The sequence below is a fragment of the Coregonus clupeaformis genome, chromosome 10 (assembly GCF_020615455.1).
Source record: "Coregonus clupeaformis isolate EN_2021a chromosome 10, ASM2061545v1, whole genome shotgun sequence".
NCBI classification, from domain to species: Eukaryota; Metazoa; Chordata; class Actinopteri; order Salmoniformes; family Salmonidae; genus Coregonus; species Coregonus clupeaformis.
This window is the reverse complement of record NC_059201.1, coordinates 52,762,470-52,834,324: the sequence shown is the minus strand read 5'-3', so window position 1 is coordinate 52,834,324 and position 71,855 is coordinate 52,762,470. Positions and strand designations below refer to the sequence as shown.

The 71,855-nt window shown below is 44.0% G+C and overlaps 3 protein-coding genes across 3 annotated transcripts; 1 reads left to right on the top strand and 2 right to left on the bottom strand.

Annotated features, from left to right (window-relative positions):
* Positions 1–20,012: 20,012 nt before the first annotated feature.
* On the bottom strand, positions 20,013–22,105 carry LOC121576006 (cytokine-like protein 1). Its single transcript, XM_041889306.2, has 4 exons — positions 21,834–22,105; positions 21,697–21,741; positions 21,183–21,329; positions 20,013–20,808 (listed from the first exon to the last, which is right to left on the bottom strand). Exons 1-4 carry the CDS (start codon positions 21,972–21,974, stop codon positions 20,704–20,706), a joined length of 438 nt encoding a protein of 145 aa, XP_041745240.1. The 5' UTR covers positions 21,975–22,105; the 3' UTR covers positions 20,013–20,703.
* A 236-nt stretch (positions 22,106–22,341) lies between these two features.
* LOC121575522 (limbin-like) lies at positions 22,342–51,333 on the bottom strand. Its single transcript, XM_041888676.2, has 23 exons — positions 50,845–51,333; positions 50,654–50,723; positions 50,244–50,434; positions 49,992–50,048; positions 49,632–49,818; positions 49,145–49,245; positions 48,962–49,027; positions 48,610–48,744; positions 48,111–48,250; positions 38,168–38,492; positions 37,612–37,851; positions 35,389–35,564; positions 34,880–35,039; positions 33,913–34,101; positions 33,139–33,434; positions 32,727–32,919; positions 30,180–30,323; positions 29,305–29,532; positions 27,271–27,509; positions 27,045–27,132; positions 26,705–26,880; positions 23,799–23,897; positions 22,342–23,387 (listed from the first exon to the last, which is right to left on the bottom strand). The coding sequence occupies exons 1-23, from the start codon at positions 51,109–51,111 to the stop codon at positions 22,952–22,954; spliced, it is 4,203 nt and encodes a 1,400-aa protein (XP_041744610.1). The 5' UTR covers positions 51,112–51,333; the 3' UTR covers positions 22,342–22,951.
* Positions 51,334–51,441: 108 nt separating this feature from the next.
* On the top strand, positions 51,442–71,509 carry LOC121575523 (ellis-van Creveld syndrome protein-like). Its single transcript, XM_041888678.2, has 20 exons — positions 51,442–51,887; positions 52,316–52,429; positions 52,815–52,901; positions 53,439–53,662; positions 53,826–53,910; positions 54,162–54,260; positions 54,382–54,519; positions 54,761–54,922; positions 55,274–55,490; positions 57,228–57,376; positions 57,601–57,699; positions 64,306–64,518; positions 64,850–64,959; positions 65,379–65,592; positions 67,599–67,814; positions 68,216–68,351; positions 68,669–68,771; positions 69,141–69,267; positions 69,570–69,660; positions 71,342–71,509. The coding sequence occupies exons 1-20, from the start codon at positions 51,708–51,710 to the stop codon at positions 71,437–71,439; spliced, it is 2,862 nt and encodes a 953-aa protein (XP_041744612.2). The 5' UTR covers positions 51,442–51,707; the 3' UTR covers positions 71,440–71,509.
* Positions 71,510–71,855: the final 346 nt, after the last annotated feature.

Below are 71,855 nucleotides of genomic sequence, written 5' to 3'. Positions count from 1 at the left end.
GGGCTAAATTGCCTGTAGGCCTAAACGATTCGGTGGAATGTCATTATCGACTATAATTAGCCAGGTGACACCTACGTTGTGGAGGAGCCACTTCTACGGTGTTAGCAGACGTGTGTCATTCGACACATAAATACAGGTTACTTGACATTCTTCAATTGGGCACAGAGAGAAAATATTTTTGAAACCTAATAAAGTCCATGTCAATTGCTGCAATGAGGAAGACTTGTAGCAAAATAGGAAACTATTATGGGCGAAGTACTGGCCGCTCCCAAGTTGAGGCTGCTTTTAACTGGTCATGCCATCCAGACAGGGGTTAAATTAGAGTAAAATAATTGCTATAACGAGCTAAGGCAATCTTCCGCAGATAAACCCCGGCTCCAGCGAGGCTATAGCTGCAGGCAAGGCAGAACTTTTATCATTTCTAAAATGTCAATGAGGGACTGGCGACGTGCAACAGTTTTCTTCCCTCCTTGAGTTTCCTTTCCTTCAGCATTCACACGAATTTATTGGGCGCGTTTGAGTAGTAAGGTTAAAGCAACCGACTGTAGACGAAAGTCAATGAGTGAAGTCGTGGTGGCCCATTTGCAACAGCCCAAAGTCTGACAGGAATGTGGTTTTCCAACAGCAAGGCTTAGATCAACATGGCAGTGTTGCTATTGTTTATACAAGTTTGTCTTCATAATGTTGACATAAACATGTCTCCAACCACCATATCACACCCCCACAAACTGAAATCATGTGGGTAGATTGCACAATTAATTAGTGATTGAGAGCCTCAAATATCACATTCATTTGTATATCCACTGAATACATGAAGCAAGGCAAAGTTGGTTCCTATTTCAGTCATCTCTTTGGTCACTTTTGCATGGGTCAAACAAAAACACTAATGATTGGTTAGAATTTCCCACAATCCAGGCGATGGCTGCAGGATAAAGTTGGTGAAGAGCAACTGCAGACACTTGCAGTCGACTGTAGTCACAACTTCATGATATTTAATCCCATGATTTTTGTAAAATTCATGCAGTTGACATGTAGGTGCAAGTCGGACAATTTGTATCCCCTTAATGCAACACACTTTGAAAGGATCACCAACTTGACAAAAGTGAACCGCTTGAACACGCCCAATGTAAACACGGCCAATTTTCTGTGGGCGAAAAAAAATATTATTTCGCCAGATAAACAACAATAGATTTATAGGCTACAGCTTTTATGTTATGGTGAAGTTGAATTGCACCGAGATTCGCTGGAAGATAATTGGTTATATGCCTGCACAGCACTGCCCTACCATAGGCTGTCAAAAGACAGTTTTCTGCGTTGTGCAGGCTTGTAAAGTGCCTTGTGGCGAGTCCCTCGCAGCTCAATTTCACCCAGGAGGCATCAATTAATAAATAAGTAATGACAATAAGTTGAGAAATCACATGGATGAACGCTCTGTCTGAAAGGGAAAAACTTCACACAAAAGAGCCAAAGGGGATCTGTCGGTTCTTTCAAGAAGATTGTCTTTCTTTCCTTTTCCCCTCTATCTTGCCTGAAGCCAAAAATAAAACCCAAACTCACTGGTTTATGTCTTCCAAAGGATCACAACGGGTAGGCCTACAGCGAGGAGAGAAACACCATTTCGTTATTTGTCCCTCATAGGCGTCCGACCCTACTGTCAAGGGAGAAGGATGGCAATTATTTTAGTGCCTGTCTGGGATTGTGGTAAAATAAACTCATAAATGAATAAGCAGGCCTACATTGAATATGAAGTTATACAACACAGTTATACAATAGTATCGAGGCAGAAACAGACCTGAATTTATTTAAAACGGATCATAATTAGACTATTATCTTATCTTCAAAAGGAGGAATAGTGTGGGCTATTGTTGATTATGCTTATTTTCTATTCAACTATTAAGCGGATCACTACACGGTGGTGGGTAATCAGAATATTATATTGATTTTTTCTCTCTCACGATGTCACGTTTTTTGCTGTCTAATGTGTTTTAGAATTTACGCAGTTTGATAGCCTATGGACATTGCGGTCCAGGTCATTTCAATAACGCATATAGGCAAATGCATACAGGCAATAGGTAAATGAACACCCTCATAAAAAACAACAACGTAAAACCATTTGATTACAAGCATTAGTCCTATAATGAGATATTTCCTTTATCAAAATATGAGCTACGTTCTATTATACCATCGTTCAAGCGACTGACTACACTTTACTTGAGTGGCAGCGCAAGCAGGCCTATTATCCTCATACAGGCAATGTTTAACGTTTGTCTGGCGGCAGTTAGCCTATAGCAATAGCGGTTAAGAACGTTGGACCAGTAACCGAAAGGTAGCTTGTTCGAATCCTCGAGCCGACAGGTGAAAAATCTGTCGATGTGCCCTTGAGCAAAGCACTTAACCCTGATTGCTCCTGTTAGTCGCTCTGCTAAATGACTGAAATCTAGCCCACATGTCTGTGTCTGGAAAAATATATTTGAGAAAATGATTGTTCAATTTACAAACAGTTTCCCTGTTGGCTCAAAGTTGAGTATTCAAGTAGTCTAGCACAATACAAAAATACTGTTGCATGACAATGGGCTCTGACATGGTCCATCCCATCCAAATGGATTATTGCGATTTGCGGCATTGTATCAATAAACCATTACAAATAGCCACCAAAACTACAATTTACCTGATTCAAACCTATAACCCAATCAAAATTGCTCACATAAATTATGCTCTCACATAACGGCCTATGTGTCCACCACACATTAAAATGACCCTTATTGTAGGCTAGAATAATAAAGTTATTATATCTAGGCCTATTCATATTATCATCAATGTTACTGTCCTTATTTTTGTAATATATAGTTAGTTATTAGATATACTGTATATAGGCTATAGCAAATTGCCACTAACGGAACAAACTGACGCTTCGTTTGAATTAGTTTATAACTGGGTCACACAACATTTTACAAGTCGCATTAATGCCATGACTTTATTTTTCTTATGGATGTAGCCTACAACACAATATAAGTAACAGAACCAGAATTTGGACAGTGTGATTGAATCAGTATTTTATGTAGTTTATGCAGTCACGCATAATTCTATTCTGAGTCCACATATTGTAGAGGTTAATAACCTATACAAGTTTAAAGGTCACATGCAGGATACAGCAGGTGTAAACCAGTACAGTGAAATGCTTAACTTGTGAGCTCTTTCCCAACAATGCACAATAAAGGTACTAATAGAGATAAGAAGAAAAAAAACACGTGAAATGCGAGAAAATAAAAAAATGTACCAAGATAATGCAGTTACAGTGCCTTCAGAAAGTATTCATACCCCTTGACTTTTACCACATTTTGTTGTGTTACAGCTTGAATTTAACATGTATTAAATCTATTTTTTCTCTCTCTCACCAACCTGTGAAAACATGTTTTATCATGTATCAAATAAATGTTTTCTCTCTTTTTCCTCCGCCAGTGAAAACATGTTTTTAGAAATTTTAGCAAATGTATTGAAAATGAAGTACAGAAATATCTCATTTACATAAGTATTCACAACCCTGAGTTAATACTTTGTAGACTCACCTTTGGCAGCGATTACAGCTGTGACTCTTTCTGGGTAAGTCTCTAAGAGCTTTCCACACCTGGATTGTGCAACGTTTGCCCAATATTATTTTCAAAATTCTTCAAGCTCTGTCAAATTGGTTGCTGATCATTGCTAGACAACCATTTTCAGGTCTTGACATAGATTTTTAAGTAGAATTAAGTCAAAACTGTAACTCGGCCACTCAGGAACATATAATGTCTTCTTGGCAAGTAACTCCAGCGTAGATTTGGCCTTGTGTTTTAAGTTACTGTCCTGCTGAAAGGTGAATTAATCTCCCAGTGTCTGGTGGAAAGCAGACTGAACCAGGTTTTCCGCTAGGATTTTGCCTGTGCTTAGCTCCAGTCTGTTTCTTTTTTATCCAGAATAACTTCCCAGTCCTTAACGATTTCAAGCATACCCATAATATGATGTAGCCACCACTATGCTTGAAAATATGGAGAGTGGTACTCAGTAATGTGTTTTATTGGATATGCCCCAAACATAACACTTTGTTTTCAGGACCAAAAGTTAATTGCTTTGCCACATTTTTTGCAATATTACTTTATTACGTTGTTGAAAACACGATGCATGTTTTGGAATATTTTTATTCTGTACAGCCTTCCTTCTTTTCACTTGTGAATTAAGTTAGTATTGTGGACTAACTACAATGTTGTTGACCCATCCTCAGTTCTCCTATCACAGCCATTAAACTCTGTAACTGTTTTGAAGTTGCCATTGGCCTCATGGTGAAATCCTTGAGTGGTTTCCTTCCTCTCTGGCAACTGAGTTAGGAAGGATGCCTGTATCTTTGTGGTGACTGGGTGTCTTGATACACCATCCAAATTCTAATTAATAACTTCACCATGCTCAAAGGGATATTCAATGTCTGCTTAAAAAAAAAAATCTATCTACCAATAGGTGCCCTTCTTCGTGAGGCATTGGAAAACCTCCCTCCCTGGTCTTTGTGGTTGAATCTGTGTTTGAAATTCACTGCTCGACTGAGGGACCTTAGAGATAATGGTATGTGTGGTGTACAGAGACGACGTAGTCATTCAGAAATCATGTTAAACACTATTATTGCACAGAGAGTGAGTCCATGCAACTTATCATGTGACTTGTTAAGCATTTTTTTCTCCTGAGCTTATTTAGGCTTGCCATATCAAAGGTGTTGAACATTTCATTTGCAATTAATTTGTAAACATTTCGAAAAACATAATTACACTTTTACATTATGGGGTATTCTCTGTAGGTCAATTTTAAATTGAGGCTGTATCAACAAAATGTGGAAAAAGTCAAGGGGTGTGAATACTTTCTGAAGGCACTGTATATACAGGTCACATATACAGGTCAGTGCAGTGCCAGTACTATTATTACAATGTGCAGGGGTCGGCTACTGGAGTGATTGAGGAAAGAATGTACATTTAGACAGGGGTAAAAGTGGCTAGTAGTAGGATTAATACTAATGATAATGATAATCGTAATAAACAATATAGCAGCATCGAATTATAATATTATGCAATTTTACCATGCATAGGATTATCAAGTAGTCTAAACTTTTATAAATGTTGTTTACACCTTCTGTTATTTGAGTTTATTTGAACATTTTTGAAATGGCCTTGTAACTGTATGAAAATGTAGGCCTACGGATTGTCAGTGTACCTGTAGCCTATAATTACTATGTTAATAGGCTACTGGTAATTCCTACTACCACAATCCATTGCATTTCATTTTCATCATTGAGAACAATTAATCAACTGATAACACATTTGGGAGCAAGCAGGGAGAATGTCAACAGTTACAGCAGTAGCAATAATGATTTATGCAAGGACATGAGATGTCCCTCCATGGGACACACAACACAACACAGATAGAAATATGATGTCCGTTGCACAGAACGCAGGCGTTTAGTTGAGATTGAATACACCTTCAAGACACTTCTTGAACGTCAGTCAAAATACTATTGCCATCATGTAATGGAATGTGAAAATGAAATTTCCTCCATTTTTTCCCCCTTCAAAATAAGTGGCCATTATTTAACAACTGTGTTATACAGTTAGACTGCATAGCTAAATTTGCCCATAGCCACCAAAATGTATTGTAATGGACCTTCAGTCAAGATCACTGTCACGGATTCAGCCGAGGGTGCTCCTCCTCCTTGCTCGGGCAGGCTTCGGTGTTCGTCGTCGCCGGAGTACTAGCTGCTACCGATCTATGTTTCTGTGTTCTACTTGTTTTGTCTTTATTATTCACACCTGGTTCCCATTATGTATTGATTTCTTCCCTATTTAACTCTCTGGCTCCCACTGTGTTTTGTGCATGTTTGTTCATGTTTGGTTGTCGTCTGGTGAGTGGGTTTGTTCCTCCCTGCGTGGAGGTTATGTTATTTACGTTACCTACGAGTAAAGTACATTTTCGATTAGCTCTGTGTCCTACGCCTGACTTCGTCCTACCGCATCACAGTGACCTCCTGACAGAAACACGCACCTTAAATGGAGTCAGCAGGTACATTCATTTCGTCCGGATCAATGGAGGAACGTGTCCAACAGCAGGCGACCATGATCCAGACTCTCGGCACCGCAATGGAGCGCGTGTTGAACACCATGGAGCGATGGGAGAGAGGTGGTTATTCTACACCTCCTCCAACTACACAACCACCCACACCGCTGTCCACCCCTTCATCACCTGGGTCCAGTGGGATTCGGCTCTCGCTCCCGAGGGCATATGATGGTACAGCTGCCAGGTGCCAGGGTTTTCTGCTCCAGGTAGAGCTCTACCTGGCTACCATCCACCCGGCTCCCTCTGGATACAAGAGCGTGTCCGCCCTCATCTCCTGTCTGTCTGGAAGAGCGCTCGAGTGGGCCAATGCCGAGTGGGGAGGAATAGACGCAGCGTCAGTACGCTATGCGGATTTCACCCGCCACTTTCGGGCGGTATTCGATTATCCACCGGAGGGGAGAGCGGCGGAGGAATGTCTATTCCACCTCAGACAGGGGAGGAGGAGCGCACAGGACTTTGCACTGGACTTCAGGACTCTGGCTGCCAGTGCAGGATGGAATGAGAGGGCCCTGATCGACCACTACTGATGCAGCATACGGGAGGACGTTCGTCGGGAACTGGCCTGCAGGGACACCACCCTTAACCTGGACCAACTGGTGGATATGTCGATAAGGCTGGATAACCTGTTGGAAACCCGCGGACGTCCGGATCAGGGGCCGTCCATTCCATCCCCCAGCACCTCCGACCCTACCCCTATGGAGCTCGGAGGTGCTGCGCTTAGGGAGACCGGAAGATGGGCCGTCTCCTGCACCAACTGTGCCGCAGAGGACACACTGCTGGTCGGTACTGGGGAGGTCTTTAGGGAGTCAAGGCAGTAGGCAGAGCACTGATGGACCGTCTCAGGTGAGTAGGCACCCGACTCACCCAGAGGTCCCTGTTGCGCATATGTGTATTGATATCGTATTTCCAGAGTTTTCCCCTCATTCCCAGCATAAGGCGCTCGTAGATTCAGGCGCAGCTGGGAACTTTATTGATTGTCAGTTTTCCCGTAGTTGAGGGATTCCTATTGTTCCTGTTGATGTGCCGTTCCCTGTACATGCCTTAGATAGTCGCCCTTTAGGGTCAGGCCTGATTAGGGAGGTCACAGCTCCACTCTGGATGAAGACGCAGGAGGGTCATGAGGAGAAAATTAGTCTCTATCTGATTGATTCTCCTGCGTTTCCAGTGGTGTTGGGGCCTCCCTGGTTAACTTCTCATGACCCCGCGATTTCATGGCAACAGAGGGCTCTCAAGGGATGGTCAAGTCAGTGCTCGGGGAGGTGTGTAGGTGTTTCCATAGGGGCAACTACGGTGGAAAGTCCAAACCAGGTCTCCACCATGCACATTCCCCCCAAATATGTTGATTTGTCTCTCGCCTTCTGTAAAAAGAAGGCGACTCAATTACCACCCCATCGACAGGGGGATTGTGCGATAAATCTCCAGGTAGGCGCTGCACTTCCCCAGAGTCACGTGTATCCCCTGTCACAGGAAGAGACGGCGGCTTTGGAAACATATGTCTCAGAATCTCTGGGGCAGGGATACATTCGGCCATCCACTTCACCTGTCTCCTCAAGTTTCTTTTTTGTGAAGAAGAAGGATGGAGGTTTACGCCCGTGCATTGACTACTGGGGTCTCAATCAGATCACTGTCAAGTACAGTTATCTACTACCGCTCATTGCTAGTATGACGGAGTCATTGCACGGGGCGCGCTTCTTCACAAAATTGGATCTCAGGAGCGCGTAAAACCTGGTGCGTATCCGGGAGGGAGATGAGTGGAAGACGGCATTTAGTACCACATCTGGGCACTATGAGTACCTCGTCATGCCGTACGTGTTGATGAACGCTCCATCAGTCTTCCAATCCTTTGTAGATGAGATTTCCAGGGACCTGCACGGACAGGGTGTAGTGGTGTATATTTTTAAATTTTTACATTTTTAGTCATTTAGCAGACGCTCTTATCCAGAGCAATTAGGGTTAAGTGCCTTGCTCAAGGGCACATCAACAGATTTTTCACCTAGTCGGCTCAGGGATTAGAACCAGCAACCTTTCGGTTACTGGCACTACGCTCTTAACCACTAAGCTACCTGCCGCCCCATATAGATGATATAGATGATATTCTCATATACTCCGCTACACGAGCCGAGCATGTGTCCCTGGTGCGCAAGGTGCTTGGTCGACTGTTGGAACATGACCTGTACGTCAAGGCGGAGAAATGTCTGTTCTTTCAAAAGTCTGTCTCCTTCCTAGGGCACCGCCTGTCCGCATCAGGGGTGGAGATGGAGATTGACCGCATTTCGGCTGTGCGTAATTGGCCGACTCCAACCACGGTTAAGGAGGTGCAGTGATTCTTAGGGTTTGCCAACTACTACCGGAGGTTTATCCGGGACTTTGGTCAGGTAGCGGCTCCCATTACCTCCTTGCTGAGGGGGGGACCGGTGACACTGCAGTGGTCAGCTGAGGCGGACAGGGCGTTTGGTCACCTGAAGGACCTGTTTACCTCGGCTCCAGTGCTGGCTCATCCGCATCCCTCCTTAGCATTCACAGTAGAGGTGGACGCATCCGAGGCTGGGATAGGAGCTGTACTGTCTCAGCGCTCGGGTACGCCACCAACTCTGCCCCTGTGCTTTCTTTTTGAAGAAGCTCAGCCCGGCGGAGCGCAACTATGATGTGGGGGACCGGGAGCTGTTAGCTGTGGTTAAAGCTCTGAAAGTGTGTAGGCATTGGCTTGAGGGGGCTAAACACCCTTTTCTCATTTTGACTGACCACCGCAATCTGGAGTACATCCGGGCGGCGAGGAGATTGAACCCTTGCCAGGCAAGGTGGGCCATGTTTTTCACTCGTTTTGTGTTCACCCTTTCTTACAGACCAGGTTCCCAGAACGCTAAGGCAGACGCCCTGTCCCGACTGTATGATACAGAGGAGAGGTCCATTGAGCCCACTCCCATACTTCCGGCGTCGTGTCTGGTGGCACCGGTGGTGTGGGAGGTTGACGCGGACATCGAGCGGGCGTTACGTACAGAGCCCACTCCCCCCCAGTGTCCGGAGGGTCGTATGTACGTGCCGTTAGAGGTCCGCGATCGATTGATCTATTGGGCTCACAGTCCTGCCGTCTCATTCCTATGCCTGGTCTCCCTACGGCCCTACAGACTGCGGAGGCCCTATTTACACACGTCTTCCGGCACTACGGGGTACCTGAGGATATTGTATCTGATCGGGGTCCCCAGTTCACCTCAAGGGTCTGGAGGGCGTTCATGGAACGTCTGGGGATCTCGGTCAGCCTGACCTCAGGTTTTCACCCGAGAGTAATGGGCAGGTGGAGAGAGTGAACCAGGATGTGGGTAGGTTTCTGCGGTCCTATTGCCAGGACCAGCCGGAGGAGTGGTCGGGTTTCATCCCCTGGGCAGAGATGGCCCAAAACTCCCTCCGCCACTCCTCCACTAACCTTTCTCCAGTTCAGTGTGTGTTAGGTTATCAGTCGGTCGTGGCATCTTGGCGTCAGAGCCAGATCGAGGCACCTGCGGTGGAGGAGTGGTTTCGGCGCTCGGAAGAGACCTGGAACGCTGCCCATGTACGCCTGCAACGGGCCATCAGGCGACAGAAGGCGAGCGCCGACCGCCACCACAGTGAGGCTCCGGTGTATGCACCGGGGGACCGGGTCTGGCTCTCGACCCGAAACCTGCCATGCCGGAAGCTGGGTCGGCAGTTTGTGGGGCCATTTAAAGTCCTGAGGAGATTGAACAAGGTTTGTTATAGCTCACAGCTTCCTCCTGAGTATCGTATTAAGCCCTCGTTCCATGTGTCTCTCCTCAGGCCGGTGGTAGCTGGTCCACTACAGGAGTCTGAGGTACGGGAGGTTCCTCCGCCCCCACTGGACATCGAGGGGGCACCGGCGTGCTCGGTCCGTTCCATCCTGGATTGGAGGCGTCGGGTGGGGGGCCTGCAGTGGAGTGGGAGGGGTACGGTCCGGAGGAACGGTGCTGGGTCCCTAGGAGGGACATACTCAATCCCTCCATGTTGAGGGATTTCCACCGTCGTCATCCGACTCGCCCTGCGCCGCGTCCTCCTGGCTGTCCCCGAGGCCGGTGTCGGCGCACGGCTGGAACCACGCATCAAGAGGGGGGGTACTGTCACGGATTCAGCCGAGGCTGCTCCTCCTCCTTGCTCTGGCAGGCTTCGGCGTTCGTCGTCGCCGGAGTACTAGCTGCTACCGATCTATGTTTCTGTGTTCTACTTGTTTTGTCTTTATTGTTCACACCTGGTTCCCATTATGTATTGATTTCTTCCCTATTTAACCCTCTGGCTCCCACTGTGTTTTGTGCATGTTTGTTCATGTTTGGTTGTCGTCTGGTGAGCGGGTTTGTTCCTCCCTGCGTGGAGGTTATGTTATTTACGTTACCTACGAGTAAAGTACGTTTTCGATTAGCTCTGTGTCCTGCGCCTGACTTCGTCCTACCGCATCACACTGACACCCTGACAATCACCTCTAGTTATCCATTTCCATACATTCTGTCTGCATCAGACAAAAGTCTCTCCAGATGAAATGGAAAAAAATAACACTTAGGTCAGAAAAGGCTAATTCGAGAGTCATGGTGTTTTCTGAGGTAGCATAACTAGCATTAGATTACTAGATTAGAGCAGGGTTTCCCAAACTTCGTCCTGGGACCCACCCTGTTGTGCAAGTTTTCGTTTTTGCCCTAGCACTACACAGCTGATTCAAATAATCAAAGCTTGATTATGAGTTGGTTATTTGAATCAGCTGTGTAGTGCTAGGGCAAAAACCAAAACGTGCACCCAGGGGGCCCCCAGGACCAAGTTTGAGAAACCCTGGATTAGAGTAGTGCAAACTTTTCTGTTTCCTTTGGAGATAACTTCTGGTATCCACTAGGGGTCAGGAGTGTGCTCTCTGTCATGACTGGGAATGAATGGGAAAGGGAAAATGCTGACAAGCAAATGAGGACAGTTGTTCTATGATCTTGTCCTAAACCAAATGATGAAAGTCAAATAAACCAAATGATGATGCTCTACAAAACACAGAAATGTCCTTCAAGTAATTCTAAAGCATCTCTATAAGAATTATTAACAGAATGTTCCCTGAATGCCATAAGCATTCATAAAGCATTACACACTGGTGGTAAATGCATTGTAAAACATGCTATAAGTATTCATAATAGTTAATGGCTCCTTAAACTATATGAATGCATAAATAGCTATAATGCATTTATAAGGCAGTACAAAATGTCTCATAGAAACTGTTATCCTAATGTTCTCTAAATTCTCAGAAAATGGGACAAACATATTTTAAAACATGGGCCCTAAGTCCTGGTGGTTTTATTTTATCTCACCCAGTGAACAGTCTACTTTCAAGAATCTTCAAAGGATATACAGGTTCTTCATCAGCTAGTGCAACCCTGACCAACCCTGACTAACTCTGATCCCGTACACATAACCCGACTGACTATTTCTTAAGTGTCAACTCTCGCCATCCTGGACATTCTTCTGTGCAGATCAAATGCACTTCTGAAAGTACTGACCGGAAATCCACTATCGCAGGATTGATTGAATACTTGCCTCAGAGAATGGTCAGTCTGGAATTTGAACGTTTTCAGAAATGTGTTCTCTCAGGCTGTTTATGCCATATCTAAGGGTGTTAATCCTGTTATTTCCAACACACTTAATTAGCTGCTTCCCATTGTGTCCATGTGTACTTAAAGGGATAGTTCACTCTAATGATTGACATCAGTTAGCATAGTTGTTGGAGACAAACTGTTGCATTATAAGGTTATATCATGATAATCACACTGAATACAATTAAGTAAGTTAACATTAGAAAACAAAACAATGCATTAAAAGTGTGCAAACTACCTTATGCTAATGACAAGAGGAACAAAGCCTTTATCAGACATTGAATGTAATTTGGAGTTCTGCTCAACTCGAAGAGGGTGGAATATAATGAAACACAAATCTCTGTTCGTTGCCAAATTTGTCAGAGGGGTATAATTACGAATGCTGGCCAGTCATTTAGAACATTTTAAGGGAAATATTTTCTTATGTGAACTAATGAGTCAATATTTGTTTTTAAGACACAATAACGTTGTGAATGTGATGGAAAACTGCCTGAAACCCTCATAAATGAAAGCATTAAAACATACACAAATACTACTTCAGCAAGCCTTTAATATAAACAAACACGTTTCTGATCTTTCTTTTACAGGCCAATTTAATTCAGCAAACCAGAGAATGATTTCTGCCACCCTTTGGCTAAATTACTGAGTTTTACAATGCGGCACTTCGCATTTTTTAGTGCAATGTCACAGAACATAAAATTGCTAAATTATCTGCCCCCCCTGATGGGTGTGAGTGTTTGTTTGCGTTTTGGCTTAATGACACAAAATAGAAGTTGGATAAGGCAAATATGTTACCCTGTAATGATTATCAATCAGTATTGCAATTATAAGATATTAATGGGAGGACATTTGGACCTCCAAACAAGCCACATGTGAATGGTTAAAGATAAATTATTTTTTTAATAAGGTTGCATGTTTCCCTAATTAAACTTCATTTCATTCTATTACAATGAAATAGACATTCAACTTTTGTGTGTTCTATCATGTAGAAATTTAAATGAAAATATTAGAAACCTAACATTTCTGGCCTGTATTTTGTTTTACATTCCATCTTCTACACTACACGACCAAAAGTATGTGGACACCTGTTTGTCGAACATCTCATTCCAAAATCATGGGCATGAATATGGAGTTGATGCCCCCTTTGCTGCTATAACAGCCTTCACTCTTCTGGGAAGGCTTTCCACTAGATGTTCGAACATTGCTGCGGGGACTTGCTTCCATTCAGCTACAAGAGCATTAGTGAGGTTGGGCACTGATGTTGGGTGATTAGGCCTGGCTCACAGTCGGCGTTCCAATTCATCCCAGAGGTGTTTGATGGGGTAGAGGACAGGGCTCTGTGCAGGCCGGTCAAGTTCTTCCACAATGATCTCGACAAACCATTTCTGCATGGACCTCGCTTTGTGCACGGGGGCATTGTCATGCTGAAACAGGAAAGGGCGTTCCCCAAACTGTTGCCACAAAGTTGGAAGCACAGAATCGTCTAAAATATCATTGTTTGTTGTAGCGTTAAGATTTCCCTTCACTAAGGTGCCTAGCCTGAACCATGAAAAACAGCCCCATACCATTATTCCTCCTCCACCAAACTTTACAGTTGGCACTATGTATTCGGGCAGGTAGCGTGTTCCTGGCATCTGCCAAACCCAGATTAGTCTGTTGCACTGCCAGATGGTAAAGCGTGATTCATCACTCCAGAGAACGTGTTTCCAATGGCGGTGAGCTTTACACCACTCCAGCAGACGCTTGGCATTGCGCATGGTGATTTTAGGCTTGTGTGCGGCTGCTCGGCCATGGAAACCCATTTCATGAAGCTCCCGATGAACAGTTCTTGTGCTGACGTTGCTTCCAGAGGCAGTTTGGAACTCGATAGTAAATGGTGCAACCGAGGACAGACGATTTTTAAGTTGTAGAAACAACTCAAGGATGATCAATGGAAACAGGATGCACCTGAGCTCAATTTCTTGTGGCATAGCAAAGGGTTTGAATACTTATGTAAATAAGGTATTTCTGTATTATTATTATTTTTATAAATTTGCAAAAAATTCTACAAACTTGCTTTCACTTTGTCATTATGGGATATTGTGTGTAAATTGATGAGATGTAAAAAAATAAAAATAAAAAATCAGAATAAGGCTGTAACATAACAAAATGTAGAAAAAGGGAAGGGGTCTGAATACTTTCCGAATGCACTGTAGCTCCATCCATGCCTCAGCTCCACTGGGATGTCTACCTTAAAGGAGTTTCCACCATATACCTATAAATCAATCACAGAACTACAAGGGCAAAGAGAGGAACAACAATCCACCAATCATACAGATCATTGTTGCTGACCGAGTAACACAAAGACTGACCAAAAATGATGACAAACAATAGCCTATGTCACTGAATAAATAAATAAAAGAAAAGTTAGCCACTGCATTTAAACAAACAGTACATCTTTTAGAAATACAACATTTGTGAAGTTAGGTGATGGTCACCTTTGACCCCCAAAGCCTCTCTAAACAACTGAAAGCAAAAGGGCATTACTGTAGAGGCATAACTTTACAAAAACATTTGTGGACTTCATTGTCAAACATAAAAACACTGATATTTGCTCCGAAATGCCAGATGGCCAGTTTATTTCAGTGTAGTACAAGTAACACTGGAATTAGGCAACTGTAGTAACAACATTGTATAGTCAAATACTGTAATACTTCAACTTCCCAGCAGAGGGCAGGGCAGCATAATCAAAATATTTTGTATAGCTGAGAAAGCCATTGCAGTTGTATTTGAAGTATAAATTTCTTTTTGTGTGAATTATAATTGTACTATAGTTCCCCATCTTCACTTTTAACAGTGCAGTTTGAGTATTCCTTAATACTTGTTATTTTACTCCATCTCACCCAGCGAACACCAAACAGATAATGAATTATTTCCGATTTGTACAGCTGCACTGGATGGAGGATCCATGCCACATATCTTAGAGGAGGCCCACTGCCAAATCCCAGGGCTGTTTGAAAAGGTATCTGGTGGATTCAAACTCTATTCATGTGCAAGATTGATGTCTTCTAAAGTATCAAATATGTCAAAAAGTATCATACATTTGCCCAGTTTCCCTTTGGAACAAATGTAATATACAACTGGTACAAGACGATACAGCGTATACTGCTTTACAACAGCTGACAAGCAATATCAGTTCACTCTGCATGAGTCATAGTGGTTATAATAAGTACTATCTAACAGTGTGTTCTTGCACTAAACCTATTTATGTATGTTACCCATTTATCTAAACATGCCTATGAGAAAGTCATACAGATGTTTTGAGTGCCACCTGATCTCAACAGGGTGTGGAAACAAAATCATCTAGATTTCGAGGGGCTAGCAAGAAAGAGAATGAGCATTAGATTATGGTTTGCTGAGACGTCATGCCCATATTAGGCACAGGGGCACGTGCCACCTCATATTTGTCCTGTTTAAAAAAATACAATACAAAACTTACTACTAGATACTTAGCAATTTTATGAAGTTGACTTTAGCTAGCCCAGATAGGTTCCCAATCTCCTAACGTCATAAATAGCTGCCAAGAAGCCATTTCAGGCTATCAATCAAGTTAGAGTAGCTAGCTTGTATAACTATCTTAGCTAACATGCCTGCTGGTAAGGTTGGTAGAAAAGCAAGCAATAACTAAATGTACTGAATGAAACTCACATTCCTTTCAATCGTTTATCTAGATTTTATAAGGGAACCCAGTCCCGCTCCTCGCACCAAGCAAGTGGTGCGTGTCGCCAGTCCGGTCCGGCCCGTTCCTGATCCCCGCACTAAGCCAGTGGTGCGTGTTCCCAGTACGGCCCGACCCATTCCTGCTTCCCGCACAAGGCCAGTGGTGTGTGTTCCCAGTACGGTCCGGCCCATTCCTGCTCCCCGCACTAAGCCAGTGGTGCGTGTTCCCAGTACGGCCCGACCCGTTCCTGCTCCCCGCACTAAGCAAGTGGTGTGTGTTCCCAGTACGGTCCGGCCCGTTCCTGCTCCCCGCACTAAGCCAGTGGTGTGTGTTCCCAGTACAGTCCGGCCCGTTCCTGCTCCCCGCACCAAGCCAGTGGTGTGCGTCGCCAGCCCGGTCCGGCCTGTTCCTGCCCCTCGCACCAAGCCAGTGGTGCGCGTCGCCAGCCCGGTCCGGCCTGTTCCTGCTCCCCGCACCAGGCCAGTGGTGTGTGTCGCCAGCCCGGTCCGGCCTGTTCCTGCCCCTCGCACCAAGGCAGTGGTGCGCGTCGCCAGCCCGGTCCGGGCTGTTCCTGTCCCTCGCACCAAGCCAGTGGTGCGCGTCGCCAGCCCGGTCCGGCCTGTTCCTGTCCCTCGCACCAAGCCAGTGGAGCGCGTCGCCAGCCCGGTCCGGCCTGTTCCTGTCCCTCGCACCAAGCCAGTGGTGCGCGTCGCCAGCCCTGTCCGGCCTGTTCCTGTCCCTCGCACCAAGCTAGTGGTGCGCGTCGCCAGCCTGGTCCGGCCTGTTCCTGTCCCTCGCACCAAGCCAGTGGTGTGCGTCGCCAGCCCGGTCCGGCCTGTTCCTGCTCCCCGCACCAGGCCAGTGGTGCGCATCGCCAGTCCGGTACGGCCCGTTCCTGCTCCCCGCACCAAGCCAGTGGTGCGCGTCATCAGCCCGGTCCGGCCCGTTCCTGCTCCCCGCACCAAGCCAGTGGTGCGTGTGTCCAGTCCGGCACGGCCCGTGCCTGTTCCACTGTTCAGCTGCTCCACTCCAGAGCCAGAGCAATCCGCTCCACTGGGGCCCGACCCGTTCCTGCTCCCTGCACTAAGCAAGTGGTGTGTGTTCCCAGTACGGTCCGGCCCGTTCCTGCTCCCCGCACTAAGCCAGTGGTGTGTGTTCCCAGTACAGTCCGGCCCGTTCCTGCTCCCCGCACCAAGCCAGTGGTGTGCGTCGCCAGCCCGGTCCGGCCTGTTCCTGCCCCTCGCACCAGGCCAGTGGTGTGTGTCGCCAGCCCGGTCCGGCCTGTTCCTGCCCCTCGCACCAAGGCAGTGGTGCGCGTCGCCAGCCCGGTCCGGGCTGTTCCTGTCCCTCGCACCAAGCCAGTGGTGCGCGTCGCCAGCCCGGTCCGGCCTGTTCCTGTCCCTCGCACCAAGCCAGTGGTGCGCGTCGCCAGCCCGGTCCGGCCTGTTCCTGTCCCTCGCACCAAGCCAGTGGTGCGCGTCGCCAGCCCTGTCCGGCCTGTTCCTGTCCCTCGCGTCCAACTCCGGTCAGCGGATCCACTCCAGAGCCAGAGCAATCCGCTCCACCGGGGTCCAGTCCAGCTCCGGTCAGCCGCTCCACTCCGGAGCCAGAGCAGTCCGCTCCACCAGTGCCTGATCCAGCTCCGGTCAACGGTTCCACTCCGGAGCCAGAGCAGTTCGATCCACCGTCGTCGGGTCCAGCTCCAGTCAGCGGTTCCAGTCCAGACCCAGACGTCAGCCCCTCTCCAGGTTCGGGGTCTCCCACACCAGGGTCCAGACAGGGCTTGGTACGTCGTGGGAGGAAGGAGAGGGGAAGCAGCGCGCCGAGGTCCAGACCAGACCAGGGGCGCAACAGGGAGGTAGAGAGTAAGTGGTGGTTTAACTTGGGTCAAACGTTTCGGGTAGCATTCCACAAGCTTCCCACAATAGGTTGGGTGAATTTTGGCCCATTCCTCCTGACAGAGCTGGTGTAACTGAGTCAGGTTTGTAGGCCTCCTTGCTCGCACACGCTTTTTCAGTTCTGCCCACACATTTTCTATAGGATTGAGGTCAGGGCTTTGTGATGGCCATTCCAATACCTTGACTTTGTTGTCCTTAAGCCATTTTGCCACAACTTTGGAAGTATGCTTGGGGTCATTGTCCATTCGGAAGACCCATTTGCGACCAAGCTTTAACTTCCTGACTTCCTTCTTGAGATGTTGCTTCAATATGTCCACATATTTTTCCTTCCTCATGATGCCATCTATTTTGTGAAGTGCACCAGTCCCTCCTGCAGCAAAGCACCCCCACAGCATGATGCTGCCACCCCCGTGCTTCACGGTTGGGATGGTGTTCTTCGGCTTGCAAGGCACCCCCATTTTCCTCCAAACATAATGATGGTCATTATGGCCAAACAGTTCTATTTTTGTTTCATCACCAGAGGACATTTCTCCAAAAAGTACGATCTTTGTCCCCATGTGCAGTTGCAAACCATAGTCTGGCTTTTTTATGGCGGTTTTGGAGCAGTGGCTTCTTCCTTGCTGAGTGGCCTTTCAAGTTATGTCGATATAGGACTCGTTTTACTGTGGATATAGATACTTTGTACCTGTTTCCTCCAGCATCTTCACAAGGTCCTTTGCTGTTGTTCTGGGATTTATTAGCATTTTCGCACCAAAGTACGTTCATCTCTAGGAGACAGAACGCGTCTCCTTCCTGAGTGATATGATGGCTGCGTGGTCCCATGGTGTTTATACTTGCATACTATTGTTTGTACAGATGAACGTGGTACCTTCAGGCGTTTGGAAATTGCTCCCAAGGATGAACCAGACATGTGGAGGTCTACAATTTGTTTTCTGAGATCTTGGCTGATTTCTTTTGATTTTCCCATGATGTCAAGCAAAGTGGCACTGAGTTTGAAGGTAGGCCTTGAAATACATCCACAGGTACACCTCCAATTGACTCAAATGATGTAAATTAGCCTATCAGAAGCTTCTAAAGCCATGACATAATTTTCTGGAATTTTCCAAGCTGTTCAAAGGCACAGTCAAGTTGGTGTATGTAAACTTCTGACCCACTGGAATTGTGATACAGTGAATTATAAGTGAAATAATCTGTCTGTAAACAATTGTTGGAAAAATTACTTGTGTCAAAACTATAGTTTGTTAACCAGAAATTTGTGGAGTGGTTGAAAAACGAGTTTTAATGACTCCAACCTAAGTGTATGTAAACTTCCGACTTCAACTGTACATCTAGTAATTTAACTACATTTTGCAGTAGCTTGGTGGTAGTTGAACTCAAACACAATTGCATTTTATCGATGGCAATTTGAATGCACAGAGATACCGTGATGAAATCATGAGGCCCATTGTGAGGCCCATTTTTTTTTTAAGGTATCTGTGACCAACAGATGCATATCTGTATTCCCAGTCATGTGAAATCCATAGATTAGGACCTAATTTATTTATCTAAACGGACTGATTTCCTTATATGAACTGTAACAGTAAAACCTTTGAAATTGTTGCATGTTGCGTTTATATTTTTGTTCAGTATATATTTTCCTCAAGGGTAGCTTAACTTCTTCAACTGTGAAGTAATTGGTAGCTTGGTAAACTATATTTTCAGAGTAGCTTCCCCCACAATGTAGATTTCCTGCCACAGTCAATCAGGTTTTATGAGTAGTAACTTTTGCAAGGTCATTATGTAACAAAAGATATAAAGGGAAACTCGTGTTTCAGTATTGTGGTAAGTCAGTAATAGATTGTTATGTAAAGTTCATAATTTGCTGGCTTCTTTTCAACACATTTAGGTATGTAAAGGGACATTTCTCAACAACATCAAAGTTTGTCAGAATTACAGTCAGGATAAACCAGAGATGAAGTCTTGATCTCATGATCTTGGTCACATAAATGCAGTCTTGGTCTGGGTTTCAATACACAGTGTCTGGCCTGGGTTGGCACCCAATGTCTTGGTCATGGTCAAGACCATGGTTTGTGTAGTCTTTCAACTCATGTGGTCAAGATACACCAGTGAGTACCATCTCTTGTAAGAGTGGCAACTCGAAATGACCAGGGAACCTTGTTTTTTCAACATTACATTTACATTTAACATTTTTATTCATTTAGCAGACGCTCTTATCCAGAGCGACTTACATCAACTTATCTTTCAGACATTTTAACTGTCTTAGTCTCATCTCGAAGTTGGGTTTGGGTCTCTAGAGTGTTGATTCAATTTTTGTGAGAAACTGTAACTTTGTCTGAACAGTCTTGAGAAACATTGTCCGATTCTCAAAACAACCAATATTTAAAGGCAAGCACAAGATATCAAGTTGAGGCATGCTAGTGAATGGTTAAGGTAAGGGTTAGGGAGTTAGGATAATGTAAAAAAACAAAAACACACCTGGATTAGAACTGCCACTGCCAATCACAGATCACCAGTCCTGCATGTTACGCCCACTGTCACCCCCAGCCAACGTCCTTGCACAGCATTTCTTGTTTTCACTCTCACAATGCGAATTCAATATCAAAACTCACTCGACTGTCTTGCAATATTAAAAGAAAATCAATTGCATTTGTGCTTGCTACTCACACAACACATTTGAAAACTCAAAGGCACCAAAAAGAGAGTTGTTTTATTACATACATATAAGTAATACACTACACAAACGTATACTGTACCAATTCCATAGAAAACGCAATAATGATTAAGTTTAGCCTACATCAAAACAAGACACATAACTAAAGGTTAAAGAGTAGGCCTATTCATACAATAAAACAACACGCATTAGGTAATCATTATTTTCTCAGGGATGTACAGGCTGGGAACTGGGTATGTGTGAGCCTTAAGACAGCTTAGTAGTACGAAAGGTTATGGAAACATACAACATATTTGGATAAATTAGTCATTCCCTTTCGAACGGTGTGGTAAGTAAGCAGCGGTAAGCGAGGCTCACAAACATTTCTTATTGGTTTATTATTTTAAGGTTTTCATCGGAATGGCTGGTATTCAGCAAATTTCCTGTGGAAAGTTCTCCACCACTTGGTGGAATGTTATCACAGACACATGCCATCTAACATGAGACTTCACTTGGCCAATAACATAAACTCTGTAGGCCACCACTACATAGGTTAGAAAAAAAAACAGCGTTGGCATGTTTTTTACTAGAGTTGTGTGTGATGTTATGTATGTGTGTGTGTGTGTTTTTGAGTGAAACAGGGTTTACATACCCTCTCACTTGTGTGTGTGTGCGATACGTGCTCTGTTTGCGCATGCTGTGTGTGCGTGTGTTTGTCTCTGGATGGGTTCAACTCTTCTCTTCCACCAGCAGCTGGAGTCTGTCCTCTCCGTAGCGAGGGGTACTCTGTCCAGTCTCAATGGCCTCACAGTCATCTGTGAAAAACACTAGGTCCTGTGGGGAGGTCAAACAGTCAGACCTAGCCATACACAACATCTCCAACTGCAGAATGTGGGTGAAAGGCTGAGCAAAGCTGACGAAACATCGGCAGACAATAAACTAAATGAGCAGAAGTAAACATGTTATCTTTTATACTGAATTGAACTCTGGGCTGTAATTCCCTAGCTTGGTTCCAGAAATGCCATCTTGTCACCTCATGTCATTGTCCTTATAAGAGTTGGCAAGGCAGAACAGATCTGGAAACAGGCTAGTAATTTCCTGCACCACATACAGAATAGGCTATGACAGACATTTAAAAATATATATATATGTTCTGACTATGAGAGACATCACGGTTAATTAATCTGTAGAGCTGAGCACACACATACCCGATAACAGATTCTGTTGATGATTGTGTACAGGTTGGTAACTTTGCGCTTCAACAACAGGATCCTGGGTCGCTCTCTGCAGTACTGCGTAGGAAGGTTCTCCACAACATAGATTAAGTCACGGAGCTTGGTCGTGATGCACGAATTCTACAGGGAAATAAAAATGATATTGTATAACCTATTGCTCAATGAATATTATACTATTTTGATTTAAAATTACACAAAAACAGTTTCAGATACTGGTATACAACAATGCTTTTATATTAATTAAAATGTATTGGCATGTTATATTTTTAAGCTTTGATATCGCATCCAATCACATTATGGAATGCATGCATCTTCTAATCTACATCAAACATGTATAGTGCATCACCAACTCATTACTGTTAATGCAATATAACCCAATGAGACATCAAATCAGATTCTGGTTCACGCTGTCGACCTTTTCTTCAATACTGACATGACGTCTGAGAATCAATATTTTGTTCAGATAAACTACATGGTTTAAACTTACGTGCACATCCAGAAACATCTTGGGCAGAATCTCCACGCAGGTTTTCTACAACATAAAACGTTTAAATTAGAAATCATTTGGATACATAAGAAAATAACTGTTTTTATCAAATCAATTACGAAATTGAAATAGCTCACCGTGCGATGACAATTGTGTAGTTTTTCCAAAAGGTCCATTATTTCCTTGCTCAAGCCAAGCACTCGGGAATAGCATGTCGGTGGTGCACAGTCTGCCAACCAAATAAAACTGAAGAAACACAACAAAGATGAGAGTCTCATCTTTCTAGTTGCGTCGGTCAAAAAATGCTTATTCTGTAGAGGCAGCTACGCATGGGCTTTACAACACGAGTGTGTTCTTTGTCGAGCAACTTTGCAGTTTGTAGTTGGGAGTGACAAAAAAGAGATGATGACGTCGAAGATCCACTAAGCGCAACATGACAGGAAATGAAACGTATTTTGCGCTCACACGTGAAATGTCTATCAACATCCTTCAGGATGACAACAAAGTGTATCATCCCATGCTGCAACAATCCACATGCCACTATCAACATTAATTTAAGCACATGTTGGTAACATTTGTATGGCTGTTAATGAAACGATTTACAAATAGTTATAGGTAGGCCTAAATAAACTGAGTTTATATAGCTAAACTGATATGATTAATTTATTGATGAATCAGTAATAAACAGTTATAACACATAGGTTGAAATTGTGGGATTGTTATTTTGAAGCTTGCCAAACACTGAGCTATAAAAGGACTGTTGCAGGTGTTTTAACATTCAATGGACAGGAACACTCTAAAATACTATTTTTTATAACATTTTTATTTATTTAGCATAATTGCATTTATATAATTTGTTAAAATATTGATAATGGTGATGTGGTTCATGTATATGCCAAGACGTGCAAATCATTCATTATCAGAAAAACGAACTGTCTACAGACAAAGCCTGCAACTATCTGGCTATTTTACAGTACCTTTCGACTACTTCAACTAAATTAAAGGTTAATACATATAATTTTGCTCATTCTTATCATAATACCACCATTGAGTACCATAAAGGTGGGACATTCTAGAGCACATAACGGAGTCTAACAGGGTACATGTTCCCCTAGCCTGGTCTCAGATCTGTTTGTGCTGTTTTGCCAACTCCTGGTCCCAAGTCTGGGACCAGGCTAGGGGTATAGTATAGGACCAGTAGGAATCTAATGGCAAGTCTGTGTCCAGAGTTGACCCTCTGAAACCACCAGCAAACTCAGGGTTGGTCTGTGGGGGCCACCGATCCCTTCTTCAGATTAAGGAAGTTCCTCTTCTTCCTCTTCCTGTTGGTGGCCCCTGTCGTGTTCTGGGGCTCCGGCAGAGCGCGGAACAGAAACACCCTCTCCCCCGTAGTGGGGATGTCCAGGACTACTGCATCGTTGGCCGAGCCAGAGGTGGAGGGTGCTGCTGCAGTAGTGGAGTCAAACACAGTTTCACTGTCCACCTCTACTCCTCCCACTGAAATCAGAACAGAGTCTTGGAGCTGTTCCGAGGATATGGTTCGGCTCGTTCCAGTCGCGACTGGTTTGGGAGTGGCAACAACTCCCTCCCTCCCCTTTTCCTGGACCAACACTTGCATGACGTCCCTGCGAGCCTCGGGTCTGGGATTGAGAAAAAACCTCTCCAGCAGGCTCTGTCTCTTCTCCTGGAACCTGGAAAATGAAGAGCATGATATTTGACTATGATTTCTGAAGCATCTACAGTATATAGGCCTTTAAAAAAGTGGGACCAAAATGCATGTACTACTCTATGTTGCTATGTGCCAAATATTGTCTCTCCCAAGTTATTTCCTAGTACTTTGTAGACATACCCTTAGGCTCCAAATCAATCACTGATAAAGAAAAACAGCACTGTAGGTTGACTCACAATCAATGTTTATGCTTTATCGTTAGGTATTAACCTTTTTAAATTCGCACAGACCCACCTGTCCTTGTCATCAACATTACATTGTCAACATTCTGAGTCGATGAGAACTGATTGAATTGGGGCCTTAGATAAAGTGTATCCACATCTAAAATAAAAGCCCCAGGAAAGAGTTGAGAGGCTCTTTGTCTTGCACTTACTGGTTTCTGTCCTTGTCCATGTTGTGGGCTGAGACATTCCTCCCCACCATATCCTCCCTCAGTCTGACCAGCAGAGATGTGCCTGCTCCCCCTGGCCACCTGAGAAAAAAACAGCCAGAATGGAGAAGAAAAATAGCTCTCTAGCTAGAAATAAATTATTCACGAACGGCAGAACTGAAAAAGTGTGTGCGAGCAAGGAGGCCTACAAACCTGACTCAGTTACACCAGCTCTGTAAGGAGGAATGGGCTCAATTCACCAAACTTATTGTGGGAAGCTTGTGGAATGCTACCCGAAACGTTTGACCAAAGTTAAACAATTTAAAGGCAATGCTACCAAATACTAATTGAGTGTATGTCAACTTCTGACCCACTGGGAATGTGATGAAAGAAATAAAAGCTGAAATAAATCATTCTCTCTACAATTATTCTGACATTTCACATTCTTAAAATAAAGTGGTGATCCTAACTGACCTAAGACAGGGAATTTTTACTAGGATTAAATGTCAGGAATTGTGAAAAACAGAGTTTAAATGTATTTGGCTAAGGTGTATGTAAACTTCCGACTTCAACTGTATATTTAATTGTATTCCTCTTGCGTTAGTTACTCTTTAGTTATTTTTACTCTGCATCATTTGGAAAGGTACGTAAGCAAGCATTTCACTGTAAAGTCTACACCAGTTGTAATGGAATTTGATTTGAATGAGTATTCTTTCCTCCTCAGAGAGATCACATTGATTAGTCTCACTACTTCGACAGTGCTGTAAGAATGCGGTTATAACCAACATTTTGCACACCTAGTAAACCAGAGGAAGGTCCTAAAAATTGTCAAAGACTCCAGCCACCCAAACCATAGACTGTTCTCTCTGCTACCTCACGGCAAGCGGTACCAGTGCAGCAAGTCTGGAACCAACAGGACCCTGAACAGCTTCTACCCCCAAGCCATAAGACTGCTAAACAAGACTGCTAAATTGCTAATCAAATGGCTACCCACTGCTACTACTGTCGATATATCCTGTTGCCTAGTCACTTTAACCCTACCTATATGTAAATATCTACCTTAATTACCTCATACCCCTGCACATCAACTCGGCACTGGTAGTCCCTGTATATAGCCATGTTATTTTTTGGGATTTGTGTGTATTGTTTTGTATTGTTAGGTATTAATGCACTGTTGGAGCTAGAAACATAAGCATTTTGCTGCACCTGCAATAACATCTGTGTATGCTACCAATAAAATTTGATTTGTTATTTTTTACTTGTCATTGTTATTCGTTATTCACTGTGTATTCATTCCTCGTGTCACTATTACATTTTTATGTAACTTGAAAAAGGACTCGGAAGTAAGCATTTCACTGTTAGTCTACACCTGTTGTTTACGAAACGTGAAGATTTCATCTTGATTTGATCTTTTCGCAGGTTCTGTCAAAATACTGAAATACCAGCATTCCCCTGTATGATAAGTCTTAGCTTGCTATTAATTCCCTACATGAATGCTGACATTTTGAAAAATGTTCTTGTAGTTCCTTTTTGTTCTACTTTGGAGTCTACTTGAAATTCATTTTTGTTCTACTTTGGAGTCTACTTGAAATTCCTTTTTGTTCTACTTTGGAGTCTACTTGAAATTCCTTTTTGTTCTACTTTGGAGTCTACTTGAAATTCCTTTTTGTTCTACTTTGGAGTCTACTTGAAATTCCTTTTTGTTCTACTTTGGAGTCTAATTGAAATTCCTTTTTGTTCTACTTTTTGTGGTAGTATATTTGTGTGTGACAGGTGCTTACAATTAGTGCCATAACGCAGTTTCACGGGCCCCCCCTTGTAGTTTGAAAGCTAATTTCCTGTAATAAAACATAAAAAAATGGCTTATGACGTGTTCATATGCTATCTGGGGGGCCCGACCTCCGGGGGGACCACTTGCAGGGGCTGTGGGGGTGTGTGCTACGCCAGTGGTTACAATGGCAAGAAGGGCCATATTCAAAGTTAAGTTAATAGGAGCCAAATTAAATTATTAAATTGACACATGATAAATATGTCTTATAAGCTTTTAAGACAAGAAACAAACTGCATCCAGCGTTTACTGACAAGTAACACATTGTGCTGGTGTGAGTCACTCACAGACACGCCTAAACATCTGGTGCACGGCACAAACTGCACCAAGAGTTCTTTCTCTAGTGGGATTGCTATTTTGGAGCCTGCTAAACAGTGAGCTTATGTATGACTTCACTTACTTACTGGATGTAAGTGGAGGGTTGAAATTGGCGTTAGACACCCAAGATGTGCAAGCTGTCAGATACACCATGCTCAATACTTGATTAAAGTTTACCCTGAGTTTTCAATGGCCAGGCAGAGAGTTTATGTCTCAGACTTCAAATCTGCCAAGACTGCTACTATTCGCTCTTCCCAATCTTTGCCCTCCCTTGGGAACAGCCAATATTGGCAATAGAAGATTTGAACTTTGTTGTTGTTGTTTGTCTGTAAGCAGGAACATGCCACCGTGTGTATGGTGATGTCATGTTGACAACTCTACCTTTACGTTCTGTTGCTGCAGATTTTAAGTCTGTTGCTGTTGTAAACAGGAAGTTGCCCTGCTATGTTTATGATGTCATATTGCAGACTCTACCTTTAAAGGGATACTGCAAGATTCTGGCCATGTTCTACTTACCCAGAGTCAAATGAACTCGTAGATACCATTTTTATGTCTCTGTGTGCAGTTTGAAGGAAGTTAGCGGATGTTTTGCGAGCCAATGCTAACTAGTTTTAGAGCAATGACTGGAAGTCTACAGGTACAGTAGCAATGCTGGCCTAAATACCAGAATCTCGCAGTATCCCTTTAAACAATTCTGAAGAAAACACTCCAATCCACTTCCAATAAGACTAATGCTAGACGAAGGAGCTTCAGTAGTTCTTACACTGTGCTCTCCTGCTCTGCGGACGCTGGAAGGACAGGTTGCTTGGGGCAGAGGGCGTCGATGAGGGAGAGCAGCTCCGACTCGGGGAGGGTTGGGAGGAGGAGACGGAGAGCCTCTAGGAGAACCTCAGTGGAGACCTGGCTCTGCCTCACCAGCCTGGCCGCAAACTCCAGATCCTGGGGAGCGATGGAGGAAAAAGAGGGATTGAGGGAAAAGAACTGGCTCCTTGGGCTTGGACTGTCAACAAAATAGTGCCTCAGACCCAGATTAAGCCTACTTCTAGACTAAAAAGCAACTAAAAAGCAATTGGAGAATCACAATCATATGATGGCTAGATCACCTGGTCACAGTTTGTGTAGAGTCTCTTCAGCTCCAGCTGCTCCTTGAGATCCTCCATGGCCTGACTCCTGGCGTTGGCCTCTTGCAGCCTGGGAGAAAAAATATTGATAATGATTCTGTTCACACTTGGAGCTATGTTCTGTGTTACGCGTCATGGTGCATTTGTGTAAGAATATTTATAATATGTACAGTTATTTTAGGCAGAATAATAGCTCCATAAAGCCCACCTCTCTGTCTGCAGACTGGTGACCTGATCACACTTGTACAGGGCCTCGTGAAGGATGGTGGCCATGCGGCTGTCACGATCTATATGGAACAGTCTCCCTTGCCCTTCCTCCTCTTCCTCCTCATCTTCATTATCAGAGTGGTGTGGGTCTTTAGGTGGTCTGTGTTGGGAGGGTCCAGTCTCCAGACTCTCCAACTCTGCATGCTCTCTCTGGAGCTGGAGCTCTGCTTCCTCCAAACCCTGTAGTCACATGCAAAGGGATCAAGGTCTTCATAAAAACTTAATTCATTGAGGATATACACTGCTCAAAAAAATAAAGGGAACACTTAAACAACACAATGTAACTCCAAGTCAATCACACTTCTGTGAAATCAAACTGTCCACTTAGGAAGCAACACTGATTGACAATACATTTCACATGCTGTTGTGCAAATGGAATAGACAACAGGTGGAAATTATAGGCAATTAGCAAGACACCCCCAATAAAGGACTGGTTTTGCAGGTGGTGACCATAGACCACTTCTCAGTTCCTATGCTTCCTGGCTGATGTTTTGGTCACTTTTGAATGCTGGCGGTACTTTCACTCTAGTGGTAGCATGAGACGGAGTCAACAACCCACACAAGTGGCTCAGGTAGTGCAGCTCATCCAGGATGGCACATCAATGTGAGCTGTGGCAAGAAGGTTTGCTGTGTCTGTCAGCGTAGTGTCCAGAGCATGGAGGCGCTACCAGGAGACAGGCCAGTACATCAGGAGACGTGGAGGAGGCCGTAGGAGGGCAACAACCCAGCAGCAGGACTGCTACCTCCGCCTTTGTGCAAGGAGGAGCAGGAGGAGCACTGCCAGAGCCCTGCAAAATGACCTCCAGCAGGCCACAAATGTGCATGTGTCTGCTCAAACGGTCAGAAACAGACTCCATGAGGGTGGTATGAGGGCCCGACGTCCACAGGTGGGGGTTCTGCTTACAGCCCAACACCGTGCAGGACGTTTGGCATTTGCCAGAGAACACCAATATTGGCAAATTCGCCACTGGCGCCCTGTGCTCTTCACAGATGAAAGCAGGTTCACACTGAGCACATGTGACAGACGTGACAGAGTCTGGAGACGCCGTGGAGAACGTTCTGCTGCCTGCAACATCCTCCAGCATGACCGGTTTGGCGGAGGGTCAGTCATGGTGTGGGGTGGCATTTCTTTGGGGGGCCGCACAGCCCTCCATGTGCTCGCCAGAGGTAGCCTGACTGCCATTAGGTACCGAGATGAGATCCTCAGACCCCTTGTGAGACCATATGCTGGTGCGGTTGGCCCTGGGTTCCTCCTAATGCAAGACAATGCTAGACCTCATGTGGCTGGAGTGTGTCAGCAGTTCCTGCAAGAGGAAGGCATTGATACTATGGACTGGCCCGCCCGTTCCCCAGACCTGAATCCAATTGAGCACATCTGGGACATCATGTCTCGCTCCATCCACCAACGCCATGTTGCACCACAGACTGTCCAGGAGTTGGCGGATGCTTTAATCCAGGTCTGGGAGGAGATCCCTCAGGAGACCATCTGCCACCTCATCAGGAGCATGCCCAGGCGTTGTAGGGAGGTCATACAGGCACGTGGAGGCCACACACACTACTGAGCCTCATTTTGACTTGTTTTAAGGACATTACATCAAAGTTGGATCAGCCTGTAGTGTGGTTTTCCACTTTAATTTTGAGGGTGACTCCAAATCCAGACCTCCATTGGTTGATACATTTTATTTCCATTGATAGTTTTTGTTGCACATTCAACTATGTAAAGAAAAAAGTATTTAATAAGATTATTTCATTCATTCAGATCTAGGATGTGTTATTTTAGTGTTCCCTTTATTTTTTTGAGCAGTGTATTTTGTATCCTGTATGTGTGTATATGTGTATATGTGTGTGTGTGTGTAACCAAATTGCTCAGGCAGATTTGATCAAATTGAGCCATCGATGTAATATTTCACAGCTAAAGTATGAATCAGGCTACAGTGCATGCCAAGCATCCTACATGCCACAATGTCCTACCTACCAGACAGTGGTTCTGGATGCTCTGGGCTATGGGGGCTGCCCCCAGGCTCCTGCTGGCTCGTAGTTCCTCTGTGAGTAGGCTCTGGACGGTGAGCAGAGCTCTGGAGGTCTCCAGGACCCTGGTCCTCCTCTCAGCCTTCTGGTAGTGGAGGGCGGCCATCTGCACAGCCAGGCCATCTGCCTGGTTCTGGAGCTCCGATTCCCTCTCGCTACGCATCTCCTCCAGGACCTAGAGAGAGAGAAAGATGTTGGAGACGTCAGAGAATTAAGGGGTTTAGCTAAAGTGGTAGGAAATGAGTTAGGTTAAGTGATTAGGTCACAGTTACTCAACTAAGCTCGCCCTGGACCCTGGTGAGACATACATCTAACACCCTATGCGCTTACTCTTATTTTCATGTTAAATGCGTACATTTTATATCAGGTTATGGACCCGTTAGGCAGACCTAGGACCCCTAGTCATTGCAAGAGCAGGTTTATCAGTAGGCTGACTAACAGGTTTCGTAACACTAGCAGCAAACGCTAAGGGACAGTTTTTCTGAATGTGATTATAAGACCATTCCTGGAATAAAAAGGATGTTCAATGAGATAATCTACAGAGTGTGGATTTTAGTCCAGGAGTAGGCTTAATCTGGGTCCGAGAAACTCTAAAGGCCCTAAAGCTTTCAGAGTCCGTCCGGGAATATCCCCTTACCCGCCTCCGCTATATTCCCATCTCGTCCAGCTTTGCGTAAGTGTGAGAAAGTGACAAAGGAGCAAAGGAACAAAAAGTGAGTGAATGCGACGAAAGAGCATATGTGCAATATAAAAGCCTTCTCCTCCATTTTATAACAGCCCCTCGGGACAAATAAAGTTTTCGTGAATTGAATTCCACCTAACCTTCTCCATCACAGTGCTCTCCATCTCTTTTTCTTTCTCAAACAGCTGTATCCTGTCCTCCATCTTCTTCTGGAAGAGCAGCAGTTCTGAGGGGTCTGCTCGCTGTCTGCCCTCAGCGGATTTCCCTTCAGTCCTTGTCTTCTTCTGGAAAATACACAAGATGGTTAGTGAGATGGTGAGGGAAACATCTCCGCAGCATAGGCTACTGTCATTTCATCTTGTATTTTTAGCATTAGTTGCTATTTCATTTACCATCGATCACTATGGATATACAGTGAGGGAAAGAAGCATTTGATCCCCTGCTGAATTTGTATGTTTGCCCACTGACAAAGACATGATCCGTCTATAATTTTAATGGTAGGTTTATTTGAACAGTGAGAGACAGAATAACAACAAAAATCCAGAAAAACGCATGTCAAAAATGTTATAAATTGATTTGCATTTTAATGAGGGAAAGAAGGTCAGACGTTTCTTGTAGTTGGCCACCAGGTTTGCACACATCTCAGGAGGGATTTTGTCCCACTCCTCTTTGCAGATCTTCTCCAAGTCATTAAGGTTTCGAGGCTGACGTTTGGCAACTCGAACCTTCAGCTCCCTCCACAGATTTTCTATGGGATTAAGGTCTGGAGACTGGCTAGGCCACTCCAGGACCTTAATGTGCTTCTTCTTGAGCCACTCCTTTGTTGCCTTGGCTGTGTGTTTTGGGTCATTGTCATGCTGGAATATCCATCCACGACCCATTTTCAATGCCCTGGCTGAGGGAAGGAAGTTCTCACCCAAGATTTGACGGTTCTTGGCCCCGTCCATCGTCCCTTTGATGCGGTAAATTTGTCCTGTCCCCTTAGCAGAAAAACACCCCTAAAGCATAATGTTTCCACCTCCATGTTTGACGGTGGAGATGGTGTTCTTGGGGTCATAGGCAGCATTCCTCCTCCTCCAAACACGGCGAGTTGAGTTGATGCCAAAGAGCTCGATTTTGGTCTCATCTGACCACAACACATTCACCCAGTTCTCCTCTGAATCATTCAGATGTTTATTGGCAAACTTCAGACGGGCCTGTATATGTGCTTTCTTGAGCAGGGGGACCTTGCGGGCGCTGCAGGATTTCAGTCCTTCACGGCGTAGTGTGTTACCAATTGTTTTCTTGGTGACTATGGTCCCAGCTGCCTTGAGATCCTTGACAAGATCCTCCCGTGTAGGTCTGGGCTGATTCCTCACCGTTCTCATGATCATTGCAACTCCACGAGGTGAGATCTTGCATGGAGCCCCAGGCCGAGGGAGATTGACAGTTATTTTGTGTTTCTTCCATTTGCGAATAATCGCACCAACTGTTGTCACCTTCTCATCAAGCTGCTTGGTGATGGTCTTGTAGCCCATTCCAGCCTTGTGTAGGTCTACAATCTTGTCCCTGACATCCTTGGAGAGCTCTTTGGTCTTGGCCATGGTGGAGAGTTTGGAATCGGATTGATTGATTGCTTCTGTGGACAGGTGTCTTTTATACAGGTAACAAACTGAGATTAGGAGCACTCCCTTTAAGAGTGTGCTTGTAATCTCAGCTCGTTACCTGTATAAAAGACACCTGGGAGCCAGACATCTTTCTGATTGAGAGGGGGTCAAATACTTATTTCCCTCATTAAAATGCAAATCAATTTATAACATTTTTGACATGCGCTTTTCTGGATTTCTATGTTGTTATGCTGTCTCTCACTGTTCAAATAAACCTACCATTAAAATTATAGACTGATCATTTCTTTGTCAGTGGGCAAACGTACAAAATCAGCAGGGGATCAAATACTTTTTTCCCTCACTGTAGCCTAGGTGTTTTTGTCAATACTTTCATGCGTTAGTCTCTCTAGACAAGACGGGTTGCCTCCCACAATGTGCCAATGCTCCAGCTTACATGTCTGTAGAAGTTCTGGCGTCAGTTGGGACAGAGAGGATGAGTCTGAAATGGGACGCGTCACTAGTGACTTCACTGCCATATACGCTTTTTGCCTCACTAAACATAAGCACAGTTCCTGCCCGCATTTTAAGCCCCGCCTACCCAAACTTGTGATTTGTTGGGAGAGTTGTCTGTCTGAAGAGTACCCTCCGTGGAACACTTAATTTTTTCCTTTCCAAATGTCCAAGAGAATCCGACATTCCCCCCAGACCTAGTGCTCTTGCTCCTAGGTATGGGTTTCCAACACTATTCATGTGTTGTTATCCGCTGGGATTCAAATGCACTTCTTGTTGATGTATAATTTATTGGCAACCCCAAAATCTAATTCAAGTCAATTAATGTGTTTGTCAAAGGGAATCACTTGTTTTGCTTCCTCCAACTCCCACCTCCGGGGTCATTCATTTTTGAGTACAACTTTATTATTTCAGTTTTAAAAGAAGAACTTGTAATAAGTTAGTGCTGACTTCTTTGTGATATATATAATGCAACATGTCCAAGTTATCTTTGTCAACTGTATGTTACAGTATGTTACAGGTAAGGAGCCAGCAGAGGGCGGTATAATCATTTTGGCACAACAAACTGTATGTTTCAGATACTCCGCATACCTCTGGCTGTGGATGTTCATCCTGCTCCTCCATCTCCTTCCGCCATGTGGACAGGGCAGTCTGCAGTTTGGAGCGGGAGAGAGCGTGGGGCAGCATCAGGCAGTGGTCCATCCTGGACAGACAGTTCTGGAACTCCAGCTTCATGTGCAGGAGCTCCTCGTCTGATAAGGTGAGCTGGGAAGAGCACAGAGACCTGGAAGGACGGAAAATACAAGCAAACACACACACACACACACACACACACACACACTCACACTTAGCTCATAGTGCTAATATTTGCATTATGATACCTTAGCGGTATATTTTTTACCCCCTTTCACAAGTTATCTGAAATGTGTGGCAACATGACCATCTTCTCTGTAGCACAAGGGACTGACCTGAAAAGGTGATTGGAAAATAAATATCTGCTGACCTGAAGAAGACCCATCCCCTGGCCCTCAGCTCCTGCTGCTCCTGCAGCTCCCTCACCATGCCCTGGTGCAGGGAGTCCCTGGAGGCCTGGAGGGTCCTCACTGCCGCCTTGCCCTCCAGATGGAGCCTCTCCTGGGCCTGGGACAGGGCGCTGCTGCTGCTGGCCCTTGTGGGGGCCCCCGATTCGGGCTGCTGGAGGGGGCCACGGGGGTTCCCCAGGGCCAGCAGAGCCTGCGTGACAGCGGGCTGGATGGCCTTCACCTCCGCCATGGCGCTGTGGATCACACGCATGGTGACCTGGGGGGAGGGGGAGGTCAAAGGTGAATCTCCAGTCAACAGAAAGTCAGGGAAAGTGACACTGCCTGTTTGGTTAGTTAACAATCCATGTAACTATGTATGTATAGTCATGTATGATGTTAATTTGCTGTCTAACAATAACTTTTTCAAAAACAGCTATGTTGTGTACTTATAACAAAGTAAGTCATTTTCCTGTCTGTCAATGGTCTCGAACTGGGGACCTTCTGCAGACCAACACTTTGCACTCACAAATCAGCGTTACCTATTGCTCCACAAAAGCCATGGCCCTGGCAGAGCAAGGGAAACAACTACTTTAAGTCTTAGAGCGAGTGCTATCACTTGCACGATGGATGCTACTAGCGCACTGCTAACTAGCTAGCGATTCCAAATCGGCAACATATGTTGTGCAAGTTATAGCTACCAGTTACCTAATCTAACAGTTGTATATAAAGAGAGAGGCGGGTGTTATTTGGGTTACCTTACGGATGTCTGCAGCGGCCTCCTCGTCCAAGTTGTTGATGAGCTCTCCAAGCTCCAGGCACTGGGCGGTCAGCAGGCTCTGCCAGCAGCAGAGGTGCTGGGCCGGCTCCACCTCCACCCTGTCCTCCTCCAGGCCCCCTCGGGACAGGATCGACAGCTCCTTCTGCCTCTGCTTGTGGCCCTGCAGCTGGATGAAGAGAAAAAGGCAAGGTTGAAAACCCCAAAATCGACCCCTGGCACCTAGAAATGTAATGAACAGAGCTGATGTTCGTTCAATATATGTTCATCTGAATATTCCACTATGGTGTGCCCTGCTGAACACAGCAAAACCTAGCTGTTACCTATTTAAATTCAAATTCAGATTGCTTTATTGGCATGAAATACAATTTGTAGATATTGCCAAAACAGTATAGCGGTACAGCATTTGAGCAAATACAGTACAATGCAATGAGGATAATGAATACAGTTAATTTCAGTAGTAATAATTATAGTACATATAATCATGTATACAGTTACAACACTACTGCTGTTTTATTGTGTAATCTTTGGTCGATACATTTATTAAATAAAAATACAATTATAAAAAAGACAAAGAAAGAATGGTCACTAAACAACAAAATGTACATGGATGATGGTTACACTTTGTATTACTTGTAAGTTATATACAATGTAAATACTCATGGGTTGTCCCTCAGGCTATGGCAATTGTATACATATCTGGCAGTAATATTTGCGGTTTCTCCCTTACCCAGAATAATTCCCAGCTTTATGTGATTAGTAAATGCACAGATGTTGGGAATTGATTGAGATATTTTCTTGAAAAAATATGAGCTTATTTGGGAATATTTCTCACAGTAGAGGAAAAGGTGCAAATTCATTATTTATCTAATGAAGATAGGCAAATGTATTGCCTGAGAGCAACACTGTGAAGTTTGTGTTAAACGACGAACTGTCAATCATCTCACCATGTCGGAGATGAGGTCCCTCCTCTTCTTGACCAGGCCACAGTGCATGGCCCTCCTCTCCCGGTTCAGAGCCTCGTCCAGGCCCTGCTTCAGCAGCACCAGTTCCTTCTGGGCCTTGTCTAGCAGCAGATCCACCTGCTCTTCAGACACATCACTCCCCCTGGTGGTATACAGGTATGGTTGCATTTTAGGAATGTAGGCTACATACATTTACATTTACATTTTAGTCATTTAGCAGACGCTCTTATCCAGAGCGACTTACAGTTAGCACATACATTATTTTATCGAACCCACAACCCTGGCGTTGCAAACGCCATGCTCTACCAACTGAGCTACATCCCCTACATCTAGAATGAAAGATTTAGACCAGGGATACATTTACGTTTCCCAAGTTTCCCGAACCCCTTAGTAGTCTACAATGGCTTAAGGACAGGTAGGTAGAAGACAACAGATGCTATAAAATCTGACATACAGTATAACACATGTAGAGAGTCATAGCACAAACCAACCTCCTGTGCTGGTTGAAGCAGTTCTCTATCTGGCTGGAGGTCCTGGAGAAGGTCTCAGAGATGAGGCCCTTCAGGCTGTGGAGGCTGTGCACCAGGAACCTCCTCTGGGCGTGGCGCTCTCCCAGCATGCAACGTTGGTTGGCCAGGACCACATCCAGCACCTCCTCCAGCTGATTCTAGAGAGATGAGATGTGATGAGATCAAATAAAATGAGATGAGATAAGATGAATTGAGAAGACATGCAATGAGATATGTGATATGTGGTTGTCTCACCTAGCTATCTTAAGATGAATGTACTAACTGTAAATCGCTCTGGATAATAGCGTCTGCTAAATGACTAAAATGTCAATGTCAATGAGATAAGATGAGAAGAGAAGAGATGGTAAGAGATGAGAATAAATTATATGAGATAGTATGAGACAAGATATGTGAAGATGAGAGGACATAAAATGAGAAGAGATTAGATGAGAGGACATCAAATGAGAAGAGATTAGATGAGAGGACATAAAATGAGAAGAGATTAGATGAGAGGACAAAATGAGAAGAGATTAGATGAGAGGACATCAAATAAGAAGAGATTAGATGAGAGGACATCAAATGAGAAGAGATTAGATGACAGGACATAAAATGAGAAGAGATTAGATGAGAGGACATAAAATGAGAAGAGATTAGATGACAGGACATAAAATGAGAAGAGATTAGATGAGAGGACATAAAATGAGAAGAGATTAGTGTAGCTCAGCTGGTAGAGCACGGCGCTTGTAACGCCAGGGTAGTGGGTTCAATCCCCGGGACCACCCATACACAAAAATGTATGCACGCATGACTTGTAAGTCGCTTTGGATAAAAGCGTCTGCTAAATGGCATATTATTATTATTATTATTATTATTAGATGACAGGACATAAAATGAGAAGAGATTAGATGAGAGGACATAAAATGAGAAGAGATTAGATGAGAGGACATCAAATGAGAAGAGATTAGATGAGAGGACATCAAATGAGAAGAGATTAGATGAGAGGACATAAAATGAGAAGAGATTAGATGACAGGACATAAAATGAGAAGAGATTACATGACAGGACATAAAATGAGAAGAGATTAGATGAGAGGACATCAAATGAGAAGAGATTAGATGACAGGACATCAAATGAGAAGAGATTAGATGAGAGGACATCAAATGAGAAGAGATTAGATGAGAGGACATAAAATGAGAAGAGATTAGATGACAGGACATAAAATGAGAAGAGATTAGATGACAGGACATCAAATGAGAAGATATTAGATGAGAGGACATCAAATGAGAAGAGATTAGATGAGAGGACATAAAATGAGAAGAGATTAGATGACAGGACATAAAATGAGAAGAGATTACATGACAGGACATAAAATGAGAAGAGATTAGATGAGAGGACATCAAATGAGAAGAGATTAGATGAGAGGACATCAAATGAGAAGAGATTAGATGAGAGGACATAAAATGAGAAGAGATTAGATGAGAGGACATAAAATGAGAAGAGATTAGATGAGAGGACATAAAATGAGAAGAGATTAGATGACAGGACATAAAATGAGAAGAGATTACATGACAGGACATAAAATGAGAAGAGATTAGATGAGAGGACATAAAATGAGAAGAGATTAGATGACAGGACATAAAATGAGAAGAGATTAGATGACAGGACATAAAATGAGAAGAGATTAGATGAGAGGACATAAAATGAGAAGAGATTAGATGACAGGACATAAAATGAGAAGAGATTAGATGAGAGGACATAAAATGAGAAGAGATTAGATGAGAGGACATAAAATGAGAAGAGATTACATGACAGGACATAAAATGAGAAGAGATTAGATGAGAGGACATCAAATGAGAAGAGATTAGATGAGAGGACATAAAATGAGAAGAGATTAGATGAGAGGACATAAAATGAGAAGAGATTAGATGAGAGGACATCAAATGAGAAGAGATTACATGAGAGGACATCAAATGAGAAGAGATTAGATGAGATGAGAAGAAATGAGAGGCACAACTAGTTTTCCCTTATCACAGTATTTCCCCTTGACTTTCCCATTTAGCCCAAAACAACTTTCAGGGATACACACAGCGAAACATTGCTGAAAACTATTGCTGAGGTAGCTCATACCTGAACATTTACGTTGTCTGTTTCAAAGTGTTTCCTCCTTTCTGTTCCTACTGAACGGGACCATTTTCACTAGCTCACCTGATAGGCAAAGTAGTCATGCAGGAGACTCCTGGCCTCGGTCTTCTCCAGCTCGCCCATCCTGGTGGCTTCCTCCAGCTCTTCTGAGAAGATCTTGTGCAACTCCACTCTCCTCCACTCCACTATCTGCCTTTGGACCTTGGCAGAGGCCTCCTCGTGTCTCACCAGCAGGGTGCGCTGGAGCTGACTCTGGTTCAGCTTGTGGAGCTTCTCCAGGAGGACACTGCATTGGAGGAGCTCCTGGAGAATCAACCAGAATCAACCAGACCTGTGTCAAATATAAGTGTGAAATACTTGAAGGGCACTTGAGTTAGCCTATCCAGTGCCATGGAGAGCTACTGGTTGTGCAGGCTTTTGCTCCAGCCCACCACCAATACACCTGCTTCAAATAATCACCTAACCATAGTCTTGACCATAATGAGCTAAATCAGATGTTTAAGCACAGGGCTGGAGTTGTAACTCCATCTGTGCCCGTAGGCTCCATTTATGGCCTGTTTAACCACATTGCTCTCTACCTCTGCCAGTGGTTTTTGATTGATAATAGCCACTACAGTACCTGTTGGTCAGAGTGTTGAAACAGCACCTCTGCCCGGGCCTTCTCCTGGGCCTCCCTGCGATGCGCCGCCTCCATCTGCTCCCGGGTCTCCAGGTTACACTGGGCAGCCAGGGTTGCCATGCGTGCCATGTGCTCCTCCTTCAGCTTGCCCTCCATGCCCATCAGCTGGCCGTGGAGCACGCTCAGTAGGCGCTGCTCGGCCTGCTGGGACATGTGGTTCTGGGAGCGCAGCGCGGCCAGCAGGGCTGCGATCACATCTTTGTACATCTGGACCCGACTGCTCTCCAGGCTGGAGGTGGCTCGCAGCAGGCTGGACATCTCCAGGCTGTGAGGTGTCAGATATATGTTTTAAAGTTTTATCTGACTTTTCCACTTTATCGTTCATCAACACGTAGTTTCCTGCAGTCAAATGACCAAATCGTCCTCTAGTGGCCTCATGGGTGGAATATTGTTAATATTTTTCATAATTTCATATATAATAAACATTATTATATTAATTTTTTTGAAAATTCTGTGTTTCTATGTCAAACTGTTTTGCTATAATTCAGTCCTCTGTGATGTATATAAAGTGTAATATTGGGATGCAAACTCAAAATGGAGTACATTTAAACTCTATATCATGGTACGTGTCTTCTTTAAAAAAAAGTCCATAACCATGTGTGTTAGGAGTATTCTTTTGTTTCAAAGTAGATTTGTTTAAGACTACCAAGCAACACCCTGAGTGACCCTGATTTAGCCCACTGCAGTAAAAGGTTGATGCAGACAGGTATAATGCCAGTGTTTCCTATATATTCATTTACCACCGGCGGGCCACCATTACTAAAACGTGTCCATTACTAAATATAATACTTTTTCGGATGGTACAACATTTTCAGTTTAAACTTAAACGACTAAAACCAGACATAAAGTATGTAGTAAAGGTAATAGAGTTATATATTTTTAAATAAGATCATCTTTGAGAACTAACTGTAAGGGATCGGGGTTTGGCGGGGTCTAGACAGAGTCTGACACTTCCCCGATCTACAGAGAGGGGGAGTCATCAGACTCGATCTGGTTCACCTGAGTTCTGAGCACACCTGTCAGTAATTAGTGTAGGATTTAAGGTGTGCTCAGAGGTTCAGTCGGTGCGAGGTATTGTTCCATTGTGACTTGCTAAGCGTTTTGTTCCGAGAGAGAGAGAAAGTTTGTTGTTTTTTATTTCCCGTGTATCCGACCTGTGCCTTGTTGTTTGACTCCCCGAATTGCTTAATCCTCTACTTGTCTACCCCAGTGATTACCGTTCTCTGATCCTGTGCCTGTGACCTCGACTACGACTAAGCCCGCTCCTTTAGTACCTCTGCCTGTCTATGCCTGGCCCGGTTTTGACCACAGCCCGCCCGACCACGATTAAGCTATTCCCTTGTCTGTACTCTAATAAAGCATCACTATTCTGCGATTGGATCTTACCACTCTGTCCGAGTATTCATTACAGAATACCTCGCCATTACCATGGATCCAGCGGAATTACAGAGGCGATGGGAGATCCAGGAGAAACGGATGGATGAACTCCTACAGCTACTCCACGCTGGTGCGGCTGAAGGCACCACACCGAGCACGGTCAGTCCTCGTCATGCACCTCCGATTTCCCTACCTACAAGGTACGACGGGGAACCTGGCAAATGTCAGGGGTTTCTACTCCAGACGTCCCTGTATATGTCATATAATCGTACTATGTTTTCCGATGACCGTAGCAGGGTGGATTTAATGATTTCTCTGCTAACGGGAAGAGCACTGGATTGGGCTACTGCGCTTTGGGCAGCTGAGGTCCCCGAGCTGAATGCGGAAGTTCAGTTCAAGAGACTGTTTCAAGAGGTGTTCGACCACCCAGTATCTGGGCGTAGTGTGGGAGACCAACTATGCGAACTTCAGCAGGGCCGTCGCACAGTAACCGACTACGCTGTAGAGTTCCGTACTATAGCAGCCGGTAGCGGATGGAGCGAGACTGCTTTGCTCACAGTTTTCCGAAGAGGGCTGCGCAAGGACGTACAGACTGAGTTGGCTTGTCGAGGAGATATCACTGTGCTACATGAGTTTATCAAAATAGCCATTTCTATTGATAATCTTATAGTGCAACACAAGGCATCCACAGTTCGGGAGCCCTCGATCACTGGTCCTATGCAATCGACAGAGCGGAGGAGAGAATCTGAGGAGGAATCTATGCAACTGGGACGGTCACCTCTACAAGGGTCGGTGAGACAACAACGTCGGCAGGACGGACTATGCCTGTATTGTGGTCAGTCGGGTCATTTCGTTCGTCAATGTCCGGTACGACCTAACCATACCCCAGGATATCGCCTCGGAACTGGCAAACCGGTGAGTGAGACTCCCGTTTTGAACATTACATCTAAACAAATGTATGTACCTGTTACCTTATCTGTCGGAGAGAAAGTGCGCAGGTTGGAAGGACTTATTGATTCCGGAGCGGCGGCCAGCTTTCTGGATATGGGTCTTGCTGAGGAGTTGGGAGTTCAACTTATCCCAATTCAACCTCCCCTGCGAGTCAACGCGCTAGACGGTGAGCCCATGGGCACTGGGTTCATTACGCACCGTACCGGGGAGATGAAGTTACAAGTGGGCTCTCTGCACCATGAGAACATCATTCTGTTCGTCATCTCCGCTCCACGGGAGCCGCTAGTCCTCGGCCACCCCTGGCTCGTTACCCATGATCCGGTCATCTCCTGGAAAGCTGGCGATATCACGGCTTGGAGTGAGGTATGTAGGGCTGAGTGCCTCATTTTACCTTGCAAAACGTCTACTGTGGAGGATGCGAAGGGTGCGGTGTCTACTGTTGTTCCTACAGAGTACCAGGATTACGCGCCGGTGTTCTCCAAGGAGAGGGCTACCGTGTTACCACCGCATCGGGCCTGGGATTGTGCAATTGACCTGCTATCCGGGGCTACACTTCCTCGCGGACGAATCTACCCTTTGTCACAGCCGGAACGGGAATCAATGAGCAAGTATATTGACGAGGCACTTCAGCAAGGGGCCATTCGCCCATCTACGTCTCCAGCGGCATCCAGTTTTTTTTTGTTAAGAAAAGGGATGGCGGACTGCGTCCCTTGTATAGACTATCGAGGTTTGAACGATATCACCATTAAAAATCGTTACCCCCTTCCTTTGATTCCAGCAGCCCTCGAGCAGGTGGGGCAGGCCTCCATCTACAGTAAACTGGACCTCAGGAGTGCGTACAATCTGGTGCACATTAGAGAGGGGGATGAATGGAAGACCGCCTTCATCACCCATCGAGGACATTATGAATATTGTGTCATGCCCTATGGACTTACTAACGCGCCCTCGGTGTTCCAGGCGTTCATGAATGACATTTTTAGGGACTTCAATCAATCAATCAATCAATTTTATTTTATATAGCCCTTCTTACATCAGCTAATATCTCGAAGTGCTGTACAGAAACCCAGCCTAAAACCCCAAACAGCTAGTAATGCAGGTGTAGAAGCACGGTGGCTAGGAAAAACTCCCTAGAAAGGCAAAACCTAGGAAGAAACCTAGAGAGGAACCAGGCTATGAGGGGTGGCCAGTCCTCTTCTGGCTGTGCCGGGTGGAGATTATAACAGAACCATGCCAAGATGTTCAAAAATGTTAATAAGTGACAAGCATGGTCAAATAATAATCAGGAATAAATCTCAGTTGGCTTTTCATAGCCGATCATTAGAGTTTAAAACAGCAGGTCTGGGACAGGTAGGGGTTCCATAACCGCAGGCAGAACAGTTTAAACTGGAATAGGAGCAAGGCCAGGCGGACTGGGGACAGCAAGGAGTCACCACGGCCGGTAGTCCCGACGTATGGTCCTAGGGCTCAGGTCTCTCAGTTGGCTTTTCATAGCCGATCATTTAGAGTTGAAAACAGCAGGTCTGGGACAGGTAGGGGTTTCGTAGCCGCAGGCAGAACAGTTGAAACTGGAATAGCAGCAAGGCCAGGCGGACTGGGGACAGCAAGGTGTCATCATGCCCGGTAGTCCTGACGTATGGTCCTAGGGCTCAGGTTCTCAGAGAGAAAGAGAGAACGAGAGAATTAGAGAGAGCATACTTAAATTCACACAGGACACTGGATAAGACAGGAGAAGTACTCCAGGTATAACCAACTAACCCCAGCCCCCCGACACATAAACTACTGCAGCATAAATACTGGAGGCTGAGACAGGAGCGGTCCGGAGACACTGTGGCCCCATCCGAAGAAACCCCGGACAGGGCCAAACAGGAAGGATATAACCCCACCCACTCCGCCAAAGCACAGCCCCCGCACCACTAGAGGGATATCCCCAACCACCAACTTACAATCCTGAGACAAGGCCGAGTATAGCCCACAGAGGTCTCCACCACAGCACAAACCAAGGGGGGGCGCCAACCCAGACAGGAAGATCACGTCAGTAACTCAACCCACTCAAGTGACGCACCCCTCCCAGGGACGGCATGAAAGAGCACCAGCAAGCCAGTGACTCAGCCCCTGCAACAGGGTTAGAGGCAGAGAACCCCAGTGGAGAGGGGAACCGGCCCGGCAGAGACAGCAAGGGCTGTTCGTTGCTCCAGCCTTTCCGTTCACCTTCACACTCCTGGGCCAGACTACACTCAATCATATGACCTACTGAAGAGATAAGTCTTCAGTAAAGACTTAAAGGTTGAGACCGAGTCTGCGTCTCTCACATGGGTAGGCAGACTGTTCCATAAAAATGGAGATCTATAGGAGAAAGCCCTGCCTCCCGCTGTTTGCTTAGAAATTCTAGGGACAATTAGGAGGCCTGCGTCTTGTGACCGTAGCGTACGTATTGGTATGTACGGCAGGACCAACTCGGAAAGATAGGTAGGAGCAAGCCCATGTAACGCTTTATAGGTTAACAGTAAAACCTTGAAATCAGCCCTTGCCTTAACAGGAAGCCAGTGTAGGGAAGCTAGCACTGGAGTAATATGATCAAATTTCTTGGTTCTAGTCAGGATTCTAGCAGCCGTATTTAGCACTAACTGAAGTTTATTTAGTGCTTTATCCGGGTAGCCGGAAAATAGAGCATTGCAGTAGTCTAATCTAGAAGTAACAAATGCATGGATTAATTTTTTCTGCATCATTTTTGGACAGAAAATTTCTGATTTTTGCAATGTTACGTAGATGGAAAAAAGCTGTCCTTGAAACAGTCTTGATATGTTCGTCAAAAGAGAGATCAGGGTCAAGAGTAACGCCTAGGTCCTTCACAGTTTTATTTGAGACGACTTTACAACCATCAAGATGAATTGTCAGATTTAACAGAAGATCTCTTTGTTTCTTGGGACCTAGTACAAGCATCTCTGTTTTGTCCGAGTTTAAAAGTAAAAAGTTTTCAGCCATCCACTTCCTTATGTCTGAAACACAGGCTTCTAGCGAGGGCAATTTTGGGGCTTCACCATGCTTCATTGAAATGTACAGCTGTGTGTCATCCGCATAGCAGTGAAAGTTAACATTATGTTTTCGAATAACATCCCCAAGAGGTAAAATATATAGTGAAAACAATAGTGGTCCTAAAACGGAACCTTGAGGAACACCGAAATGTACAGTTGATTTGTCGGAGGACAGACCATTCACAGAGACAAACTGATATCTTTCCGACAGGTAGGATCTAAACCAGGCCAGAACTTGTCCGTGTAGACCAATTTGGGTTTCCAGTCTCTCCAAAAGAATGTGGTGATCGATGGTGTCAAAGGCAGCACTAAGGTCTAGTAGCACGAGGACAGATGCAGAGCCTCGGTCTGACGCCATTAAAAGGTCATTTACCACCTTCACAAGTGCAGTCTCAGTGCTATGATGGGGTCTAAAACCAGACTGAAGCATTTCGTATACATTGTTTGTCTTCAGAAAGGCAGTGAGTTGCTGCGCAACAGCTTTTTCTAAAATGGCGGAGTGGGTGGGGTTATATCCTTCCTGTTTGGCCCTGTCCGGGGGTTTCTTCGGATGGGGCCACAGTGTCTCCGGACCGAAACTTGATTGATCGTTTCGTCATAGTGTACATTGATGACATCCTAATCTACTCTAACTCTCTGAGTGAACATGTGTCCCATGTACGACAGGTTCTGGACCGACTCCGCCAACACTCTCTGTTCGTGAAGGCCGAGAAGAGTGAGTTCCATGTCACGACGATTTCCTTCCTTGGGGCCATACTCACTCCCGACGGGGTAAGACTGGATGAATCCAAGGTACAAGCTGTACGAGACTGGCCTCAACCCCAGACGGTGAAAGAGCTTCAGAGATTCTTGGGGTTTGCCAATTACTATAGACGGTTCGTGCGTAATTTCAGCACCACCGCAGCTCCCCTGTCGGCGATGACCAGCCACAAGGGGCGTGGTCTGAAATGGACAGAGGGGGCAGTGCGGGCTATTGAGACATTGAAACAACGATTTACCACCGTCCCCATTTTATGTCAGCCGGATCCTACCTTGCCGTTCATCGTGGAGGTGGACGCCTCGGAGGTTGGAGTTGGAGACGTGCTATCCCAGCGCCAAGGTGAGCCGCCCAAATCACGACCCTGTGCTTTTTTTTCGAAGAAGCTGAATCCGGCCGAGCAGAACTACGACGTGGGAAATCGTGAATTACTGGCGGTGAAGTTAGCACTGGAGGAGTGGAGACATTGGCTGGAGGGAGCAGCTCATCCGTTCCAAGTGCTCACAGACCACCGCAATCTGGAGTATCTTCACAGTGCTAAACGACTGAACTCCCGACAGGCAAGGTGGTCTTTGTTCTTCAACCGTTTTCAATTCACTGTCTCTTATATTCCCGGGTCCAAGAATTGTAAGGCGGACGCGCTTTCCCGACGGTTCGAGCGCGCGGACAGACCGGGTTGAACCAGAACCTATCCTCCCCCATGAGTTGCCGTGCTGGTCCTGTGAGGTGGGCTATCGATGACACGATTCAGGAGAGCCTACAAGCGGAACCAGCCCCTCCAGAAACCCCGGTGTCGAAGGTGTTTGTACCAGCTCCGCTTCGACCTCAACTTATGGAATGGTGCCACACGTCGCTAGGATCTGGTCATCCCGGAATCACTCGAACTACCCGACTCATCAGTCGAAAATACTGGTGGGATTCCCTCACAGATGACGTCCGAGACTACGTATTATCCTGCCCAGTATGTGCTCAGTCCAAGGCGCCTCGAGCACTACCGGAGGGTAAGCTGATGCCATTGCCAACTCCTCAACGACCCTGGTCGCACATTGCGATGGACTTTGTTACCGACCTACCAGAATCAGAGGGCCATACTGTAATTCTCGTGGTCATCGATCGATTCTCAAAGATGTGTCGGTTAGTACCCATGACCCGTTTACCTAACGCCACTCAGATGGCGGAGACTATATTTAACCAGGTGTTCCGGCAGTTTGGTGTTCCAGAGGATATTGTTTCCGACCGGGGACCCCAGTTCGTATCCCGGGTTTGGAAGGCCTTCTGCGAACGCTTGGGCATCTCGGTGAGCCTCACCTCCGGATATCATCCCCAGGCCAATGGGCAGACAGAACGGCTCAACCAGGAAATTGGGAAGTATCTACGGCAACAATGTTCGCGGCAGCCGCAAGAGTGGAGCCGATTCCTTCCTTGGGTAGAGTATGCTCAGAACTCACTCATTCACACCTCCCTACGTCTAACGCCCTTTCAGTGTGTTCTAGGGTATCAACCACCCCTGTTCCTGTGGGATACCGCACCCGGGATGGTACCGGCGGTGGACGAGTGGTTCCGTCGGAGTGCGCAGGTCTGGGAGACGGCCCATCAACATCTCAGTCAAGCCTCACAGCAGCAAAAGACCTATGCCGACCGACGCCGGAGACCTACTCCCACTTATCAAACCGGGCAACGAGTGTGGCTGTCTACCCGAGACCTGCGGTTCCGACGGAGCTGCAAGAAGCTCCAACCCAGGTACATTGGTCCCTTCAAAGTACAGAGACGTATTAACCCTGTCACCTACCGTCTGTTAATCCCTCGACAATACAGGATAAACCCTACGTTCCACGTCTCCCTGTTGAAACCTGTCCATTATAGCCCTATGTATCCACCAATCGCTCAACAACCTACTACACCACCTTTGGAGGATGAACAGGACACCACCTATACAGTCCACGAGATACTGGAGTCAAGACGGAGACGAGGGGGCATCGAATATCTCGTGGACTGGGAGGGATATGGACCGGAGGAACGATCCTGGGTTCCTGCTAAGGACATACTAGACCCCGCTCTCAAGGCCACTTTCCACGCTGAACACCCAGATCATCCCGGACCCCGACCCAGAGGAAGACCACCCGGTAGAGGTAGAAGGCCGTCAGGAGCCGGCCCTGGGGAGGGGGATACTGTAAGGGATCGGGGGTTGGCTGGGTCTAGACAGAGTCTGACACTTCCCCGATCTACAGAGAGGGGGAGTCATCAGACTCGATCTGGTTCACCTGAGTTCTGAGCACACCTGTCAGTAATTAGTGTAGGATTTAAGGTGTGCTCAGAGGTTCAGTCGGTGCGAGGTATTGTTCCATTGTGACTTGCTAAGCGTTTTGTTCCGAGAGAGAGAGAAAGTTTGTTGTTTTTGATTACCCGTGTATCCGACCTGTGCCTTGTTGTTTGACTCCCCGAATTGCTTAATCCTCTACTTGTCTACCCCAGTGATTACCGTTCTCTGATCCTGTGCCTGTGACCTCGACTACGACTAAGCCCGCTCCTTTGGTACCTCTGCCTGTCTATGCCTGGCCCGGTTTTGACCACAGCCCGCCCGACCACGATTAAGCTATTCCCTTGTCTGTACTCTAATAAAGCATCGCTATTCTGCGATTGGATCTTACCACTCTGTCCGAGTATTCATTACACTAACAACCACCAGAATAAAAACCCGACAGTCAGGGAGTATAAAAATGTCCCAAAATGTCAAGGGGCCCCCATTGATTGTCTTATAATATTTGAGTCACTCGGATAGCATAGAATTGCAGGAAATGTTCTTTAAAACTGATTATTTTAATTGAATGTTAATTTCTCTACCATAAACCGCCTCCAATGTCGTTTTAGAGAATTTGGCAGTACGTCCAACTGGCCTCACAACCGCAGACCACATGTAACCACGCCAGCCCAGGACCTCCACATCCGGCTTCTTCACCTGCGGGATCGTCTGAGACCAGCCACCCAAACAGCTGATGAAACTGCTGTGGGTTTGCACAATCAAATAATTTCTGCACAAACTGTCAGAAACCGTCTCAGGGAAGCTCATCTTTGTGCTCGTCGTCCTTACCAGGGTCTTGACCTGACTGCAGCTCAGCGTCGTAACCAACTTCAGTGGGCAAATGCTTACCTTCGATGGCCAATGACACACTTGAGAAGTGTGCTCTTCATGGATGAATCCTGGTTTCAACTGTAACGGGCAGATGGCAGACAGCGTGTATGGTGTTGTGTGGGCGAGCGGTTTGCTGATGTCAACGTTGTGAACAGAGTGCCCCATGGTGGCGGTGGGGTTATGGTTCTTCCATGGCCTGTATACTCACCAGACATGTCACCCATTGAGCATGTTTGGGATGCTCCGGATCATCGTGTACGACAGCGTGTTCCAGTTCCCGCCAGTATGCAGCAACTTCGCACAGCCATTGAAGAGGATCGGGACAACATTCCACAGGCCACAATCAACAGCCTGATCAACTCTATGCGAAGGAGATGTGTCGCGCTGCATGAGGCAAATGGTGGTCACACCAGATACGGACTGGTTTTCTGATCCACGCCCCTACATTTTTTTGACTGATTTCCTTATATGAACTGTAACTCAGTAAAATCTTTGTAATTGTTGCATGCTGCGTTTATATTTTTGTTCAGTGTACATAACACAGTTCCTACGCCTAGAGTTTAAGACATAATAAAACCTCATATATGCTTATGATAAGTAATAAAACAGTATATATTTTGGCGTTTCCATACTCACTTCTCCAGAGCTTGATACATGTTCTGAGGGTCTTCCAGCACCATGATGTCCACCATCTTGTCCTCGAATGCCGCCTCTTCTTTGGTCGTCTCGCTCATGTTGCATACTGCATACTCAGGGTCTGAATCACCTCGCTTTTTCTTTGGGAATGACAGACATACAAAGAGAAATAGCAACAATCTCTGTACTGTGGACTGTTTACTGTGGACTGTTTTCAAATAGAACAAAAAAAATCGTAGTCAATGAACAAGAGGAGAAATATCTTTAAAATAATCTTTAAAATAAAATACAAAAGAGAGTCAATTTGTTCACTTTTTATTGGTTTCATTGTTGTTTTTTGCCACGGCTGTGTGGCTAACAAGCAGCCATATCTGTTTGTGCTGTCTTGCCTACTCCATTGCTGTCATTGTCACACAGCAATGGAGTTGGCAGGACATCACAAACAGATCTGGGACTCAGGCTAGCTAATAGTGGTGAGGTTATAATAACAACGTCTTACCCTTCGCTCCAGGGAGTATTTCCTGGCTCGGGCACATATCAGGTTCATGGCCAGAAATCCCAGGGACAGCAGCAACAAGGACAGAAAGAATCCACCAACAAACCCAGCAAAATGGACACAGTGATTGGGGTAAATCTGAAAGTGTATAGTGAGATTAGGTCATATTCATCAATATTCACTTAATATATGAAATAGAGAAAGAAATTACTATCAGGGGCATGGACAATACTGTAATCTGATTACTGTGATGAAATGTATGTAAGGTTTAGCATTGTAAACGCAGCAGTATTTTGAGCATGATTATCAACCAACATCACATTGATAAACTAAGCAATGAAGGCTTCAAGGTTACCTTGTCCGTGGAGTTAACTCTCAGTGTCAAATTAGCCACCACCGGACCAAACATATTGACGTCATTCTGTGGAGCGAGAGTAACAGTATACATTACCCTAGAATAATGCCTATGTACAGCAATGTTGCTGCTTTGGCAATACAAAACAGAGCATGAGAAAAAGGGACAAGGTGTTTGCGGTACCAGTGAAGCATTGGAGAAGGTTAGGAAGGCAGGAAGGTCCAGAATTTCACTCTTGTGAACCTTGATGAGGGCAGTATACGTCACAACGTACTGAGATCCTGCTGCAGAAACACAACCAAAACAACAATGATATTAACTATGGTTGGAAATATTGAGTAAAAAGCTAATACAATAATTTTAACAATGGTCATAATAACTCCAATTGGATAAGTTCAGGTGCCACAGCCTCTGTTCTGTCGCATGGAGCCTGGGTCATGTTCAGTGGCGTACACTGTAGCAAAACAAACTGAAAATCAGTGCTTCTTATTCAGTTCAGGCAGTATCTCCCTGTTTCAAATGTAGGCTATTTTCTCATTTTGTGCATACTGAACACAACCCTGGTGATCTTACTGCCTTCCTGACTGATTGACAGACAGACTGACTGCCTTCCTGTCAGACTGACTGACGGACAGACTGATGAGACACATTTCTCATGACTCTTGTGTACCTGACAGTGAGTCGATTGTGAAGGTCTGGAAGCCTTTCTCCACCACCATCCCCCCACTCTGCAGGGGTGCTATCCCAGAGACCGAGTCTCTGATGGCCAGCTGGGAAAGGTTGGTGCCCCATGGAGGCCCAATGTTGTGGATGAGCAGGAAGAACGTCAGATGGGGGAACTCGGTACCTGCATCCACCTGTGTCCCAAAGGAGCATATAGAACACATGGTATATGAGGGCACATTGTACTGTATATGAGGACATGAGACACATGCCGCATTGGGAAAACCTATACACTACTAGATATCAAGTCTATCCGAACAGTAAAGAGCAATGCAAGACCATCCTCTACAGAATCTACATGACTTACTTGGGCACATTTGTGAAATTTGAGTCCAAAAGCTGATGGCTCTGCAGCACTTTGAATCTGAAAGAAAATACAAAGTAAACACGTTTTTCTGTTTCACAAAAGCATGGGATGGAAAATTGTCCCATTATGTTCTATTAGGACTTTTGACCGACTCCCCTGGACTATGTCTCTGTGTGTGTGTGTGTGTGTGTGTGTGTGTGTGTGTGTGTGTGTGTGTGTGTGTGTGTGTGTGTTCCATGCGTGTGTACCTACCTGAGGCAGAGTGTGACCAGTGATGTATCTGGTGAGACTGCTCCTGCGGCTCCGGGCCCTATGCTGCATGATGTTGGCCAGGTGGCTTAAGGAGGCGTAGAGGGACTGGCCCCCAGGGCCGGCTGGGGCCACAGAACGAAGAGGACCCTCTTCAGCACAGAAAGCCAAGGGCCCACATGGCCCTGGTTGCCCTGTGAAGTAACATTGGCTAACATACAATAGTGTACAGTAACAGTACAGTACACATAGTTCTGATGACACAGTGGGTTAGAGCAAATTTAACAGTGTAACCGGTGGAATTACTGTCATAGGCTACTTGCGGTTGAGAAGGCCATGTCACTTTTGATGTTATACCCTTATTGTTACCCTAGGGATGATACAAATGTTGCTGAATACATAAAATAACAAACCATCCATCTTCTTCAAACTCGGCTCTGCTGATTTTCCACCAGGGTCATGTTGAAATGGTCTAGGAGAGTCCTGTTGAAGGGGAAACATAGTGAAAAACAAAACCTGGTCAACGACTGCATAGCAGGCAGACAGATATAGATGTACAACCCTTGCAATAGGACAGGCACAGAAATAAGGGAATTGGACTCACTCTTGGTCGACCATTTCCAAACGCGTTCTGTCGAGTTCCCGATGACAGTAGAGAGATGTAACAGAACGCGGAATGTACGTTGTTGCTGTCCCCCATGATAGCGGAATGGTATGGATTTTCATGATGGCTTACATTATGGAACCCATACGAATGAAAAGGGCAGTGTTGTAGACACTGTATCCAAAATATAGGCCTATATTCTAGTTGAAAATAGAAGAAAATAGTGCATACAGTGACTACCTTCACGAGGAAATGTACCTGAAGCATTCGTTTGTTCTAAAACTTTCACTACATTCCCGAAATCCGTTACATTTTGCATCCTCTTGCTACTGTTTTAGACAATGGAAACATTGTCATTGTTCACTGATAACACGAAATTGTGTTACAACATATCTAAAAAGGTGGCATGCAAAAGAGAAAAAAATAGCAGGCGAAACAGTTTCTCGACTGTAAAAACATAGGTCATGGAAATGGGTCATCCAAACTTCCTTGAAGACTTTCCCAAAACTATGAAGAAAGGGGCAAGCTCCACCCCTAAATGTCTTGCGTTTCGTCAAATCTGTTCAATGATTGGTTCAATACTCCATCTGTAAAACATCGAATCTAACTGCTACAAAAAAAAGTGTTTTGTTAGTTACGGTGTCATACCTCAAGTAATTACTTTTCCTACCATACATTAATTTTTTTAAAGTAACTTTTGGGGTTGTTTTCTGTAGATCAATGGTTTGCGGTCTTTGTCCATGACCAGTCTGAGTTGTTGTCCTGATTCTTTCTTTCAGACGTAGCCTAAAATAGTTTTTTTTTAATGAAGAAATGCGCATTTTTCGTCTATTTTCTTCCTTTGCACCCGGGAATTATCCAAAATGAACGACCACGACACGATTACTGAATGCTCAAATGATGTCTTTGTTCACTTTGCAGAATCTCTGCACATATTTACAGGATTATTGACAGTTGCCACTGTATGCGGGGTTTTTTCTGGAATAATAGCTGCAGCCCTTCTGTATGTGTTTTGCCTGAAGCCTATGCTTCTAACTCGACAAGTAAGTTTGTAAAGGTGTTTATTATAGGTTTGTATTAGTTTGTGTTATAACTCGTTGGTTGGATAGCCAAATAGCCTAGCCTACTGCATGACTGCATTGGCAATAATTTTACATTTTAGTAGACGCTCTTATCCAGAGCGATTTACAGTTAGTGAGTGCATACATTTTCATACTGGCCCCCCGTGGGAATCGAACCGACAACCCTGGCGTTGCAAACGCCATGCTCTACCAACTGAGCTACACGGGACTATAATAACAGCAATAATCAATAACACTGCAGTCATAAGCTCACTATTTGGCAAGCATCAGCATAACATTAACACTATTTATAACTGTTTAATAACTGAAGTCTGTAGTCCTTTTGAATAAACCCAGTTCAAAATGATCCCATTCAAAAGGACTAGCTGTCTTCCATTCCTTTCCACCAGGGCTATGATGCCAGAAGACTGTTTGAGGGAGACGACCAGGATAGGGAGAACAACCAAAGTGACTGTGTCAGCAACAGCAAGAAGGGTGTCCAAAGTGCCACTACCAATGAAAAAGTAAATATTATGTATTTTAGTTATAGATATGGAATATTTGAGCACTATAAATATGCTTTAGTGTGATAGATATATTGCAAGGTAGATACACTTCGAAAAAATAGTTCCAAAAGTGTTCTTCGGCTGTCCCCAAGTATAACCCTTTTTGGTTCCAGTTAGAACTCTTTTGGGTTCCATGTAGAACCCTCTGGGGAAAGGGTTCTACCAGGAACCAAAAAGGGTTATCATATGGGGACAGCCGAATAACTCTTTTAGGTTCTAGATAGCACCTTTTTTCTAAGAGTGTACAGTATGTGTAAAGAAAAGCTGAGTTGGCTTTCATTAACATTCACCCAACTTCATTAACATTTTCCCTAAAAATTCACTGTGTTTATTCATTTACCAGGAAAAGAAGCAGCCACCCGTGAACAGCGATGTGGCTGCTTTTGCATCACGGGCAAAGGTGGTGTACCCCATCAACCAGAAATACAGAGTAAGATCATCTATCTGTTTATATTACAGCCTTCATACCACATGTAACCAAATCTATCCAAATTGGAACACTAATTGCAATGTAATTGTGCCTTTATTCTGAGAGGATGGGATAGGGTTAAAGGGATAGTAAAGCACAAATACATATTTAGATATTTGTTCTGTACCCTTTAAAAGCAGTCTATGGCTGAACTATCCCTTTAAAGATCGAATCTGCATTAACAGTGCCACTGTTCGCACCAAAGCCTTTGTTATTGTGTTTGTTTTATTGACGAAACAGAGGTGAGCGTCCAGCAGTGTGTTAAAAAAAATGTGCACTACATATTCTGCAGATATATCGTGCATGCAATGATGTCCAAGGGGGAAAAAAAACATGTTTGTTGTTTGCAGTAACATCTTTGTTGTAATACCCCAAATGGACGTGGCAGTTTCACCATTAAGGACTCCAGCTTTAAAGACCACATTTTAGGTATAGAAACATCTAGCAAACTTTGACTTTGAGGTGAACTGTCCCTTTAACGTTACATCCCAACGTCAGCCCTTAGCGGATGGAGCCTCCAACCCCTCACTGCATGAGCACTCCAAGCTGCCTGTCCTCCCCAATGGAGAGTCCTCGTCGGGCTCCAGCGGGGATTCACTGAGCCAGGACCAGGACAACGACGACAGCAGCCAGTACATCTCCTCCTCACTGGTCCCCAAGAGTATGCAGAACGAGAGCTTCACCAGGGTGGCCCTCTACCCCCACACACTCTCTCAAACAGGGTGAGCTGATGGGGAACATATATTTCAGTTAATTAAAGTGCTTGCTTCACCAGGAACACTACTATTATTTGGCAGTGTATGAGGATGTCATATTGCTGAGTCTCCCTTTACCGTTCTGTACTGTAAATGCTTATTTTCTAATGTAATTTTGTTACCACTGTAGTTTTGAGGGCAGGATCAGCCTGTACTGTCTGGCCCTGCAGGACGTGCAGATACACTGTTCACAGGTCCTGGAAGAGAAATGTGTGGTGGGTGACCTCTTTCTTTCATCACACAGTAGCAAACAATTAGGTAACACTTTCTATGAGCCAATTAATGCATTATGAATGCACTTATAGTGCCTATTATCTCCTTATATTGCATTATAAGACTTGTTTTTAAGTGCATTTCTATTGATAATATGACAACAGTACTAGTTTGCTAAAATGTTGTGTAAAATGTTGGTGGGTTCAAATCTCAAGAAGATATCTCCCTTACCTCTCCCATTTCCTTGTTGTAGCTCTTTCTCCAAATTCTCAGAATTATACTCAGTGGTCGTTTTCCCAAGGATAAAAAGGATTCAGGTTTTTACACCAATGTTCTTCTCCTGCAAGAAAAGGTACAATCTTAATCCAAATCCTAGCATGAGATGTGCATGCGTAACATGATTTCTCACAAACCTGCTTTTAAATTCTGAAGTAAGGATTCCGATCTTTATTGATTTTCTCATCTCTTTGTAGGAACTGGGTTTATTAAAGAAAGAACTGTCAGCCAGCCTGTTTGCCTGTGAAAGAAACAAAGATTTAAGTTCAGATCCTTGTACCCTGGAGGAGATCGAAAGAACTCAGAAAGATCTACTGGAGCAGGCGCTTCAAATGGTAACCAAGTCAACTAGATCAAAGCACGACCAAATCTTTGAACCGCATAGTGTGTAATTCACATTATACCAATTGAACCACCAACATGGAACCACATTGTCTGCTCTAGCAAAGTAAAATATTATTTCACTGACAATGCAATTGCCAGTTTGATGACAAAAATCTTGGAAGTTTATGGAGGAACATTTTCTTTAAAAACTTGAAGTTTGTGGGCAAACTTTATGTATGTCTATCTCCACAGACCAAGGGCTTTAGCAAGCAGGTGGAGGCCTTCTGCCAGAGCCTCCTGGGCAGGTCCAGTGTTCTCCCCAGAGAAGAGGCCCAGGATGTCATCCACACCCTTATCCACTGTCTCCTATTGGTTGAAAACCAGCTAACTGAGACTCAGGCCGCAGACATGAAGGTGAGATATAAGAACAATAAACATTTAAAGATACAGGCCATAGAAGTTGTTTTTGACATAAAAGTAAGGCTTTTTCAGAACTTCTGCATTTGCACCGAAAGCTTTGTACCTTTAATGAGTTTGCATGCATGGCCACTGTTCTACATGGATGCATTACATGTAAATAAAAAAAATAAAAAAAATAAACCTACAACAACAACACAGAAAATACATAAAAATGTAACACACATAAAACAATTATAGTAGGAATTATTGTCATACTTCTTACACCTATCTAGTCTTCATGGCCTATAGGGTCTATTTATTGATGAGGGCCTGCATCCATCTCTCTTTCCCCTGGCTCTCTCCCAGAGGACCCAGGAGAAGCTGTTGTGGTGGGAGGAACTGAGGGGTGTGCTGCAGGCCAAGCCGGCCCTGCTCCGGCAGGAGGCGTCCCTCAGACAGGACCTGGTGGCCCGAAGCCTGGAGCAGCTGACCAGTGACGGCCACCTGACCTTCGCCACCATGGAGAAGACCCTGGCCGAGCTGCAGGCAGCCCTGACCGAGGGGCTGCAGCACTGCAGCGAAGGTGAGTGATGCTGCAGACGCACATGCATGCACGCACGAGCATGGACATACACAGATGCATGCCCACACACATGCACCCATGCACCTACGCACACACACACACCACCTACATTCTTTGATAATCTATAAGTAGTGTTCCCTTATATTCATAAATCGTTACCGCCACTTAATAAAATATAATACAAAATAAATCATATTTATATAATTTTTTGTAAAACGTTTTCAGTATAAACTTAAATGACTAAAACCAGATATAAAGTATGTAGAAAAGATAACGGAGTTATATATTTTTAAATAAGATCATCTTTGAGAACTAACAATCACCAAAATAAAAACTAGACAGTCAGGGAGAATCTAAAGTTTCAAATATGTCATGGAATGGGGCCCCCATTGATTTTGTTATAATATTTGAGTCACCCAGATAGCATAAGAACACGACATAAGCTAGTTGCAAAATGTGTAGAATTGAAGGGAATTAGCTTTAAAACTGCACATTTTCTCTCAGCCCCATGGCAAAATGTGTAGAATTGCAGGAAACTAGATTTAAACTGTAACATTTTCTCTACGCCCCAAGTCAAAATGTGTAGAATTGCAGGAAGTTTGCTTTAAAACAGCAAAATGTTGTCTCTGCGGCCAATACGAGGGCCAGAGATCGCGCCATTGGCCTGACATACATTATTGTTGCCGCGCGCCACCAAAGTAGCCAACCGTTGAAGCGAAGAATCTGGTGTGTGTTCAACAAAAGAGTGACCTCAATGAATTCAATATCAGGTAAAAACATAGACATTAGGAGTGAGTTCTTAAATTTGCCCCCAGTCCGTTCTGGGACGTTCTTAAATTAAGAGCATTGTAAGAGCATTCAGAGCGTTTCTCTTTCGGGGCGAGGAGTAGGGTTGATCCAAGCTTTCTGACCTCACAACAACAGTCAAGCTAACTAGCTAATGTTGGTTAGCTTGCTAGCTACTTCCAGACACAAATGAGAGAACACCTCACTCTGACCATTTTACTAACAGAGCTGGTTATACTGTTTTCATGTTATCTAGAGGGTTAATGACTGGACTGGCAACAATTAAATTTAGTTTTTTATCCGATGTTTACTGACACCTGTCATAACAACCGGGTGCTAGGTCTCAAACCAGAGTGCTCTGATATCGGAGTAGATTGCCAGGGTGAATTTACAAATGCAACCTAGATTAACGTTCTAATTTATGTGAAATCATTACCCAGAGGGCAAAATTTGGCACATGACGTCTTTGTAACCAGTTGTGCCCACTGGGCAGTTGTGTAATTCTCTAGTACCCTACTGAACTTCCCTCCTGAGGAATATGGTGGTAATCTTTCAGTATTATGTGGCCTAGTTCCTCATCTTAAATTAACTGGCTTCTTAAAATGTTCAGTGCCCCTTCTCCATTGCTAAAAAGAGTGTCAATCAAACAAATGAATAGTGATTATTCTTTGAGTGCACTGTTATAACCAATGCAAACCACACTGTAGTGACAATAAAATATAATTGTATGGTTATACCATTTTGATATAAGTATATTGTGTAGTAATGTAGTTTACTACACAACTCTAAATGATATGTGCGGAATGATACACAGAATAATGAAGTGAATTGTGTTAAAAGGAAACTGGTCAAATTATGTGCCAAATCAGCAACTTAGTGTAGTAACATTGTAATTTACATATAATGATGTCAATAAATCAAAACTACATGTAATGACATTTTTTTATACAGAATGCAGGCTAAAGACCAAGGAGCTTGTGTATGAAAAGTGCAAGAAGATCGACTCCAAGAAGAAGAAACTCCTGAGGACTCACGCAAAGGAGAGAAGCCGTGTCCTGGATTCTGCACAGACGCACAGCGACCTACAGGAATTTGTAAAGGTCATTATCTCTCTTTTAGTTCCTTGTCATGTGTCCAGTGCCACAACAATAGTAGTAGTAACGGTACTGCTAAACTACTTCTCTATTCACTCACTTCACTATAAAGTCTACTTCGGATAAGTACAAACTCTGTGGATTATTGTTTTCGAGTTCCATTACATTACATTGTTAATTGCTCCTTGTAACTGTATGCTCCGGTTTAACAGTTCAATTCTCTTCTCCAGGTGTACCAGGAGCTGCTTCTGAAACAGAGGAAGCAGAGCAGTGACTTGGAACTGCAGCAGGATGGGAGAGTGGCAGAGGCAGTGTGTGATCTTTGGAGGGTAGGTCGTAATAACGGCATTTCACCAAAAACTTTATGGACCAAATAATGATGATCCACACTTCTTTGACAATATATATAATACAGTATCAACCCTGCAAGCAATACAATACTCTATTATTATGGTGGGAGATTATAATACTGTATTAAATCACACTACAAGCTATCACCCTCATGCTCTTGAGGAAATCGTGAATGTCATGGATACATTAGAACTAGTAGATATATGGAGGCTTAAATATCCTGACCTAGTGAGATATACATGGCGAAGACTCAATCAAGCTAGTCGTCTTGACTTCTTTCTTATGTCATTGTCGTTGGCACCAAAAGTTTAAAAAGTGTTGATAGGGGACAGAATGCGGTCAGAACATCATATAATTGGCATATACATTACTCTTACTGAATTTCCACGTGGGCGAGGACATTGGAAATGTAATCAAAGCCTATTAGATGTTAACTTGTTTTTAACTAGGACAGAGGAATTTATAACTGATTTCTTCCAACATAACATAGGTACAGCAAATCCCCTTATTGTATGGGACACTTTTAAATGTGCCTTTAGAGGCCATGCAATTCAGTACTCATCTCGAAAAAACAAAAGCAATTTAGGTCAAAAGAGTCCATACCAACAAAGGAAATAGAAGGTCTAACAGAACAGATAGATAGCAATAAAAACTGTAACATAGAGGCTCAGAGGAAAAACAAAAAGGAATGGAGAAACTTATTCAAGAAAGATCAAGTGTAATATATTATAACAAATAAATAGAATGGAATATGGGAAAAATGCACCAAATTATTTTTTTATCTTCAACATAGAAATGCTATCAAAAATTATTTACTGAAACTAGTTACAAATGACGGAGTCAACCATGATTCACCAAATTATATTTTGAAGGAGGAAGCGAAGTACTTTAAGGATATGTTTTCGTTTCAGTCGCTTCCATCTCCTCTAACTGAAGCTAATTGTAGAGATTTTTTTTCTATTGATAATGTAAAATTAACAGCCATACAAAAAGACTAATGTGAAGGTGAAATTACAGAGGAGGAACTTCTGGATGCAATAAAAAACTTTAAGTCCAGGAAAACTCCAGGGTTGGATGTCATACCAATCGAGGTATACCAAACCTTTTTTGAAATACTCAGAGAACTGTTATTAGCATGTTTTAACCACTCCTATGTAAATGGTAGATTATCAGACACTCAAGAAGAAGGTCTGATTTCATTATTACTGAAACAGGATACAAGTGGAAAATATAAAGATCCAGTCCATTTAAAAATTGGAGGCCCTTTACACTTCAGTGTTATGATGCAAAAACTTTTGCAAAATGTGTAGTGCATAGAATTAAAAAGGTATTGTCTGACATTATTCATTCTAATCAGACAGGTTTTTTACATGGACGATACATTGGAGATAATATAAGGCAAGTACTGGAAACAATAGAACACTATGAAAAATCTGGGAAACTAGGCCTGCTATTCATAGCAGACTTTGAAAAGGTATTTGATAAAGTACGACTGGAGTTTATATATAAATGCCTGGAGCGTTTCAATTTTGGAGAATCTCTTATAAAATGGGTTAAAATCATGTATAGTAACCCTAGGTGTAAAATAGTAAATAATGGCTATTTCTCTGAAAGTTTTAAACCGTCAAGAGGAGTGAAACAAGGTTGTCCACTATCGGCATATCTATTTATTATGGCCATCGAAATGTTTGCTATTAAAATCAGATCCAACAATAATATCAAGGGATTAGAAATCCAGGGCTTAAAAACAAAGGTGTCATTGTACGCTGATGATTTATGTTCTTTTAAATCCACAACTTGAATCCCTCCACAGCCTCATAGAGGATCTAGATACATTTCTAACCTCTCTGGATTACAACCAAATTACAGTGAGGGAAAAAAGTATTTGATCCCCTGTTGATTTTGTAAGTTTACCCACTGACAAAGAAATGGTCAGTCTATAATTTTAATGGTAGGTTTATTTGAACAGTGAGAGACAGAATGACAACAAAGAAATCCAGAAAAACGCATGTCAAAAATGTTATAAATTGATTTGCTTTTTAATGAGGGAAATAAGTATTTGACCCCCTCTCAATCAGAAAGATTTCTGGCTCCCAGGTGTCTTTTATACAGGTAACGAGCTGAGATTAGGAGCACACTCTTAAAGGGAGTGCTCCTAATCTCAGCTTGTTACCTGTATAAAATACACCTGTCCACAGAAGCAATCAATCAATCAATCAGATTCCAAACTCTCCACCATGGCCAAGACCAAAGAGCTCTCCAAGGATGTCAGGGACAAGATTGTAGACCTACACAAGGCTGGAATGAGCTACAAGACCATCGCTAAGCAGCTTGGTGAGAAGGTGACAACAGTTGGTGCGATTATTCGCAAATGGAAGTAACATAAAAGAACTGTCAATCTCCCTCGGCCTGGGACCCATGCAAGATCTCACCTCGTGGAGTTGCAATGATCATGAGAATGGTGAGGAATAAGCCCAGAACTACACGGGAGGATCTTGTCAATGATCGCAAGGCAGCTGGGACCATAGTCACCAAGAAAACAATTGGTAACACACTATGCCGTGAAGGACTGAAATCCTGCAGCGCCCGCAAGGTCCCCCTGCTCAAGAAAGCACATATACATGCCTGTCTGAAGTTTCCAATGAACATCTGAATGATTCAGAGGAGAACTGGGTGAAAGTGTTGTGGTCAGATGAGACCAAAATGGAGCTCTTTGGCATCAACTCAACTCGCCGTGTTTGGAGGAGGAGGAATGCTGCCTATGACCCCAAGAACACCATCCCCACCGTCAAACATGGAGGTGGAAACATTATGCTTTGGGGGTGTTTTTCTGCTAAGGGGACAGGACAACTTCACAGCATCAAAGGGACTATGGATGGGGCCATGTACCGTCAAATCTTGAGTGAGAACCTCCTTCCCTCAGCCAGGGCATTGAAAATGGGTCGTGGATGGGTATTACAGCATGACAATGACCCAAAACACACGGCCAAGGCAACAAAGGAGTGGCTCAAGAAGAAGCACATTAAGGTCCTGGAGTCTCCAGACCTTAATCCCATTGAAAATCTGTGGAGGGAGCTGAAGGTTCGAGTTGCCAAACATCAGCCTCGAAACCTTAATGACTTGGAGAAGATCTGCAAAGAGGAGTGGGACAAAATCCCTCTTGAGATGTGTTCAAGCCTGGTGGCTAACTACAAGAAACGTCTGACCTCTGTGATTGCCAACAAGGGTTTTGCCACCAAGTACTAAGTCATGTTTTGCAGAGGGGTCAAATACTTATTTCCCTAATTAAAATGCAAATCAATTTATAACATTTTTGACATGCGTTTTCTGGATTTTTTTTGTTGTTATTCTGTCTCTCACTGTTCAAATAAACCTACCATTAACATTATAGACTGATCATTTCTTTGTCAGTGGGCAAACGTAAAAAATCAGCAGGGGATCAAATACTTTTTTCCCTCACTGTATGATAAATGTACTACAGTATATTACGTATTGGATCACTAAAAAATACAATTTTTACATTACCATGTAGTTTACCAATAAAATGGTCTGATGGTGATGTGGATATACTTGGAATACATATCCCAAATGAAATAAATGATCTCACTCCAATACATTTTAATAGAAAGTTAGCAAAAATAGATAAGATCTTGCTACCATGGAAAGGTAAATACCTGTCAATTTGTGGAAAAATCACCCTGATGAACTCTTTAGTATTATCCCAGTTTACCTATTTGCTTATGGTCTTGCCTACGCCTAGCGAACACTTTTTTAAATTATATGAGAAAAAAAATATTCCATTTTATTTGGAACGGCAAGCCAGACAAAATTAAACAGGCCTATTTATATAATGAATATGAATTCGGAGGACAGAAATGATTAAATATTAAAGCATTAGACCTGTCACTAAAAGCTTCAGTCATACAAAAGTTATACTGACCTTCTAGGCAGAGTTACAAAGAAAAAGTCCAGTGTCTGTGTTCTTTTGGCCATCTTAATCTTTTGTTTTTATTGGCCAGTCTGAGATATGGCTTTTTCTTAGCAACTCTGCCTAGGTCAGCATCCCGGAGTCACCTCTTCACTGTTGATGTTGAGACTGGTGTTTTGCGGGTACTATTTAATGAAGCTGCCAGTTGAGGACCTGTGAGGCATCTGTTTCTCAAACTAGACACTCTAATGTATTTGTCCACTTGCTCAGTTGTGCACCGGGGCCTCCCACTACTCTTTCTATTCTGGTTAGAGCCATTTTGCGCTGTTCTGTGAAGGGAGTAGTACACAGCGTTGTACGAGATCTTCAGTTTCTTGGCAATTTCTCGCATGGAATGGCCATCATTTCTCAGGACAAGAATAGACTGACGAGTTTCAGAAGAAAGTTATTTGTTTCTGGCCATTTTGAGCCTGTAATCGAACCCACAATTACTGATGCTCCAGATACTCAACTAGTCTCAAGAAGGCCAGTTTTATTGCTTCTTTAATCAGCTCAACAGTTTTCAGCTACGCTAACATAATTGCAAAAGGGTTTTCTCATGATCAATTAGCCTTTTGAAATTATAAACTTGGATTAGCAAACACAACATGCCATTGGAACACAGGACTGATGGTTGCTGATAATGGGCCTTTGTACGCCTATGTAGATATTCCATAAAAAATCAGCCGTTTCCAGCTACAATAGCCATTTACAACATTAACAATGTCTACACTGTATTTCTGATCAATTTGATGTTATCAAATTGCTTTTCTTTCGAAAACAAGGACATTTCTAAGTGACCCCAAACTTTTGAACGGTAGTGTATACAGTGGGGAGAACAAGTATTTGATACACTGCCGATTTTGCAGGTTTTCCTACTTACAAAGCATGTAGAGGTCTGTAATTTTTATCATAGGTACACTTCAACTGTGAGAGACGGAATCTAAAACAAAAATCCAGAAAATCACATTGTATGATTTTTAAATAATTAATTTGCTTTTTATTGCATGACATAAGTATTTGATACATCAGAAAAGCAGAACTTAATATTTGGTACAGAAACCTTTGTTTGCAATTACAGAGATCATACGTTTCCTGTAGGTCTTGACCAGATTTGCACACACTGCAGCAGGGATTTTGGCCCACTCCTCCATACAGACCTTCTCCAGATCCTTCAGGTTTCGGGGCTGTCGCTGGGCAATACGGACTTTCAGCTCCCTCCAAAGATGTTCTATTGGGTTCAGGTCTGGAGACTGGCTAGGCCACTCCAGGACCTTGAGATGCTTCTTACGAAGCCACTCCTTAGTTGCCCTGGCTGTGTGTTTCGGGACGTTGTCATGCAGGAAGACCCAGCCACGACCCATCTTCAATGCTCTTACTGAGGGAAGGAGGTTGTTGGCCAAGATCTCGCGATACAAGGCCCCATCCATCCTCCCCTCAATACGGTGCATTCGTCCTGTCCCCTTTGCAGAAAAGCATCCCCAAAGAATGATGTTTCCACCTCCATGCTTCACGGTTGGGATGGTGTTCTTGGGGTTGTACTCATCCTTCTTCTTCCTCCAAACACAGCGAGTTGAGTTTAGACCAAAAAGCTATATTTTTGTCTCATTAGACCACATGACCTTCTCCCATTCCTCCTCTGGATCATCCAGATGGTCATTGGCAAACTTCAGACGGGCCTGGACATGCGCTGGCTTGAGCAGGGGGACCTTGCGTGCACTGCAGGATTTTAATCCATGACGGCGTAGTGTGTTACTAATGGTTTTCTTTGAGACTGTGGTCCCAGCTCTCTTCAGGTCATTGACCAGGTCCTGCCGTGTAGTTCTGGGCTGATCCTTCACCTTCCTCATGATCATTGATGCCCCACGAGGTGAGATCTTGCATGGAGCCCCAGACCGAGGGTGATTGACCATAATCTTGAACTTCTTCCATTTTCTAGTAATTGCGCCAACAGTTGTTGCCTTCTCACCAAGCTGCTTGCCTATTGTCCTGTAGCCCATCCCAGCCTTGTGCAGGTCTACAATTTTATCCCTGATGTCCTTACACAGCTCTCTGGTCTTGGCCATTGTGGAGAGGTTGGAGTCTGTTTGATTGAGTGTGTGGACAGGTGTCTTTTATACAGGTAACGAGTTCAAACAGGTGCAGTTAATACAGGTAATGAGTGGAGAACAGGAGGGCTTCTTAAAGAAAAACTAACAGGTCTGTGAGAGCCGGAATTCTTACTGGTTGGTAGGTGATCAAATACTTATGTCATGCAATAAAATGCAAATTAATTACTTAAAAATCATACAATATGATTTTCTGGATTTTTTCTGAGTTTCTCACAGTAGAAGTGTACCTCTGATAAAAATTACAGACCTCTACATGCTTTGTAAGTAGGAAAACCTGCAAAATCAGCAGTGTATCAAATACTTGTTCTCCCCACTGTATATATATTTGCAAGAAAAAAACATATGGGGGATTGGAAGTGATGCAGACAATTACATTGATGGAAGTTACAATCTATCTGCAATATTAAAGCTGATATACCCCCTAAAGAAAAAAAATAATAATAATCTGTGTAGTGCTAATTCAACTTATTTCTAATGGAAAATAACCCATGCTTTTGTATCTCCAGAGGCATCATGCCACCTGGTCCAAGAAGCTGGGAGAGCTGGCCAAAGACATCTTCCTATCTGCTCTCCCTGCTCAGCCCCAGTTGTCCACAGACCAAGGCCAGAGGCTATGGCTGGATCTAGATGGTGACCTGGTTGCACTGCTGCAGCAGGCAGAGTCCAATACCAAACGGCAACTGGAGGGTGTACATGCTCAATTGGAGCAAGATGGACAGGTACTGCTGGACCCAGAAATGTAATGAATAGAGCTGACTCGATTCCCTATTCTACATGACAGACATCATATCTGTTCTACTCAATGCATCTCTATCTGGACCTTATGTAACGTTGCACTCTTCTGGACAGGCGCCAGGTTACACTCCTGGGTCATATTCGTTAGGCACTAAATGGAAGAAAACTTAATGAAATGGGGAGGTACTACTACTAGATCTGGTCCAGTTACAACAGCTTGTTTTTGCTTTCCGTTTTAAAATGTTTTGCTATTGTGTGCCCTAATGAATATGCCCGTTTTTAATATTGTATTTCTGTATGTTTGTCTCGCTCTAGGTATGGTGTGAAGAAGCAGCCCTGGTGCTGGCCTGCCTCAGACACCTAGGTGAACAGCAGCTGAAGATCCTTAGAGGCATGGTGGTCAGACAGAGCTATGTGCTTAACAGGTGAAGCAGGGGGACCTCTGGTGGGTGGAAATGCATTTAAAACAATTCAGTATTTAAATATGATCTGAAATCTATTTGATTTTCAATCGTAAACATTTTATACACTCTAGCACATCTGACAAGCAAAAGCATGGTTTAAAGTAGCAAAGTGGTTATCATGCCTGGTACTGGAAAAATAGAATGTGCAGGCTTTTGTTCCAGCCCAGAACTAACACACCTGACTCAACTGTGGTCCTCTGTAGCTCAGCTGGTAGAGCACGGCGCTTGTAACGCCAAGGTAGTGGGTTCGATTCCCGGGACCACCAATACACAAAAATGTATGCACGCATGACTGTAAGTCGCTTTGGATAAAAGCGTCTGCTAAATGGCATATTATTATTATTATTATCAACCAATGACCAATCCCTATTCTATCCCAGCCATGTGGGGATGTTGATTGAGAAGAAACAGCACCTCCTGCTGGTGGCGGTGCAGAGGCACTTTGTGGCCAGACACTTCTGTCTGAGGGTCTTGAAGGAGATGAGGTTGTCCAAGCTCAAGGTGCTGTCTCAGAGTGACTTCAGGGCCCTGCTGTCTCTAGAGGACCACACCCAGACCACAGTCAGACCAATGCTCCCCAAAGCCCAGCATCAGGTCCAGTCACACATTCACTAACATTACATTATAATACATTCTACAAAGTGAGAAGATGATGGCTTGTTTTGACTAGTGTTTCTCAATGCATTCCTGGAGAGGGATGCACATACAGTGGGGAAAAAAAGTATTTAGTCAGCCACCAATTGTGCAAGTTCTCCCACTTAAAAAGATGAGAGAGGCCTGTAATTTTCATCATAGGTACACGTCAACTATGACAGACAAATTGAGAAAAAAAATTCCAGAAAATCACATTGTAGGATTGTTAATGAATTTATTTGCAAATTATAGTGGAAAATAAGTATTTGGTCACCTACAAACAAGCAAGATTTCTGGCTCTCACAGACCTGTAACTTCTTCTTTAAGAGGCTCCTCTGTCCAACACTCGTTACCTGTATTAATGGCACCTGTTTGAACTTGTTATCAGTATAAAAGACACCTGTCCACAACCTCAAACAGTCACACTCCAAACTCCACTATGGCCAAGACCAAAGAGCTGTCAAAGGACACCAGAAACAAAATTGTAGACCTGCACCAGGCTGGGAAGACTGAATCTGCAATAGGTAAGCAGCTTGGTTTGAAGAAATCAACTGTGGGAGCAATTATTAGGAAATGGAAGACATACAAGACCACTGATAATCTCCCTCGATCTGGGGCTCCACGCAAGATCTCACCCCGTGGGGTCAAAATGATCACAAGAACGGTGAGCAAAAATCCCAGAACCACACGGGGGGACCTAGTGAATGACCTGCAGAGAGCTGGGACCAAAGTAACAAAGCCTACCATCAGTAACACACTACGCCGCAAGGGACTCAAATCCTGCAGTGCCAGACGTGTCCCCCCTGCTTAAGCCAGTACATGTCCAGGCCCGTCTGAAGTTTGCTAGAGTGCATTTGGATGATCCAGAAGAGGATTGGGAGAATGTCATATGGTCAGATGAAACCAAAATAGAACTTTTTGGTAAAAACTCAACTCGTCGTGTTTGGAGGATAAAGAATGCTGAGTTGCATCCAAAGAACACCATACCTACTGTGAAGCATGGGGGTGGAAACATCATGCTTTGGGGCTGTTTTTCTGCAAAGGGACCAGGACGACTGATCTGTGTAAAGGAAAGAATGAATGGGGCCATGTATCGTGAGATTTTGAGTGAAAACCTCCTTCCATCAGCAAGGGCATTGAAGATGAAACGTGGCTGGGTCTTTCAGCATGACAATGATCCCAAACACACCGCCCGGGCAACGAAGGAGTGGCTTCGTAAGAAGCATTTCAAGGTCCTGGAGTGGCCTAGCCAGTCTCCAGATCTCAACCCCATAGAAAATCTTTGGAGGGAGTTGAAAGTCTGTGTTGCCCAGCGACAGCCCCAAAACATCACTGCTCTAGAGGAGATCTGCATGGAGGAATGGGCCAAAATACCAGCAACAGTGTGTGAAAACCTTGTGAAGACTTACAGAAAACGTTTGACCTGTGTCATTGCCAAAAAAAAGGATATATAACAAAGTATTGAGAAACTTTTGTTATTGACCAAATACTTATTTTCCACCATAATTCGCATATAAATTCATAAAAAATCCTACAATGTGATTTTCTGGATTTTTTCTTCTCATTTTGTCTGTCATAGTTGACGTGTACCTATGATGAAAATTACAGGCCTCTCTCATCTTTTTAAGTGGGAGAACTTGCACAATTGGTGGCTGACTAAATACTTTTTTTCCCCACTGTATTTGTTCCAGCCCAGTGCAAACACACCTGATTCAACTGATCAACTAATCACCAAACCCTTGATTAGTTGAATCAAGTGTGTTTGTGCAGGGCTAGAACAAAAAAGTGCACACTGTGATTCCCCCTATGAATGAATTGAGAAACTGCTTTAGAGGCATACAGTATAGAGACCCCTACCTGTCCTTCTTGCTCCATCTACAGCTCTTTTTTAGACTATCAATATGTCACTGTCACCTTGTCACTGTGGTCTGTCAATCACCTCCCTCTGTGTCTTGGACTCCCCACAGGAATCCAGTGCCAGTGTTGCCGAGAGGCACCTGGGTCCGGAGACGCAGCTGATTGGCCACAGCTTCCAGCAGGAGTTCCTGTCGGAGCTGGAGACCGGGGCGGAGCTCCTGCAGGCCAACGCCCAGCAGCTGGTGGGCCACGCCCTCAGCCAGAGCCTCTGGCAGCAGATGGACCAGGCCCCTCCCGCTAGGCCCCAGCCTGACCGCGGAAGGAAGGTACTAGAGCATCTGGCCTCACCCATGAACAACCTCTAGGCCCTACCCCCTAGGACAGACATGGGCAAACTAGGGCCCATGTGACAATTTTAGATTAAAGTTTTAAGTTAACGACTAAAACCAAGTATAAATGATGATGGACCTAGGCCAGTGGAGTCGGCTGAGGGGAGGACAGCTCATAGTAATGGCTGGAATGGAGTGAATGGAATGGTGTCAACCACATGAAAACCATGTTTGATACCATTCCATTGACTCCATTCCAGAGATTATTATGAGCCGTCCTCCCCTCAGCAGCCTCCACTGACCTAGGCCTATGTATTTTTTTTAAATAGCCCCCCCCCCCACTCCTTTTTTATCTATTTTCTATCTATTCTAATTGTTATTTCTTTGCGTATGAGTAGAGTCAGTTGACGGAGGTAGCGTCGGAGAGTGTGTACGTGACCCGGGATTCCCTCAGTGCTCTGGTCACCAGCTACTACTCTCAGATCCAGGACATCACCAAGGGCCTTCAGCAGCAACACCCTAACAGGGCCAAAGGTGAAATGAACAGGTGGACGTGCATACATAAGACATTTTGGTCTGTTAGGGCTCATTCTGTAGGAAAACTATAGATACTATGAATTTGTGAAGGGCCTTACAATCTGTTCACAGAAAAACTACACTAGAAAGTCCTTTCATTGGTTCTACCGGCAGAATCATGGGCTGTGTATGTGCAATGTTGCAATTCATTGGTGTATTGTTTTTTGCAGTGAGCTGTGTGCTAACTCAAACTTTCACATAATCTTCATTTGATTGAATTGGGGGCCTAAGTTAATGCAACTATCACTGTGTTGTTGTGTCTGTCCCCTCCCCAGAGGAGTGTGAACGACGAGAGAGCAGCTCTCAGATGAACAAGGCCCTGCTAAAGGAGCTGGCCAACTGGGGGAGGAAGCCCATGTCCACCGAGTTTCATCAGAGGTACTGTTTACTTTCTCTACTAACTAATTGACTGTTATTTATACTATAGATTTTATTCCCTGCCATTCTCTCCTATGACTTGGCATGGCAACTAATGAACACGGCATAAAGTTGTCTAAAGCTAATTCTGTATGTACAAACCTGGGTTCAAATTGAGCGTTTGATTGAGCCTGCCTGGAGTGCCAGATGGATGGGTTTTGCACTTTTGTGACTATTTCATTGGTTTTGTTGAGCCAGGCAGGCTCAATCAAGTGCTGCTAAAGTATGAAAGAAAACAAATACTATATGAACCCATGTCTAATATTGTAACAATATTATACAGAGAAGGGCTCACTCTTTTTCATTATACACTACCCACCATGCTAATAGGGTTGAACTGCAGAAGAAAAGGATGTTGGAACAGTATGAATTGGAGCAGGAGGTTGCATGTGAGACTCTGAGGAGAAGGAAGTTAGCCCAGGAACAAACCATGGAGCGAATCAAAGGACAGTTACAGGTAACAACCACCTTGTAAATGCTAAATCACAATGGTTAATCATTATGGTAATTTTGACGTGAACGCAAAGAATAGTTCCGTTTTAACTTCCATTAATCCATGGGTGAGTTGGCAAACATTTCTTTAGTCTTCTTATGTGTAAATAATATTACATAATCTGTTCAGCTAAAATAAGTACATACATGGATAATGTCTGTTGTTCATGATTTATATATTAAAGATTGTTTTAATAAATATTTTATCAAATTAAAATACAAGTTTTATTAATTTGGTATATTGTATTTCTGTGTTTGCTCCATCAGGAGGCAGAAGAGGCCTTCATAGCTAAACTGTCTGCCTTAGCTCGGATCCCACTATCCTGCAAAGAGCTCAACACTGAGGATGACATCATAGGTAAGGATTTTCAAGGGCTGCATCTGAAATGGCACACTAGCAGTATTAGTAGTAATAGTACTAGTGACCAGGGCTTTGAAATCACACCCTTTTCCCTGTATTATGCATCTGAAATGGCACACTAGCAGTATTAGTAGTAATAGTACTAGTGACCAGGGCTTTGAAATCACACCCTTTTCCCTGTATTATGCATCTGAAATGGCACACTAGCAGTATTAGTAGTAATAGTACTAGTGACCAGGGCTTTGAAATCACACCCTTTTCCCTGTATTATGCATCTGAAATGACACACTAGCAGTATTAGTAGTAATAGTACTAGTGACCAGGGCTTTGAAATCACACCCTTTTCCCTGTATTATGCATCTGAAATGGCACACTAGCAGTATTAGTAGTAATAGTACTAGTGACCAGGGCTTTGAAATCACACCATTTTCCCTGTATTATGCATCTGAAATGGCACACTAGCAGTATTAGTAGTAATAGTACTAGTGACCAGGGCTTTGAAATCACACCCTTTTCCCTGTATTATGCATCTGAAATGGCACACTAGCAGTATTAGTAGTAATAGTACTAGTGACCAGGGCTTTGAAATCACACCCTTTTCCCTGTATTATGCATCTGAAATGGCACACTAGCAGTATTAGTAGTAATAGTACTAGTGACCAGGGCTTTGAAATCACACCCTTTTCCCTGTATTATGCATCTGAAATGGCACACTAGCAGTATTAGTAGTAATAGTACTAGTGACCAGGGCTTTGAAATCACACCCTTTTCCCTGTATTATGCATCTGAAATGGCACACTAGCAGTATTAGTAGTAATAGTACTAGTGACCAGGGCTTTGAAATCACACCCTTTTCCCTGTATTATGCATCTGAAATGGCACACTAGCAGTATTAGTAGTAATAGTACTAGTGACCAGGGCTTTGAAATCACACCCTTTTCCCTGTATTATGCATCTGAAATGGCACACTAGCAGTATTAGTAGTAATAGTACTAGTGACCAGGGCTTTGAAATCACACCCTTTTCCCTGTATTATGCATCTGAAATGGCACACTAGCAGTATTAGTAGTAATAGTACTAGTGACCAGGGCTTTGAAATCACACCCTTTTCCCTGTATTATGCATCTGAAATGGCACACTAGCAGTATTAGTAGTAATAGTACTAGTGACCAGGGCTTTGAAATCACACCCTTTTCCCTGTATTATGCATCTGAAATGGCACACTAGCAGTATTAGTAGTAATATTACTAGTGACCAGGGCTTTGAAATCACACCCTTTTCCCTGTATTATGCATCTGAAATGGCACACTAGCAGTATTAGTAGTAATAGTACTAGTGACCAGGGCTTTGAAATCACACCCTTTTCCCTGTATTATGCATCTGAAATGGCACACTAGCAGTATTAGTAGTAATATTACTAGTGACCAGGGCTTTGAAACCACACCCTTTTCCCTGTATTATGCATTACTTTTGACCAGAGCCAAAGTAGTGCAATATATTGGGAATAGGGTACCATTTCGGACGCGTACTTGGTATACAGCACACTATATTTGCTACTGAAAATAGAAGCTATCACACAGTTTTCTTGTTTATTTTATGATTCTGGATATCCTACTGTAGTCTTCAAATAAGAGTGTTTGCGAATATGAATTGCATTATCAATGTCACATTTTTACAGGGGAGGAGAGTCCAACATTGAATCCAACATTGTGGAAGAGGCGAGAGAGGCGGGAGCGTGAAACTCTGCTCACCAATCCAACACTTTTATTTTCATGACAGGGAGTGTGCAAGTGTACACTTTAGGAGGCTAGATAATTGGAACACAACTATGTTTATTACCACCTGATGGGGGGGTTGTACTGGGCATTTTTGCTGTTTTCACATGTAATATAACCCTTTTTAATACACTTTATGTTAATTTCTAATATAGTTTATATATATATATATATAACAATCAAAATGATCTCTATATCATCTCCTATGTAATGCTACCATTTTGTGGTGAATGTAAATAAAACAGAAAAAAAAACTATATTACTTGATCTGTATCACTGCATGTAGTTAGATGATTTGCATTTGTGGAAATGGTTGATATCTTTATAGTGGTCTATGGGGTTAGTAAATATACTGAAATACACTTTTAAATGATTAACAATTTTTATTTATTTCACCTTTATTTAACCAGGTAAGCC

Coding starts and splice junctions, on each gene's coding strand:
- LOC121576006 (XM_041889306.2), bottom strand. CDS start 21,974: ATGAGACTCTCATCTTTGTTGTGTTTCTTCAGTTTTATTTGGTTGGCA. Junction 21,330..21,696: donor AGATGTTTCTGGATGTGCAC/GTAAGTTTAAAC, acceptor ATTTCCCTGTAG/AATTCGTGCATCACGACCAA. Junction 20,809..21,182: donor TCAACAGAATCTGTTATCGG/GTATGTGTGTGC, acceptor ACCTCCCCACAG/GACCTAGTGTTTTTCACAGA.
- LOC121575522 (XM_041888676.2), bottom strand. CDS start 51,111: ATGCTTCAGGTACATTTCCTCGTGAAGGTAGTCACTGTATGCACTATT. Junction 49,028..49,144: donor CCTTCTCCAATGCTTCACTG/GTACCGCAAACA, acceptor CTCGCTCCACAG/AATGACGTCAATATGTTTGG. Junction 32,920..33,138: donor AGGGGATGGGTCTTCTTCAG/GTCAGCAGATAT, acceptor CCGTCCTTCCAG/GTCTCTGTGCTCTTCCCAGC.
- LOC121575523 (XM_041888678.2), top strand. CDS start 51,708: ATGAACGACCACGACACGATTACTGAATGCTCAAATGATGTCTTTGTT. Junction 53,911..54,161: donor TCCTGGAAGAGAAATGTGTG/GTGGGTGACCTC, acceptor TCCTTGTTGTAG/CTCTTTCTCCAAATTCTCAG. Junction 57,700..64,305: donor CAGTGTGTGATCTTTGGAGG/GTAGGTCGTAAT, acceptor TTGTATCTCCAG/AGGCATCATGCCACCTGGTC.